A 72,089-nucleotide genomic window follows, 5' to 3' on the forward strand; every position below is an offset into this window, starting at 1 on the left:
CAAATAGTATAAAACTTTATGTATATTCATTATGTTTTATTCGTTACAAACTACATCAATAAGTTTGGGGTGTTTACAATACTCTCATATTATATTGTAACCAACCAAAATAATGAATAATAAACATCGACTCTTATATTATTTGGACTTGTTTTCACAATATACCATATTTTGTTTGACTTAATCACACTCATCACCATTTTTTATTTAAGAAATTACACTTATCTATCTTATAGGGGTAGTTAGTATAATATATATATATATACAATTAGGGATAATGTGTGTAAGTTTTAAAAAGGTTTAAGTGATTTTTGTAATTTCACTAAAACTCAAGGGATTTGAGTGTAATTTATTCTAATTTAAATTGTGATATTCTTTGCTCTTTTAAAGACTTCAATCTTATTCACTTGTTTTGATTCTCTTCATTGATAAAATGATCTCCCTGTAAGATAAGATGAAGGATATCTCTTTGATTAATCATATATTCCCAAATTTGAGGCATTTTCGAAAATCATGTTCTAAAAATTGCATCGCATTTGATCAATAGAATAAATTTATTTAAGTAAATATGTCGAAGCTTTATCATCTTCTTCATTTTTTGGAAGGTAGTTTCAAAAAAATGAATTAATTGTTTTATTCTTGCACATATATAAATATTGAGACAAAAAGCAATTAAAAAAAGAACTTAGAAATTCAATTAAAATTATAAATAACATAAATGATAGTTTTCTTATCATCTGAGTAATCAAAACAACACATTTTGATATCGAACCAACCATGAAAGTCCAAGTCTACAAGAAAGAAACTTAAAGAAAGCATTGTTTCAAATTATCCATTTTTTCATATGGTAATAGTCTCTACTCATAGTCTACTGTTTTATGATGATAAACTAAGTGGAATGAATTCAATGTTCAACTATACAACTTCAGGTGTCATTTATTTAGCTACATAATAACTTCCTACGGTTTTCACAAGGGTTATTACGGTTGGACCAGACAATCCGAAGGTCGACTAGTGTAACAGGCAATCACATTTCACCAATAACCCATCCTCCCTTCTAGACTACCTCTGACCATGTGAAATCCGGTTAAATTAGGCTAGACCGGAATAACTTTGAATAACCATGTTGATTAGACTGACCAAATAGAAATCAGATAAGGGACTCATTCACCAACAGAATAAACAAAGCACAAGAGAGAAAACCTAGCCACCAAGGTCACCCATCACTGAGTTGGCAAAACTTGACAACCTGAAATCATTATGTTTGACCACATCACCACTTAATAACACACATAGGTAAGTCTATTAATATTAACAGACAAGAAGGGGTGGAAAGACTAAAACATGGTTTTAAGTTGAAAACATTAGAAACTAAAATTATAATATAAAATTATTAATAACTAAATTGGTAAATTCTAAAAATATAAGAAACTACCTTTATAATTACTCTTTTCTTAATAATAATAATCTTGGAAGCCCAAGGCATGGCATGCTCTCACTCAGCCTAGAGCACACTAGAATTTCTCCTTTATATACACAAAATACTAGTAAATGTAAAATTCTCTAGGCAGACCAAAGTTGATTTAATCGTCAAACATCTGTTTTGTAGCATATAAAACCTAAATTTCAAATTCTACTATATAAGGATATCATTAATGAGTAATATATAAGTTTACATTTAAACACTTATCAGACTTTAAGATCTGCCCTACCAACTAGAGTGATATATAATTGCATTACCCGTATCTGTCCTATTCATTCATTTATGGACTAGAATCCACCATGGATCAATGTGAATATTCTTTGGATCTCCCACTCAGATTCTTCTGTATCTAAAAATTCAAAAAATATTAAAACTAACTTTAAGTAATTTATGTAATTATGATTCTTTTTTCTATAATCTTATATCTAATTTTAGACAATCAAAATAAAAAATAATAATAATAAATTTAAAAAATATAATTTAAACACAATTTAAATTCTCCATTTAACATATATTTTTTACTCAAACAAACATATAAAATAAAGTACTAAAATTTATCTAATAAGAATTGTTAACCAACCTAACATTTGTGAATTAACAAGAACATAACATCATAATGGAAATTTTATTCATGAAAAATTTAATATAATCATAATTATGAATTTCAGTGTAACATCAATTAACAATATAACATATTAGTATGATATCACAATTATGAATTGATAATATAAATCACAACTATGATCAACAATATATATATAAGGAGATATTCGTTAACACTCAATTTAAGTTACATTAATTACACTTAATCTCAACCATTCATTTTCTTAAATTCAATTGACCAAATGAGTGAAACTTAAAATTTATTTAAGATTTCTTTTTTTCTCTCTCATCATATATTTCACTCACTCATTTGATCCGTTGGATTTAAGAAAATGAATGACTGAGATTGTGTGTAATCAGTGTAACCTAAATTGGGTGTAAACGGATTCCTCGTATATATATGAAGATGAGAGATCTGTTTACACCAATATTGTGAAACCCGAGTCGGACGTCAAACCGACAGAGATCCCATATTAGGTATAAACTGTTAAACCGCCCGGTCTGACCGGGTGATTCCATTCTTGATTAATAATTTTTATCTATGAACATATAGTTATATATAATTTTTTATTTTTAAGTGAACCGCCCGGTTAACTTCCCGAATTAATCTGATTTAACTGTATTTAATACGGTCGGACCAGAATTTCTCCAGTTCAAAGCGATCCAACTCTCATTCGGTTAAGACTGTAAGACAGAGCCGTTTTCAAGTCAGTCAGCGGTCAGACCAGACGGACCGCCCGGTTCAGTTCTTACAACACTAGTTTACACCCAAATTAAATTACACTTAATCTCAGTCATTGATTTTTTAAAATCCAACAGACCAAATTGGTGAGTGAAATAAGTGGTGAGAGAAAAAATGAATATTAAATGACATTTAAATTTCACTCATTTGTTCCGTTGGATTATAAAAAATCAATAATAACTAATATAACTTAACTTGAGTGTATACGGATCTCTCCTTGTATATATATATATATATATATGAATTGCAATTCCTGGTACACGTTGGTCGTACCCACACCAGTTAAGCAACGAATTTCAAAAGCTTTTATCCTAATTACCGATGGTTAAAAAAAACAATCCCAAACCATTATAGTATGTACGTATTGTTGATAGATACCCGCATATCCAAGTCCATTTTTTATCTACTATATCAACCCTGATGAGTTTTTTCAACCTTATAAAATTAAAAATGTCCTTGCATGGCCGTACAACAGTTGGTAGGCATTGCAATGCAAACCACAGTCAAATGACGCCGTCAGTGCACTGTGACCCCCTTCTCTCACTTTTATGTTTTTATTTTCTCTTCCTTTATTTGGATTTGAAATTCAAAGGCCTCCTAAGACTTCTACTTCTTACGTTTTATTAGTCATTCTCTCTCTCTCTCAATCTGACACATAAACACACTAACATTGAAACCCATAATTTAATGGAAGCCTCTTCGAATTTTTGAATTCAACTTTCATTCAATAAACCCACGAGAACCTTGTTTCTTCTTCCACTCCTCAATCAACTATTCAACTCACAAATATTCATTTTCTTCCATCTTCTACTACCCAAACTAAATTTTTACATTTTCTTTTATTTTCATACGTCATTCTCATCACCCTCTATCTTCCTTTTTTTAGCTCAACCTTCTTATGTTTCTTTTAATCCTGATCAAGTTCCTTGATTATATATAATTCTACCAAGAATTTATTTATTGTAACGTTTTTTTCCCAACTACTTGTTCTACTGCAGAGGAATTTAAATAAATACAGTACAGTTATCAAAAATCCATTTTTATAAGAGAAAGATGCCACAGGAGAACATTCAAAACTCATTTTTCACATCTCCTTCAAAGAGGGGATTGAAGGGTCTTGTCTATATAAGCAATGAGGCTTCACTCAATGCAACAGAGGAGATTATCAATGATCATGAATTGGCTCATAGGAAAGCAGAGGAAGCAGGTACGTACTTGTAATACATTGCTATTTGCTTACCATTGGTGGGTGTTAGATACAATAGAGGATAAGAAAATCTAAGACATATAAGTTGGTGTGTTTTAAATTGTAGTTGTGGTCCGTGTGGTAATAGTTATCGTTAGTGCAAATCATATGTAGCCCAAATGTGGCTGATGCAGTTACGGATATCACACAATAGCAATATTGTGGCCACCTAGTGCAGAGCCACAATTTAAATTACTTGTCAAATTCAACAATGTTAACTTCAATGACATACAAGATACTTTCATTATTAAGCAGCCAAAATTGGAAACCCAAATTTTATCTTAGAATAACCGATTGGAAGTAGAAGTCATGGTCTTAGTTTCATTCAACATGGTTTTGGTAGTGGTTGCAATTACATTATCCTTACGGTCATTATGGACAATTGCAACAAAGTATGATCAATGCAGCTAACAATTACATAAATTATTAAAACAGTGAATTTCTGTTAATCACATAATTTAAGAAACACATTTGATAAATTATTAAAACAGTGAATTTCTGTTAATTACATAATTTAACAAACACATTCCACATTTCTGAATTCTTAAACAAAAAGGGTTACTAACAATTGCTATTACTTTCTCTTTTGTGGTTCATTTTCTTCAGAAAAAGATATAATTCGCTGTCAAAAGTAAATGAATGATAGAAGATGCTTGAGTTTAGGCACATTTCTTGGTGTGATGTTTGTTACTTATGACCCATGGAAAAAGAAAAGAAACAATTTTCCTTTAACGTAATTTATTTGCTTCTTTTCTTCTTTCCTTTTGGTCAACCAAATTATTACTTGGACCCCTTTACTTAACAAAAGCAGAAAAAGTAAGGTGAAAAAAAAAACAAGGCAATAGTTTTGGTTATACACATATGTAACGGCTAGAAAAGAGAGAAAAGAAAAGATGCAACAAAAGATTGTTTAGCAAAGCATGATGATTAATGAGTGGGGATGTAGTTATGAACTTTAATAGGATAGTGTACCCCACCAATCAAGTGAATGAACCCATATCTCTCTTATCTCATATATTGTCCGGTAAATGAAATATCATGTTTATTACAATTTTTAAAATTTTATTATTATTCTTGTTTTTGTTCAATTATCATTCATGCGGTGGTAGGACAAGAATTATGTGATATCAAGTATCATGGCCGAAAGAATTCTGAACTACAACTTTGAAGCATAATCTTTGAGAAAAAACCTTGCATCCAAGCAAGAAGAACCATAATTTTGGTACCATTTCAAATGTCACGTTGCCGCAACGAATTATTGCAAGTCCACTTAAACTTTAATATTTGTTATTTTGGGTTTTTAAAGGTCAAGGAGAAAATAGCAAACTTTTTTGCCCCCTTTTTCACTAATCTCAAGAATTGATGAAGTAGGAATAGAGAGCTACATTTTTATTTATTTTGGGAAGTATACAATAATAAATGAGAATAAAGTATTATGGAGATAAATTATCTTCTCCGACCATTAAAATTATGACATATATCTTATTTAATTATTTTCTAATTTTTTTTCCTAAAACTAAATAAAACAATACATATGTCATACTTTTATTGGCGGAAGGAGATAAATTATCTCATGATATGAGGGATACTTTATTAGAAATTAAGTCTTTTAATCTTTAATACAAAATTATATTTTAAAACTTCTTAAATTCATCCCTTAGATTTAAGAGAAGTGGTTAACATTTTCCTAAATCCCCAATTTGGCATGAATACATCATCCTTGATCCTTCCAATGGGTAAAACACATAGATTTTGATTTTAATCCAAATTCAAATCTTGGTTTTCGTGGCAAAGCTTTCCACACTCGAATATTTATACACACTATTACTCAATAATGGATCACAAGTTTACTTTTTAATTTACAAAATTGTTATGAGGATGAAGAGGAGTGTTAATTGATATATCTGTATCTTTTACCATTCAAATTTTATTATTATTGACTATAAAAATATAAATAAATAATGAACTATAATATAATAATTATATATAAATCTATATAATATTAGTATATAAATATTACATTCTTTATAATATAACACAAACATATATAAGTAACTGAAATTAAAAGGAACCAAACTAAGGAACCAAACGATTGAACAAATTGTATACTACTGCCCTGTCAATTAAATAAAAACTGAATTAAATTGAATATGAATAGTTTGGTAGTCCCATTAAAAAAAAGAATAGTTTGGTAGTAAGGTGTTCGGTACAATTTAAAGGAATTAAATTAATTTTTGATATAATTTTCTTATCTCTTATTTATGTAGGAGGTTCTAACCAGTACTTTTAACGTCATTTATTTATTTCCAAAAAATATTTTCTTTTTAACCTTTTTAATTATTAAAAAATCGACTTATCTAAAATAAAAAACCCTTAGCAAACGAAGTTTTTTTTCTCCAAATTTAGCTAACATTGTTGATTGGTGAATCTACATTATTATGATCCAAATTGTTAATGTCAATAAATATGAGAAGCGGGAATGAATATTTATTTTTATATTATTATTATTACAAATTTTATTTATATGAAATTTTGTTACGTGGTATGCCATAAGCCGAATCCATGAAGTGCCTACTTAGGGACATGCAACTATGTTAGAAACAAGAATCATAACGTTTACCATCCATTTCATTATACTATTCTAGACATTGTCCTGAAACTAGTGCTTTTTGTATTGAATTGTTGCATTAAGCTTCAAGGAGATATGAAGCAACAGAATGGTTACACAAAATGGACCATTTTGCATCATTATCACTCTCTAAAGAGCCATCAGAGGAAGAGTTTTGTCTTTCACTTCGCAATGGCCTCATTCTATGCAACATTCTCAACAAAGTCAACCCTGGTGCTGTTCTAAAAGTGGTGGAGAATCCTGCACTTGCAGTTCAGTGTGCAGAGGGAGCAGCACATTCTGCAATTCAGTATTTTGAGAATATGAGGAACTTTCTTGAGGCTGTTAAGGATATGCAGCTCTTGACTTTTGAAGCATCTGATTTGGAGAAGGTTCTATTTTTCATTTACTTTTTATATGTCTTTGGAATAATTTAATAAGGAAAATAGGATTTGAATTGATTTACAAGTTAATTTCTATGTTTGGAACAACTTGAAAATGGATTAAATTCATTTTATACAAGTAATTCACCATTAGAGTCCCACATTGAGTAGTATAGCAAATTCATCGTGATACTTAAGCTATGAGGATCTCCCACCTACTGGACTAGTTTTTTTGGGTTGGACTCTCATATACTTAAGTTACTAACATTTGCCCTAGGATTTACATAATCGAAGAGGTGTGAAGTTTAATTTCTAATATATTTTTTTACTAATTATAATAGTTGAATATTTACAAAATTTGGTTTTACTCTCTATCATTAGTTAAATAATGATGTAACATGAAAATTGGCATCATATGCAATGAATAAAACATGTATATTAGGATCACCCAAGACTAATGCCAAACTTTTGATACATTTAAGAATCAACACCAATAAATTATATTTTTGGGACTAAAACCAAAAGTTGTTCAACTTTCATATACCAACCAGTTCTATGCAAATGCATGGGTAATTTACTAGTTTTAGCTTGAAGATAATGTCTCAGTTATCCTCTAATTTTTTTTATTTTTTATTTGGCACTAGTTTTCAGTTTTCTGTTGATGGTGTTGTGTTTCTTTTACTTGTAGCAACCATTAAATGTAGGAAACTTGTAATGCAGGGTGGTTCATCAAACAAAGTTGTGGACTGCATTCTATGTTTAAAAGGGTATTATGAGTGGAAGCTATCTGGTGGAGTTGGTGTGTGGAGATATGGAGGAACTGTGAGAATTACTTCATTCCCAAAGAGTTCTCCTTCCTCTATAGTTGGTAGTGAAAGTGCTTATGATTCACTTGATGAGTCTGAGTCATCACAGTATGAACAGCTTCTTGAATCTCTTCATCTATCTGAAGAGTTCTTAGTTGAAGAAACCAAAACTGCCAATGCACTAGCTTTCCTTTTTGATCATTTTGGACTCACACTTCTTCAGGCTTATCTTAGCGAGAGTGATGGGATTGAAGACCTGCCTGTGAATGCAATGGTAGGTAAGATCGGTTTCGGATGGTTGTATTGTTGTAGCTTCTATTCTAGTTTGTGTAAAAATTGTTACTTGACTTGTATGATTAGTACATGAACATCTGAAAAATGATCACATTACTCACTAAGCATTGAAGTTCCTGCAATGAATTACTGATTCAATTGGAAATTGTAGTGCTGTTGAATATTTAAGACAGACCAATAAGATTTATGTTTTAGAAATTCTGGATAAAGACCTTTTTGGTTCATGCAATCTTATTTATGATATGAGTGACAATTTGTAGGTGATTGATGCCTTGCTCAGCAAGGTAGTCAAGGATTTCTCATCTTTGCTTGTTTCACAAGGCACTCAGGTACTTAATAGTTCATAGTTCTGTATGTATTACTACTAACATTTGTTTCTCAACTTCTAAGTTGCAATTAGTTTTTTTTTATTTTCCTTTTCCTTACTGAAAATGGGTTTCTAAAATATACTTCTCAACCATTTTCTGCAGCTTGGTCTTTTCTTGAAGAAAATATTGAAAGGTGATATTGGTTGTCTCTCAAAGAGAGAGTTTATAGAAGCTATCTCACTATATCTTAATCAAAGAAGTAGTATGGCATCAAATGATTTCTCCAAATTCTGCATTTGCGGCGGTAAACGTGATAGCGTTCGGCATAATGTCAATTATTCTTGCAATCATGCTCATGTAATCAATACTCAACAGAAACAACTTGAGGTATAAAATTGGAAAACAAGACTTTCTGCTATTGTTGCTTTAACATGTGAGCATTGATTAGCATCATACCCTGTAATGATTGTTTTCCTGCTTCAGGGAATGAAACATTTTTTCGAAGAGATGAAAATGGAGGTCAAACAAATTCAATCAGAGTGGGAGAAGGAATCAAATAGGCTAGGTAAAAACACTACTTGGTTTTCCATGATAAATAATCCTCCATGTATGTAAAAAATTTAACATAATATTCTTGAGAATGACTTGAGTTCTATGTCTTACTTAGAGCATCATATCAAGAGCCTTGAAGTGGCTTCCTCTTCCTACCACAAAGTTTTAGAGGAGAATCGCCTTCTTTACAATCAAGTACAAGACCTCAAAGGTGCTTAAGAATCTGGACGCTTACGAACAATGAATTCGATGGATCTACATTTGTAATATTTGCAGTAATAAATTTTATGTCTTGCAGGAGCCATTAGGGTCTACTGTAGAGTGAGGCCCTTCTTACCAGGGCAAACAAGTGCACAGTCTACAGTAGACTATATTGGAGAAAATGGAGACATGATGATTGTAAATCCACTTAAGCAGGGAAAAGATGCTAGAAGGATATTTTCATTCAATAAGGTGTTTGAAACAAGTGTGACCCAAGGTATTTTTTTAACATATCACTGCAAAATTTAGAGACAGCAGTTACAGCACATAGTTTATTCAACATGGATCTTCCTATATGGCTCTCTAATTAAAGATTTGTCTATTGATACATAAGGAGTAAAGGGTGACTGTATAGATATCTGAATCATATTGGATAATTTGATACCTTTTAAATATTTTTCATTATATATCTTTCAATCATTTTTATGAGTTCTTTCCTTATCGATGTATTTGTATCTTGTTGTATCCGTGTCCGTGCTTCATATGTTGACCGTATCGATTTGTAAATTTTTTTTATAAAAAATATAAGAATAAACTGACTGTTCCTAGTGAGATTAAAGCTTGGTCGTTGTTATAAACAAGATAAGAACAAATATAAAGGGAATAGATCAGATTCTATATGGAGTATTTATATGCCAATTGTCATGATATCATATCCTAATTAGACATTTATGATTTCCTCACAAAAAATAAATGTTATCATTTGAAGTATAGATCATATTAGTTCTTATGTGAATTCTCTCATGACAATTTCTCTATATTATCTGCAGAACAAATATATGCTGATACTCAACCATTGGTGAGGTCTGTTTTAGATGGTTTTAACGTATGCATCTTTGCATATGGACAAACTGGTTCAGGAAAGACCTATACAATGGTATTTTTACATGCATAATAGTTCTATAGTATATTTCACATAATGCTGATGCATTCAGTTACATTAGAGTTTTGCTTGTTATCTTAAATTCCTTGGTTGTTATTTCAATTTGCAAGTATCATAAGAGAGAAGAGGATGCATGTGGTTTCAATTCACAATTGATGGTTTTCTTTCATGGGTTGTCCATGTATTAATTGAAAACAATATAATTTTCCTTTAATTTCTATGCTGCATGTGTGAACAAAACTATCATATGATTTGTTGGGGTACGAAATTCTAAATTTGGTAGTTAGTATCTTGGTTTCCTGGAAACAGCCTCTCCACTAGTGAGGGTAAGACTGTGTACATCTATTCTCCACAGACCCTACTAAATGGGAGTCTCATGCATTAGGCCGCCCTTTATCCAGTAATCAGTACCTTGGTTTGGAGCAACTTCTACTTGAAAAGGAGCTGTTAAAAACTTTAAACAACCTGTATTTATTAATATACTTGTACTTACTGAACTTCACAGCCTATTTACAATTTGGATTAAATATTATGTTCTTCATCAACTCAAGATCAACAAATTTCAGTTACAGACTGTGAAACTTATCTATATCGAAAGACAACTAGCTTTAGAATAAGTTCAATTTGGATACTTGTTATTATTGAATCATTTTTCTTATCTACTTATCTTAATATGATTTACTGCTTGTATAGAGTGGCCCTGATCTGACGACTGGGGAATCATGGGGTGTAAACTATAGGGCTTTGCGCGACTTATTTCATATATCAAAGCAAAGGGCAGATGTCATAAAATATGAAGTCTTTATCCAGATGATTGAAATATACAATGAACAAGTCAGAGATTTATTAGTCAGTGATGGCTCTAGCAGAAGATATCCTTCAAGCAGTACTTGCCATATTTTTTGCATGGATATTAGCAATATAATTTATTTTTCAGTCTCTTTGAGTTCTTTAACAAAATATACATTAGATATACGAAACAATTCTCAACTGAATGGCCTTAATGTGCCTGATGCATTTTTAGTTCCAGTTACTTGTACTCAAGATGTTCTTGATTTAATGAGAATTGGTCAGAAGAACCGCGCTGTGGGCGCTACAGCTCTGAATGAGCGAAGCAGCCGTTCACATAGGTAAAGTTTCATTTTCATGAGTAAACATGTCGATTAATTATAACTATCGGAAATATATTTAACAAAATTCTTTACCAACTTACTACAGTGTTTTGACTATTCACGTCCGAGGGAGGGAGTTAGTTTCTAGCTCCATTCTCCGGGGTTGTTTACATCTTGTGGATTTGGCTGGAAGTGAAAGGGTTGACAAATCTGAGGCTGTTGGTGAGAGGCTGAAGGAAGCTCAACATATAAATAGATCACTTTCTGCACTTGGTGATGTTATCTCCGCTTTGGCACAGAAGAGTCCTCATATTCCCTACAGAAATAGCAAGCTCACACAAGTGTTACAAGATTCTTTAGGTACCATACATAGATTTCCAATGAAATTCTTTCCCCTTTTCCTTTTGATTAAATTCATAGTAATTGGTATTGCAGCATTAAGAGTCAGGATTGTTTTCCATTTCTCTTTTCACAACCATGCTCTTTCCGAGATGTTAGACCTATGTCTCTTCCACCATCCAAAAAAGTTGTCCATAGGGATGGTGTTAGATTGGATTGATTTGAAACTTGAATACTGATATTAATGCTTTTGGGCATTTGGTTATTGGCATAGTAGTTTGCTACTCTGAATATATGTGCAAATAACTTCATTTCTTTTGTTGTTTTGTCAATAGGTGGACATGCAAAAACTTTGATGTTTGTTCATATAAATCCTGAAGTTAATGCTATTGGGGAGACAATTAGCACACTCAAGTTTGCTGAGAGGGTTGCATCCATTGAACTTGGGGCTGCAAAATCTAATAAAGAAACTGGTGAAATCCGAGAGCTGAAGGACGAGGTTCGGCTTTTGGTCATAAGTAGTGAAATTTTAAATATAACTTGCTCAAGATATATAAACATACAGAAATTTTGTAGATATCAAATCTCAAATTGGCATTGGAGAGAAAGGAAACAGAACTGGAGCAATTGAAGGCTGGGAATGCTCCAAACACCCCAGAATCTCAGAAACCAAGAGCAGTTTCACCATTACGTTTTCCTAAAAATGGTACCAATGGGAGCATGAAGCCGGAAGCTTTTCAACGATTCATGGATGATAGAAGCTTTGAGGTAATAGTTTTTTTAATGCAGATATATTCAGTTATAACAAATCTCTGTAAAATTGCATTAGGAAATTGTGTCATATTGAAGTATAATGTGTGCTTTCTCTATAAATCTGAAATTCTATTTTCAGGCTAGAAGTTGCTCTTCGGGTAAGCATAGAAGGACAAGGTTTCCCTCAACATTTATGAACAAGGACTCCATTCCAAAAATGTCTCCTTTGACTGAAGAGAAATCGGTAAGCTCAGGGAAAGCAAGATCGCCATCACCTCCGGTTAGGAGATCAATATCAACTGATAGAGGGTCAACCATTAGAAGCAAGATCAAAACTGACACTGCAGACAACCAACCGATGTTAAAGCATCCATTTACAGCTAGAGTACCTGTTAACAAATCCCTTGTCACAATGCCAGTGGCTGCATCCACTGACAATAACTCAAGGGCGCATGTGAACTCACAAGAGCCCGTAAAGCAGGAAAACATTTCCGAAATACTCTTCAATCTCCAGAAGGTGAACTCTAAGAAAGTTCATCAAGAAACTGAAGAGGAACAATTCAAGCAAGCTCTTAGTGCTGTAAGACAAGGTGGTATTAGAAAAAGCAAGGTTGAAAGTAAAGCTAAGGCCAAGCATCATCACATATCACCCTTTAAGATTCAAAAGCCTGATTTAACACCAACAATTATTTCTGACATGGAAATTTCTGGCAAAATGACTTCGGAGCCACCTCGAAAGAGCGATTACTCAGAGCCCGAAAATGTTCTTAGATTTATTGACTCCTCCAGCCACAGTGCTTTAAATCTTAAAAAGATACATCTGAACTTTCCAAGGAATTCTCAGAACCTGGAATCAAGGTATTTCTAACAGTATAGAGAACCTTGCTCATTAGTTGAGTAGTTCTTTCTTTTTTAAGATAGATTCATAGCCTCATTAGTAATGATATAATAGAACATTTTTTGTCATATGCAGAGGAATAATGAAAGCAGGAGAGCCTTTATTGGCCAGCAAAGTTGAAAACAAACTTATAAATGGTTCAGGTAGCAATATGAAAGAAGGAAGCAATACATCCATGCCTGAATTTAGAAGGAGCCGATCGACTCCACGTGGAAAGTTTTTCGGTTTTTCGTGAGGATTTCATGTTAAACAGTGATATTCAACAGATTCTGTTTTGCATATTATTTTATTTTTGTATAGGGACCTTACTGGTGTTTAAGATCCAGCTCACACAATTTTATGCATACTCTTGAGGTCTTGACGTTTACTATGCGATCCATCTCTTGTATGCAGAGTGTGCTTTGTAATGTGTAACTTCCAATATCAACATATATTCCAATGTTATTGAGTTTTCTGCTGCACACTTCTATTGACGAAGTATTTACAACATTTTACAAAGAAGCTATCAGTATTTATCATAGCAATGTATAAAAATTGACATATACAGTAATACCTTAATTTATCACATTAAGATTCATATAAGTATACTAAAAATAAGTTTAGAGAGAAGGCTACCTATGCAGCGAATGGGGTGGATGTCATATGTGTTATTCTTGCTTTCAAAATGTTAATCGTAGATGGACAACAAACCGGAATATTTTTTTGTACTAAGTTTAAGCGGTTTAAACGTTTAAACTGTTCGGTGAAAAAAAAAAAAGCAAGTTGTGCGTCGGAGTCAGATTTGGAGATGGAAGTCTTCCTTCGTTTCTCAATGGTGAAGTAAGACTAAGCTCATGAGCTTAGTATCCTAGGTCGGAACAAGTTGATAGGAGCTCCTTTTTTACGTCCCCATGTCCCCACACGGGGGCGACGTAAAAAAGGAAAGAGAGGGATGGGGTTTCTTTCGTTTTTGGCATAGCGGGCCCAAGCGGGAGGTTCGCACGACGGGCTATTAGCTCAGTGGTAGAGCGTGCCCCTGATAATTGCGTCATTGTGCCTGGACTGTGAGGGCTCTTAGCCACATGGATAGTTCAATGTGCTCATCGGTGCCTGACCCTGAGATGTGGATCATCCAAGGCACATTAGCATGGCATACTTCTCATGTTCAAACTGGGGTTTGAAACCAAACTTCTCCTTAGGAGGATAGATGGGGTGATCAGGTGAGATCCAATGTAGATCCAACTTTCTATTCACTCGTGGGATTCGGGCGGTCCGAGGGACCACCACGGCTCCTCTCTTCTTGAGAATTCATACATTCCTTATCAATATATGGAAAGGGAGCGAAATTCCTTGTCGGGTAAGTTTTGACCGGCACGAAAGGCGTAACGATCTGGGCACTGTCTCAGAGAGAGGCTTGGTGAAATAGACGTGTCTCTGAAGATGCGGACTACCTGCACCTGAACAGAAAGACCCTATGAAGTTTCACTGTTCCGTGGGATTGGCTTTGGGCTTTTCCTGCGCAACTTAGGTAACGGAGGTGTTAAAGATTTCCTCGGGACAGACGAAGATTGGCCCTCGAGTGCAAGGGCAGAAGGGAGCTTCACTACAAGACCCACCTGTAGAGCAGGGACGAAAGTCGACCTTAGTGATCCGACGGTGCCGAGTGGAAGGGTCGTCACTCAACGGATAAAAGTTACTCTAGGGATAACATGCTGATCTTCCCCAAGAGCTCACATCGACGGGAAGGTTTGGCACCTCGATGTCGGCTCTTCGCTACCTAGGGTTGTAGTATGTTCCAAGGGTTGGGTTGTTCGCCCATTAAAGCGATACGTGAGCTGGGTTCAGAATGTCGTGAGACAGTTCGGTCCATATCCGGTGTGAGCGTTAGAACATTGAGAGGACCTTTCCCTAGTACGAGAGGACCGGGAAGGACACACCCCTAGTGTACCAGTTATCGTGCCCACGGTAAATGCTGGGTAGCCAAGTTCGAAGCGAATAACTACTGAAAGCATATAAGTAGTAAGCCCACCCCAAGATGAGTCTCTCCTATTCCGACTTCCCAGAGCCTCAGATTTTGAGAAGAGTTGCTCTTTGGAGAGCATAGTACGATGAAAGTTGTAAGTTGTGTTCGGGGGGAGTTATTCTCTATCATTGGTCTCTATAGTAGAATCAGTCGGGGCCTGAGAGGCGGTGGTTTACCCTGTGGTGAATGTCAGCGGTTCGAGTCTGGTTATCTCCAACTCGTGAACTTAGCCGATATAAAGCTATATCATAGCACCCAATTTTTTCGATTCAGTAGTTTGATCTATGCTATGATTTATCATTCATAGACGTTGATAAGATCCTTCCATCTAGCAACACCTCAAGTCATTTATATATTAATAATTATCTATCACTATATAATTTTATATAAATGCAAAAAATTTATATAATGAATAATTATATTAAAGTAAAATATCTCCATTTTTTGGACTGTAGTAAAATTCCACTAAGTGAACTGTTCTATTTATTTTCCGAGTTATTGTGGTTTAATCAAATTTAATACAATCAGACCGAAATTTCCCTAATTCAAAGTGGTTCAACTCCTAATTCAGTTAAAGAGAATAAAGTATCTTCTCGTATCAGGATAAAACTTATCTCTCCCAATCCATAAACTTATGACACTTTTTACTATTTTGTTAAGTTTTAAAAATATTTTTATAGAAAATGATTAAATATAACACATGTCAAGTTTTTAGAGGCCGAATGAGAAAACTTATCTCTTTATACCAGAAGATATTTTATTCTCTTTAGTTAAATATGTAAACCAAAATTGTTTTCAAGTCCAGTCAGCATTACACCGTTCAATCCCGTCCTCACACCATTGATTTTAACTCATTTTTATGCTTTAAATTGGTGCTTTAACTCATTTTAACTTCCAAAATATCAATTTAACAAAGATAAAGAGAGATTTGACAAAACTTTCCACTACACTTAAACAAGAACATTCCAATATACTTTTTATTTATTTCCACTAGTCACTTTTCAGAAATGTCAAGTGATATCTGCATTTTTAAGCAAATGGCATTCAACATCTTTTCCACTTTTTCTACCTTGGATCCATGTCACTTTCTTCATTACTCATTCCAATACCATTACTTCCGATGCCCTCTCATATTAAAAATTGCACAAAAATATAGGAGAGACCATGAAAGAATAAGTCTAACAATGTATGATGAAAGTGCTAGCAAGTGACAAAATTTCAGGTTCGTGTGCACTTTAGCTAAACTTGGCTAATTTTATCAATTAATCCACTGTGATTTTGTCCCCTGTAGTCAATCCAATTATAAACACAAGCCAATAGTTTCAAATTGTAGACTGTATAATATAATATGGTCGTAATATTGCAATTGACGTGACCATCACAAAGTTATTGGGGTGTTATATGAACCACACTGATATGGCCGCATCGGACCATAATGTAAACAGATCAGACTGCATTTAAGTGTCATTAAATTGTCTCGGACTGCATCAAGCCATATCAAATCGAAAAACAAATTTTTTCATCACAAAAAAATTACATCATAATGTCTACAATCCGCATCACAATAAATATAATCGTGACCACAAGGGCAAACACAATTTAAAATACTGCCACAAGCTACTAACACCCTGTGGTGCTATGGTTAAACGTCGATTACAACCACAAGCCACCAACTCTTGGTGCTTGGCTAATCCCCTTTTACAACTACAAGTCACCAACTCCTAGTGCTTGCCAAGTTTTCTTATTCACCCAGCCGGAATAAAACAATCACTCCGCAGAGTCTAATACAAAGTGTAAAAGAATATAAGTGTTTACCCTAAAGAATTAGTATCAATATAAGAGATGATGAATAGTGTGTTCCAAGAGCTTGTACAAAGGCTTTTCAATTAAGCTCAGTTGAACACCCACATTCAGTTTCATGGTCTTAAAACATTAAATCATTATTATCGGTAGATATCTTCTGTCCAAACAAAATGTAACACTTCATATTATTGCTTAGAAAAAATACTTAATTATTAGACTTTGACTTAAATACATTTTTTCAACCGATTACGATTAGCGACATATGGAATGAATTTGTGGGACAATATGTGTGCTCCCCATTATTGTAGTATTCATTATTTTTTGCACACCTCACCCTGCAAAGCCCGCTCTATAATCTCTTCCCCAAGTTCCCGTAGTATAGAAAACTGTATGGAACTTTCCAAACAATGTTTTAAATTGTGGTGACAATTGGTTACGATTATTATGGTGTGATTTCCTTTTTGTAATTAATTTTTTCCAGGCTGCACCATTGTGATTCGCTTGTGTGATGTGAATGTGGTGATACTACAACCACAATATTATACTGTGACATCATATGAGGTGTTACACAATTTGAAACAATTGTCAGATTATCAGTGTTTTGCTTAAAGGCTGCAAGACTCGCCTGTTGTTGGTACTTGATAGCAACCAAAGCAAGAATATCTCAAAAGCAATACAAAACCAATATTACCAGAATTGGTAATACAATTTACAATATAAGAAAGGCTACCACTTCAATTCATCTTCTACCTATTCCTTCACAATATGGTCATCATCGCAAGAAACATTTACTACAAAGTTTCATTTCTTTCTATGGGTATGGGGTATTAAAGCTGGTCTGGGAGTAGTTACTAACTATATTGTTATAAATGTCACCTTTTACTAGTTCAGGATAATGTCCTCTCATGCTGCAGATACATGTGCTTCTGATTAGAAGAGCCTTTCAATCCTTGGCAGGTGGGATCTTCTCAGGTATTGGAGAGTCAAATACTGAAATGTGTGATAAAAGTGAGTTTATAATTTTTGTAATCTAAAAATAAAAAAATTTAAGTACACATGTCACCATCTTCGTCCAGTACTGTTCCTCTAACACAGGAGAGTAACATGTTTCATTCTAGGCACTTGGATTATTTTATATGTATGTAGTTTTCCAAAAGCTGAACAGTCTCTCTCAGTTTGCACATGCACATGTGAAGCATTATAACATGGGACCATGTGATGTGAACACTGTTTTGAAAGGCTGGCTTGGATGTGTGTTTGTGTGTGAGGATGAAAGAGAAAGTGAATGCAATCAAGGAATCTTATTCTCTATCAAATTTCAATCATTGTTTCAGCATTCACAAGCCTTGATGCCACTCTCTTCTTCAAAGACAATCAATTCTCACTGATTCCTAGATATCCCCTCAATAACATGGGATTGGATTCAGAGACTTTGTCAATTGTTGACTTTCGACCGACTTGAAACATGATCATCAATTTTGAACTCAATTGACCAAATTCGAATTTAGTGACATCACAATATGTTTTATGATTGATCAATTGAACTCTACACTCAAGTTGTTTGGTAAAGTGCCTATAGAATGACTTTTATTTATACATTTCACTACATGGATTTTTCAAACCAGCATTGCCTATTTGAAATTACATGAAAAGTTGGATAAACTACGACACTAGATTATTACAATATCACTAATAATTCAGACATGCTCTCTAATCCACATTGCATTAGACTATACACAATTCCTTAACTGATTGAATCGTCTGAGAAATTATAGGAACAGTTAGAAGATCCATGTGAAACTACATTATTTTGAGGTGGTGGAGAACTATGTTCTGTTAAACCACCCTTCAGCACATCATCATTTTCCCTTGAGGATTCAATAGGTTTAATTTCCTTGAGCATTGCAACAATATCCTTCATCGTGGGACGGTCGTCGGCTCTGGTGCTGAGACATAAAAATGATACTGCGAGAGTTTGTAGCATTTCATGCATTGTAGGGTCAGCCCTTCCTCTCAGTTTTGGGTCAAGAATGTCAGATGGCTCTCCTTTGCTAGCTAAATGGTTCCTGACCCCCTGAACCAAGTGTGCACCCCCGGGTAATGTTGGGTCTAAAGGGTGCCGCCCGGTCAGGACCTCGAGTAGAACCACACCATAACTATACACATCACTTTTCTCAGTTATAGGCTGCATAGATGCATGCTCTGTGCATAAACAAAACAGAAAATACAATTAGTACATTTCAAGGGATTGATAATAACAAAAGTAATAAAAAGTAGTGGAAGTTACTTAGTAAATTCGATTTTCGTGGAAAAAATTACCAGGAGCCATGTATCCATATGAACCAGCAAGGTAATGTCTTTGAACTGGATTGGAATTAGTATTGTGATCGTTTTCCCTTGCGATTCTCGCCAGGCCAAAGTCGGCAAGGTATGGTTGATAGCCAGGTCCTAATAAGACATTCATCGCTTTGACATCGCCATGCATTATAGTTGGCAAACAATCATGGTGCAAATAAGAAAGTGCATGAGCCACACCTAAGATAACTTCATATCTTGTCTCCCATTCTGCTTTCCCCTTTCCCGAGCCGTGAAGTAATGAGCTCAGGCTTCCATTAGGGAGGTAGTCATAAAACAGCAGCTTCAAGTTCCTATTTGATCCCCAACCTAGCAGCCTGATGATATTCTTGTGCCGGATTGAGCCAAGTGTTTGAATCTCAGAATCGAATGCTCCAGACTCTTCTGATGACCACATCTTTTTTACGGCTAGTGTTTTTCTGTTCGGAGTTGTTACCTTGTACACTACTCCAGAGCTTCCTGTGCCAACCACATTGGCTGATGTAAAATTCAGGACAATGTCATCAATGGACAATTCAAATTTCTGATACAAAGTTATTTCCCAACCCTCATTTTCCATTAGTACTTTGTTGGAGATATGAGCGCGAATGAAGAGATAGATCGCGAGCAGCACTAGTACTGCGCCGGTGCTTAAGAGAATGGACATTGTGAACTTCATAGCTGACCTAGCATGATCTTTAGATCCCATTCTGTTAGCATGAGTTTCAAGACCACCAGCAATGTAGAGACCTTGATTTTCAGCAAGGTCACTGAGAGGTAGTTTACGGAAAAATGGCGTGTTAGGCAACTCACCGGAGAAGCCATTGAATGAAACATTTAAGGAAACAAGATTCTCAAGGTCAGAGAGAGAATCTAAATTCCCTGAGAGCTTGTTGTGTGAAAGATCAAGGACTCCAAGTTTGGTAAGACTAGAGAATCGGTTTGGAATTTGACCAGAAAACTGGTTGCAGCTAAGATTGAGAGAGATTTCTAGTGAAGGAATTAGACCAACCTCCTTTGGTATTTCTCCAGAGAAACTATTCCTTCCTAAATCTAGAAGTTGTAGCTTAGTGCAGGATAGGATCTCTGCTGGGATTCTACCGCTGAGTTGATTCTTTCCGAGGTTGAGTTTCGTTAACTCAACCAATGCACCAATTTTAGGACTCAATGGACCGGTTAGCCTGTTGTTTGAGAAGTCAATTAACTTCAGGCTTTCTGGAAGAGAATCCGGAACCAAACCGGTTAGACTATTCAAATGAAGGTCTAAAAACTCAAGATTCTGGCAGCCAGACAGTGCTGCAGGAATCTCCCCTATAAGATGATTGCTGCTCATATCAACAAAATTCAAATTCTTCAAGTTTCCTATCTCGGGTGGAATGTTACCTTCTAGTCTATTGTGATCCAAACGCAGCCGGTAGAGACTCGTGCAGTTACCTATATCAGGTGGTATGAAGCCTGATAAATCATTTGAAAGAAGGAGAAGTTTGGTGAGATTCCTCAACCCGAATAGTTGCTTGGGTATTGGACCAATCAAGTTGTTGTAAGAGAGATCAAGTGCCTGAAGTTCTTGGCACTCCGAAAGGCTATCAGGAATTTTTCCTGTTAGATTGTTCTGCCAAGCAAAGAACAAATTCAAGCTTCTCAAGTTACCAATAAGATCAGGAATTTCGCCAGTTAGAGAATTGTTGTCAAGTTCCAGTTGAGTCAGTGAAGTGCACTTTGTAATTTCAGGAGGTATAGTACCTGAGAGCTGATTGGCACTCAATTGAAGTTCTCTCAAATTTGGAAGATGACCAAAACTCCTTGGTATGCTTCCTGTAAGGAGATTTTCGGATAAGTCTATGACTTTAATCTCTCTGCAGCTTCCAAGCTCTTCAGGGATTGTACCAACTATATTGTTTTGCCATAAAAGTAGACTCTTAAGCTTGCCAAGTTCTCCAATTTGGATTGGAATTGAACCTGATATAGAGTTCTGGTACAAGTACAGGTTCTGCAACTCACTGCAATTGCCAATCTCTTCTGGAATAGGGCCTGACAATAGAGTTGTGTAAATGGCTATGGTGTGAATTCTTTTCAGCATTCCAATTGAAGAAGGAAGACTCCCCGAAATGCTGGTTTCGGCAAGGCCTAATATGACCAAGTTGGTGCAGTTTCCAATTTCCCATGGTAGCTCACCCTCAAGGTTCTTATTGCCACCAGCTCTGAACACTTGAAGCTTGCTTAAGGAGCCAATACTCTTTGGGATTTCACCACTGATTTTATTGTCATAGAGTGTCAAGTTCACTAGACTTGATAGATTTCCAATATTTGATGGAACATTGCCTTCAATGAAGTTTGTATGGAGAGACAAACTTTGCAGCTTTCTTAGCCTGCAAATATCTTCAGGGATTTCACCTGTGAGAGAATTACCACTAAGATCAATAAAGATGAGTTCTTTATAGTCTCCAATCTCTCTTGGAATCTTGCCTGTGATGTTGGTTGATGAGAGGATAAGAATCTTCAAGGACCACATAAGAGATTGAGAATATAAAGGTAATGAAAATGAACCTTCCAAGTTCACTGACTTAAGGTTTATCTCCACGACATATCCTTGTGAGTTGCAATGCACACCAAACCAGTTGCATGGGCTTGGAGCTAAAGGATTCCATGATTCTAATGCATCTTGAGTGCTGTTTAAACTATTTTTCCATGCTACTAGAGCTTGACCTTGTTCATTAAGTGAGTAACAACATGTGAAGAGAAGAGAGGTTAATGATAAAAGCAGTGTGAAGGAGAAGATTTTGGAATAAAGTAACAGGTTTCTTAAGCTTCTAGGCATTGCTGAGAGAAGAGGATGGTTGATATGTTTTGGGATTGTAGAGGGGGAAAACCCATGTTTTGTTTATAGAGGAAGAAGTGCAGAAAAATCTGGATCCAAGAGCCACCTTCTTTATTATCTTATTATATTGTGAAAGGTTCTGTTGTTTAATAGTATCAAGTGATAGTCTTACTCATACTCATGTTCTTCTTAGTTTACATAAACAATAAATTTCTTTTTAATGATTCTACAAGTTTAACCTTTCAAGTAATAGGATGAAATGTTATGGATTTTGCAATATTAATGGATTCCAATTTGTTAGCTAGTGTTTCACTTGTAGTACATAGTTGAGAAAATCATGCACAGAAGATTTTCATGTCTTTGGTCCCCATGTGACCCTATACTTTTGTATTATCATGTTTCTTGTATTATTTGGTCATTATTTTCACCCTCTTATATTTAGTTGCTATGGTTGGCAGGGAACATAGTACATCTAAGTAGCATAAACTAGTAAAATGTAGAGAGGAAAATGGCTTTAGCACTAGTAGGAGATCAAGTTAATAATCTCATTGTTGATGATAGGCTAGTTATCAATAGAAAATAAAAGACATTATGATATTTCGAATGATATAGCTCGAGTTGTTTTGGTTGGTCTAGAAGATAACTTGTTCTAGCTAGGCCCTATTTTTCGGTCCATCTATTTTATGTGGTTGAAGTTGATGAGACATTCATGTGGAGGTTGCTATTCTCTATGTTTCCAAACTGTAGGTGGCTATCAACCATGAAGTGGGTATATGAACTAGTATGATTGTGGTATAACATTTTCTACCTTAATTAAATATCTCGAGTTTAAAGGTTCATGAAAATGCAAATATGTTAAATATTCGGTGGTAGAATATGACACTCATAATAATTTTACCAATTCGATTAGGATTGCCTCTCATTAATATATCTAGAAGCTAAATTACATGCTTGGATGAAATTCTAAAGAATGCAAATAAAGATTGGATTTGTTTCCACTGTAAAAATGTATAACTTGGCATCCAAATTTGTTGCATGATAAATTTTACTCAAACTATTTGGCACTGCTAGATACAGGACATGTTTTAATATTTAAAAAGTGGAATTAATTGGGATTAACTTTAATTGGTTTGTTTATACATAGAAGGAGGAAGTGCTTAAGGAATGTGATCGGAGAAGTGAAGTGCACATGGAGGTCAGAAATATGTCACAAAAAGTATGAATATAAAGGATTTAATAATTTGTAAGATCTGGATACTTGGGTGGTCTTTGTTATAAAGAATGAATTAAAATCAATGAAAGGTATGCTGGCCTTTAGTGGAAGGGGCAACATTGCAGCATCTTCAAATATTAAATTGATAAATTCACAATTACTTGGGTACTGGACTCTAAAGGTAAGGAAATAATTATTTTCAGGTGTGTGAGTGTTTCTTCAACAAATGTCAAGAATCAAATTTTTGATATTTTGATCTTTCTGATAATCCAGCGGCGCCCTACACTAACAGGCCAAAGGCTTGTTGGTATATTTCACAATTCAATACAGATGGATTGCATAAAACACAAGATTAATTATTTCACTTTAAATATTGCATATAGTCCATCAACCTGTTTATTATCTTCGTAGCCATTATGAACTCATGTGTTAAAAACTAGGAAAAAATATTGAATATAAAATTTTATGTTCCTGTTTTTTTAAGAAAGTAGTATCATTTGGTATATGTAATGGAAGGAAGAACTGATAAATGGATTTCTTAATTTTTTATATTTTGAGCTTAATAATGGTAAAAAAAAATTATAAGTTTTAGTTGAAAATTGAATAAGTTTTGAAAAAGTCTATTATTAGGACCAAAATAAAAAAAGTTTTTATTTATAGAAGAAACACCTATTGAGAGGATAGTCATATCCGCTAAAAATAATTAGTTCTTTATTAAGGAGGATATGTGCCTATAAAAATGATAATAATTAAAAACAATAAATACTGGTATCCAATTATTTGCCTACAAAAATAACTTAGTTATGGATAAGAACTATCAAAGTAAATATATTTAACTAACGAATATGTGTAGTTTACGCTTCCTTTTAATTCATAGACATTGTGTTCATGCTTTTCAGATTAGTAAAAGACGTCTTCCAAAGTAAAAGGCAAAGGATTGCGATTTATGGTTAGGTAAGATTTCAAAACCAATTGGAAAATGGTAAAAGTGAAAAAAAAATGTAAATTTAAGAATAAAAAGTAATTCAGTTAGAGTAAAAAATTAATCTCATAACTTTAAGAAAAGCTTTTAGCTGAGTCAATGTATCTAATTTTAACTTTTTCACATTTTTCTTGATTTATGTTGTTTCTCTCTTGATGAATATTAGCTATAGCCTATAGTGATATGCTTCCTAAGTTCAACCGTTATACTCATGTGTATTAAAAAAAAAACTATCGAGAAAGATATCTTTTAGGTGCATAATTGTGGCTTGAAAGATTAGTGTCTAATCAATGGGCAGAAGGATATTCTAGGAAACCAAAAAAAAACTAGCACCAATTCTTGTGACGCAACAGACAAATAATAGAAGGGTTGAGTTATATTTGTTAATCTCTACAAATGTTGAGCCTTTTATGTTCAAAGTTGATATGTAGGAGCCTATCAAGCTCGCAAGAAGTAGAATGAATTTAATCACTTGAATACAAAGATGAGACACATATATTTATCTTGGTTTGCCCGAACCTAGAGCCAAGTCCAATCCTTATCTAACACGAACAAAGGATTCATGTCTCAAAATTAGTGTTTTATGTTTTAAGTCGATTATATTCAACCAAAGTAATAATATAAAAAAAATTATATTTTTATGTTTTTTTTAATTAGGTATAATTTTTTTATTAAATTGAGACACAAATGAAATATAAAAAGTGGGACAAATAATTTTCTTTCATCTAATACATAATTTCCACGATAACAATTATGGTATTACAATGGCAAGCCATCTATCCTAGATGCTTAATAAGTAGTCTTTGATCCTTTTCAAGCTAAAATTACGAATTTTATGGACCCAGACTCTCCAGACTAATAACACTTCATGGATTGTAATGTCTATCCGCACTTAAGAGATCTTGCTAATGATACATTCTAAGTTGAAGAGTGGAAAATGAGAGAAGAGAAATATGTGAGAAAGAGATGGAAGAGAAAGAAAAATATGAGAAATAGATTAAATTGTAGTATCGTTTGGTAGAAGAGAAATAGAAAGACAAAAAAAGATGGGAGAAAAGGTAGATATGAATTTTTGAATTACATAAATATTCATACAAAAAAGAAAATGAACAAAAAGTTAGGGATAGTTTTATTATTTCCAATATAAAAAATTTGTAGGTCCTATGCCACTTTTCTTCTCTCCTTCTTTCTTTGCTAAACCAAAGAAGAAAATGTTGGTGTTTCTCTTCAACCTCTATCCTCCATTTCTTTGTCTCTTCTATTTATTCTCAAACAAAGGAAGCATAAGAGAAATCACAATGATTATTCTTAATGTTATTCTTAACAGAATAAGAAAATTTTTACTCTGTTTTTAATGGTGTCGTTCTTATTTTCTTAGTTTTGTTCTTAAATAAGAATAATTCTTGGTTATTCTTAACCAAAAGTGAGGAGATAGATAGATGTTGTAAGAAAAAGGTAGATGGTGTGAGACTCAAATAAGAATAAGAATGATTTTGTCATAATGAGAAAAAAATATATGTTCTTATTTCATAGGAGTTGTAATAAATTATAAAATAATGTGTGAGACCTAAATAAGAATTAAGATATTGCTTGCATTGTGGTTGCTCTAAGCGTTTACAATGAGTTCCATAGAAATTTTTAGAGGTTTTAAAATGAGTGATATTTACACTTAAAGAAATAGTGAACAATACTAGCTTGTTTGATTTTCAAGCTCTATCCAAGCTTCTTCAGGTTCACAATGTATAGTGTTGGGATATTCAATGTGAAGTCTGACAGTGTATATGTGATGTGAGCCAAGATGGGGTGACCCAACTTTCATGGGTTAAGTCCTTAAAATGCCTTCAGTTGACTAGAAGCCAAAAATCTGACCTTGGCCAAGAAGCTGTCCAAGCCAAGTAGGCACCAGCCCAGACCAAGTTTCTGACCCAGCTGACCAGGAGCAGGGCCAAATGGCCTAGACAGATGCACCAAAATGTTGGACAGGAGCACCAAGGCACTGAGCATATGTACCAGAGTGTTGGACGTGGGACAAATCCTGACTGAGGCACTAAGCCAAGTCTGACCGAAGCATAGGGACCAGACCTGATCCAGGCGTTGGGCGCATGGAACCAGACGCTGAGCGCATGACCAACCTAACCGAGACAGGACACACCAGGCTGGGTGTGGGCGTGGCACACATGCCAGCTGGGCGTGGCCAAGCACTGAGCCAGGCGCTGGCGCACAATCTGGCCAGTTGGGCGTGGCAACTTTGGCCAAGTCATAAGTTGGCCAATTTTGGTCCAATGAGTCACGTGGGACCCATGATCAATTTTGGCACACCATTTCCACGTGGAATTTGATTATCTTCAGCATATTTTAATTATTTTAATTTCAATAAATTGTCTTGTAATTCATGAGTAAAAAGGCCATTAAAGTGTAACCATCATAATTAAATGATAGAGGAAATGTGGTTGTTTGTGTGTGATGAAGAGCTAGCCGTGGGGTTCATTTTCACTACATGACTAGGCCGTGGAAAAGAACTTATGGTGAGTTAAGCCATGTTCTAGCCGTTGGCACTTGTTCTACACACTATAATCGTGGGAAATTACTCAAGCTTGGTAGCCAATGTTAGTCATCACTAATAGTGGCCGTTGGGAGTTTTATGATGAGTTATGTCACGCTTTAATCATGCACTTAAAAGCTTCACACTTAGACCAACCATGCATTATGGGTATTAATTCATCATGAAGACCCATTAGTCCATATCTGGAAGTTGTCTCGTGTGGATTTCTTCCATGAATGACACCCAAAGCTAACCAACATTAATGTTAGTTGTAAAGGCTCTTTATGGGAGAATAATGTCATATCTTAGCCGTTGGGCACCCACTATGCTCATGGAACCGTGAAGATTCTTGCAAATGGAATCCTATGCTAAACTCACATTCACATTAGGCGTGGAAGACTTGCTGAAGAATTAATTCATGAATTAAGCATGTGATCAAAAGAGAAGTCAACCTAGTCGTGAAGCATCAAAGGAATCCAAGGCTCATCAAAACACTATCAATTCACTCAAAACCGTGGAGAGCATGGAGGAACAACAATTGGCATCCTATGTTATTCATTATTTGTCTTTAAATGTAATAATGTAGGCAAATTAGACATGTGAGGAATATAGTCCATAGCCACGGCCGTGAAACACATGTATAAGGCTTTGTTAGAGTGTAAGTTCTTAGTCAATAAGCATCCTATGTTGGATTGCCATAAATTAGTGCTTTAGGAGTCTTAATTAGGAAAGTTATTAAACTTTATTTCCATTGTAATTTCGTGGAGGCAAAACAAGCCAAACCATATATATATGCGTGTGGAACTATGGAATAAACAAGTTGAAAGTTGAATTGGAATTGTTTTCCTCTTTAGTTGAGCATAGGCTCCTAAAACCATTCTTGGTGGAACCAAGAATTATCAATCTTATCAAGGATCTTTCCTTGTGGCGATTATCACTTGGCTTACCAAACAACTGAATTGTTTGTGGCGCCATCACCTTTCAATCTTCTCCATTTCTTTTATCCTATCAAATACATCTCCGTTGCCCAAATAAAATTGGCCTAAACAACATTTGGCTCACCCGAAACCAATTCTGACCCAACCAGACTCGGCCAGACCAAACCAGCCTTGGCCAGGATCACACAGACTCGGTCAGAGTCAGCAGACCAGGCCAAGATCAGCCAGACTCAGTCAGAATCAGCAGACCATGCCAGAATCAGCCAGACTCAGCCAGACAGGGCCAGAAACACCTAGGCACGGTCAGAACAGCCAGCCTAGGCCAGGACTGAATCCTGACTCGACCAAACAGCACCAGCCCACAAATTGGCTCGGTCCAAGAGCAATTTGTCCAGGCCAGCTTTTGTCTACAATTTGTCTTGGCCAAAATAAAGCCAGCCTAGGCCATGGTTCAAGCCATCTCGGGCAAAGGTGATACACCATCCAAGAACGATCACAATGATGAGCCTTTTATTCAAGAGGTTCAGATCAATATGGGGATGAGAGAAAGATTTTATAAATAGAAAAAACTTATGAAAGCGTTGTTTTAAAGTTTGGTTCAAGACATAGCATTTGACGATAGCTCTTCACTACTCTTATTATATCCACTAACAATATGATTCCCCAGTGGTTGGAAGTAGTGTTGTAAATATCGATTTGTGTCGACCGGTTCAACTACTAAATTGGTTAACAGGTACCAATACCGGTACGGTAGACTAATTATATCGGTCATGCAATCATACTGGTCGAAACCGGTCAAACTGACCAGTTTTCAATTGAACCGTACCGGTTATACCGACCAATTTTTATTTAAAATTATTTTTTTAATGAAAATAAAAAATTATTAGAGTTTTATTGATTTTTCAAAATTAATATTAATATATTATATATGTATATCTAACTTCACTGGTATGCAGTTTAATCAGTGAACCACCGGTTGAACTGTTATACCACCATACAAGTACCCTCACCGATTTGATGACCGATACGATATTAATAACACTAATTGGAAGCTCTTTGGTCATGGATAGATCCAATAAGTGATATCAAAGCTTATATTTCAATCGGTACATGATAAACTTAAGGGGGAACAAAGTCATACTTGAAGGAGAGATTGTTGGTCGGTTGGTCCAGTACTCGACCCAAATGCTTACACATGTCAAATAAATTTTTTTTGCTGTTAAATTTAATTATTTTTAATAAAATAAAAAATGACACAACTCTCTTTTCCCCTTATAATCCAATACTAGATAAAATCTAAACTCAAATTTTACCACCAACAAATCGTCGCATAGTGGTAGTTAGTGAGTTTCTTAAGCAAGATTCTAAGGATTACATTCTTGTTGGGTGTACGGAAAAGACACATTTGGAAGAGATGATAACAATTTCAGTAATCTCTCCACCTCAAAAGAATTTAGTCTTTGGGTATGAGCTAAGGATACCTTTGGTGGACACCAAAAATACACCTTTTATCAAATTAGTTCTCTAAAAATGATATTTTTAGTTTAGTCCTCAAATTTGAAACTTTTAGAGCTCATTTGGTAGTCAATGGTAGAAAAAGAAGGATAAGATAAAGAGCTAGGTAGAAATATGAGAGCATATGATGTTGATAATTTTAATATTTCCATTATTTGATGCACACCAAATAATAAAAAATAATAATATATTATAACATATATTTTCGGCTTATTGTGGTGGTGGTAGTTAGGGTAAGATGCTAATCGTCTTGTGTATCTGGGGAAGTAGTGATGGTATCCAAGAAATGAAAATGATAAGATGATGATGTGACAAAACCAAAAATATAACAATTGTGGTGATATGGTGGCGGCGATAATTTGGTGGTGGTGTATGTGTAGTGTAGTGATGGTGGTGGGGTGAAGGGGCACTTGTAAAGGCATTTCCAAGATATAACCATGTGAAGATCTTTAGATTCAATAGATAAAGATGTTGGAAACAAGCGAGTAATCAAATAGTAAAGAGTATAGAGAAAAGAGAATAACACAAGAGATTTAGTAACGAGGTTCAATCAATTGTGCCTACGTCACCGGGAGTGTTAGGCTACCACTATGTATTATTAGAGAATAAGGATTTGTGTTTGACTATTCTTCTCCTTGTTAGGTTTACATAAAATAAATATATAACCCTCTACCACAACCCTTTTACATCAGTCCAAGCCTATAACTTGTATTGTTGTTATCTAGAGATATGAGTCATTGCACAACAATCTCCACCTTGGCGAATATCAACAACCTCCATCTTCTGCCATTGGGTTGGGGGCGCTTCATAGTCTAGCATCAGTGAATGTTCAGCAAGCTCAGGCAATGCCTAAACTTGTCCACGATAATTGGCTAGGTTAACATATCATCTGTATTTTCTGAAGTGTGAACCTTCTACAATAGTATCTGCCACAAGCTACCAACTCCCTGATCTTTTGAAATCTTACATCAATATGTTTGGTCCTAGCATGATACACCTGGTTCTTTGCCAAGAAGATAGCACTCTACCTATCACAATGTAGCGGAACTCCATCTTCCTCAATGCCTAACTCATTTACTAGCCTCATAAGCCATAGGGCTTCCTTAGAAGCTTCACCAGCTGCCATGTACTCTGCTTCAGTTGTAGACATAGTAACAATAGACTGAACTGATGATCTCCATATAATTGTTTCACCTGCAAGGGTGAAGACAAACCCCGTTGTGGATATTCTATCATTCAAGTCTCCTGCATAGTCCAAATCAACATAACCAATAACTGAAGGCTCTATTGGATACCAAACATGAAACCGAGACCTATAGTCCCCTCTAAATATCTGAAAATCCTTTTGAATACTTCCCAATGATGTTTCCTTGGTTTCGACATGTACTTGCATACTTGACTAACTGCTTGTACCAAGTCTGGTCTAGTACAAACCATAACATACATCAAGCAATCCACTGCATCGACATATGGAACCTTTGACATGTACCTCTTCTCTACATCTGTCTTTGGACACTGATCTAGGGAAAGTTTGAAGGGATTTGTCAATGGAGTGCTCACTACTTTAGCATTGCTCATATCAAATCTCTCTAAGATCTTTTTAACATAGCTTTGCTGGGAGAGCTATAGTTTTCTAGCTCCCCTATCCCTATAAATCTCCATCCCAAGAATCTTCCTAGCAACTCCTAAATCTTTAATGTCAAACACCTTACCTAGCATGACTTTCATCTCATTGATATCACTCAAATGATTAGCAGCAATCAACATATCATCAACATAAAGTAGTAGAAAAATAAAAGAACCATCATCAGGGCTTCTTACATAAACACAACAATCATACTTACAATGCTTGTAACCAAGCTTCAACATATAAGTGTCAAACTGCTTGTACCACTATCTGGGAGACTGCTTCAACCCATATAGAGACATATTCCACTTGCAAACCAAGTGACTCTATCCAACTGTATTGAACCCTTCTGGTTGTGTCATGTAAAATTTCTCATCTAATTCACTATAGAGAAAGGTAATCTTTACATCCACATGTTCTAATTGCATATCCAGGCTGGCTACCAAGGCAAGCACTACCCTGATAGAAGTGTGTCTCACCACTAGGGAGAAAATCTCATTATAGTCAATCCCCTTCTACCGTGAATACCCTTTTTCTACAAGACGGGCCTTGAACTTTTACCCTTCTTTTTCTGATATGTTGGCTTCCTCTTGTACACCCACTTGCACCCAACTGCACGCTTGTCTAGGGCAATGAGATAAGCTCCCAATTTTGTTTCTTCTTTAGAGACTCCATATCCTCCATCATGGCACTCATCCATTGTTCTTTCTCATGGTTGTTTATATCCTCTTGAAAGCTACATGGATCTCTTAAACTGATATGGAGAGCAACTAAAGTCATATCCTCAAAGTCATATCTCTCTGAAGGTTTGATAGGACGCTTATCCATGTCTCTAGCAAGTAGATAATCCTGCACACCTAAACTCTCTGCCTGAGAATCATTATGTTCTTGACTTGAACTAGTGAATGGTTCCTTGCCTTTATATACCTGAACCATTTTATTGCTTACTGGAATCATATTTGATCCTAAAGTGTATCCATTTGGCTTGGGCACCTCTATTAAAACTGACTGTTTCAGCATGAAATCTTCATCAAACACTGCATCTCTGCTCAACACCACCTTTCTGGAAACTGGATCCCAAAACTTGAACCCATTCACACCTTTGGTATATCCAATAAAGATACACTTCTTTGACTTGGGATCAAGTTTAGATCGTTCATCACTAGGTACATGTACATAAGCAGGACAACCAAATAAGCATAATATATTATAATTGACTGGGTTACCCATCCATACTTCTTCTACAACTTTACCATCCAATGAAGCATATGGTGATCTATTGATGATATAACATGCCATATTAATTGCTTTTGCCCAAAATCCTGTAGAAAATTTAACATTCAGTCTCATACATATGGTCCTCTCTATAAGAGTTTTATTCATCCTCTCTGCAACACCATTTTGTCGAGGAGTCTTTTTCACTGAAAAGTGCCTATGAATACAAAGTTCCTCACAGAATTTATGAAACTGTGAGTCTTTATACTCCATACCATTGTCTGACCTCAAGTATTTGATTCTTCTACCAGTCTGGTTCTCTACCTCTGCCTTCCAAACCTTGAATTTGGCAAAGACTTCTAACTTGTGTTTCAGAAAATATACCCAGACCTTACAAGAAAAGTCATCAATGAAGGTAACAAAATACCTAGAACATCCTAGGGATGCTTCTTGAGTGGGTCCCCATACAACAGTGTGGACATAGTCTAGAATACCTTGAGTTCTGTGTTGGTCAGCCTTGAAACTAACCTGTGTTTGTTTCCCAAGCCCACAAAACTTTTACAAATCTAGCTTGCATTTGTTGACTCCCCTCAACAGTCCTCTTTTGCATAGTTATGTCATGCCACACACACTAATATCACCCAAATGCACGTGCCATAGTTTTGTAGCACCATGGTCTGAATCTACTTAAATCTCTTCAGCCACTCCAGTAACTCCACTTACAACTGTTCTCCCTAACATCTTGTACGTGTTCCTAGCAGTACTCTAAAATGGAAAATAGTCAAAGGATGTCATTCTAACCAACCTACTAAGTTTTGATGAAGACAATGTGTTATATGGAAGCTTGAAGACTTGGACATTACAACAAACAACAAACCGAAAACTCGAGGTCAACGTCATAGAACTTAGGATTGTTTTTTATATTCTAAAGTCCTACGATAATTGTCAAGTATTGAGTTTAGGTTAGGTAAACACAACATAGAAGTCTCACAAAAAGTCTAAAATGAAAATCATATAGGTTGAGGCATCACATCTATATATATATATATATATATATATATATATATAATAAGTAAGATTCATGCATTTGCATTATGCATACATGTTTTTGTGCATAAATGAATTAATCATATCAAAAATCATATTGCATGGTCCTTCATCATATAGGGTGTTTACCATATAATTAGGAAAAACCCATTTTCAAACAATATTAATCGAATAACTCATTTGATAATCGATTAAGTTTTATTGAAATTCGTTAATCGATCAAAGAAAGATATAATCGATTAAAAGGAGTTACAGTAGCTAACCTCCCAGGATTTCTACTTATTAATCGATTAAGCATGTCATTAATCGATTAACCCATAACTAAAAAACTGTTTTCAAGAAACACGTTAATCGATTAACATGTCTTTTAATCGATTAATGTTAGTTGTAATCAGTTATGAACAAAACCTGTTTTTTTTTAAACAGAACAAATCATTTTTTAATAGAGAAGTTTTCGCACTTCCAATCAACAACAAAAAGAATAGAAAGAAAGAAAAACTCAAGATTCATAATGCTTAATATTTTTGGGCTATCTTGTTGTTTGAGGAGTTTTTTCTTGCATGCATTTACAAGAGAGAAAAGAGAGAAAGTCTTTTCCAATGTGCTAAACATTTTCATTCAGTTGAAAAACCTTGCAAGGTTTCCACACTTAGTTTTAGGGTTATTTGTGAGAACTTCTGTCAAGGGTTATAGAGACGAATTCAGAGTCTATATCCATACAATTTTGTGTGCAAAAATAACTTGGCGAATTTTCTATTATTTGAGGATAATTCTTGTGGTGTGTGGTATCATCACAAGTTGAGAACCAGTTGTCTTCACAAGGAAGGGAGTCTTGAATCGAACGATAGTTTCGGCTAGGGCCAAATTGTGCGAATGGTGTGGTATCCAAATAGGCATTGATAGTGGTCAAACCGAGCTTGGTGGCTCAACAAATTCAAGAAGGAAGTTTCTGTCTAGGGTTATTGGAAGTGTGGTTATAATTGAATATATATTACTGATAGTGAAGAAAAATCTCCCAGATCAATCGGGAGACCTGGATGTAGTTTGCAAGTGGACCCACAAATGAACCAGGATAAAATCCTCGAGCACATTTTCACTTTTCCTATCTCTTTACGTTTCTGTCTTTACTTGCTTATGTGTTTATTTACATTATGTGATTAAGTGCTAAATGTTGTTAATCTGTTAATAATCACAAATCAATGTTAGGATAGTAAAGATCAGGATTCATTGCTATTTTCAAAGCAAGAAAAGTCTATTTTTCAAAGTATAAACAACCAGTATAATCGATTAACAAGCTAACCATAATTGATTATCACAACTGTCTTTAATCGATTAAACCTATTGATAATCGATAAGCTGCAGCAGCTTTGTATTCTACACAAAAATCGGAAAAGCGGGATTAGTGATCCGCTACACCTATTCACCCTCCCCCTCTACGTGTGTTCTTACCTTATTGGTACCCAGTAAGTGGTATCAGAGCTAGTACAAAGGTGCTATCTTGACCACTTAATTCATTGATCCTAGGGATTAATCATTATGGGTTCCACTAACCTTTTCGGTAGTAATGGCGCCTCCATCAACCCCTTCGATTTTCAGTGGCGATGGGTATGCCTACAGGAAGGTGCGCATACAAATCTTTATTAGGCAATCAACATAGAGATTTGGGACTCCGTATTCAATGGGCCTTTTACTCCACTACACTTGGTGGATGGTGAGCCCAAAGAAAAACCAAAGGGAATGTGGACTGACGAAGAGAAACGTAAAGTCCAGCACAATCTCAAGGCAAAGAACATAATAACCTCTGCCCTATCATACGATGAATTATTTTGGGCCTCATAATGCCTAAATGCAAAAGATATGTGAGATACTTTGCAAGTAACCCACGAAGGTACAAGTGAGGTTAAGCATGCAAGATTGACTATGTTAACACATGAATATGACTTGTTTCGTATGTTTCCAAATGAATCGATTAATGAAATGTAGAAAAGATTTGCTCATATTGTTTATCATTTAATTGCTTTAGATAAGAGTTTTTCTATTGGTGAACTTACTAACAAAGTGGTGCGTTGTCTTGATAGGAAATGACAGCCCAAGGTAACATCAATAATGGATTTGAAAGACTTAGATACAATGCCTCTAGCAACTCTCTTTGGAAAACTCTAAGAGCACGAAATGGAGTTGGGACGCTTAACAATGCATGAAGATTCAGACCGAAAGAAAAAGGAAATATCTCTAAAAGCTACATCATCACAACAACAAGAAGAGAGAGATGATGAAGATTCTGAGTCTGAATTGAATGATGAAACCTTAACTCTCCTAGTTAGAAAATTTGGCAAATTTCTCAAGAAGAAAGGAGGTTCAAGCGTTTTCAAAAGAAAGAGGCGAGTGATTCAACCAGAAGAGGCAAAGTTCCCAAATATCGCCTCATTTGCCATGAGTGTGGAAAATTAGGCCATATGAAATACCAATGCCCGGATCACCTCAAGAAGGTTGAACATGATAAGAGCAACCCCTATGACTTTAAATCCAAGAAGGCATACATAGTATAGGATGTACTAGAGAACGAAACAACAAGTAGCACATCCGACAAAGAGGAGAACGCCAAATTGCGCTTAATGACAAATACTCAAGAAATTGGCAGCACAAGCAATCCAGATGACACGAGTGAGGTACACTATTTTGACTCTTCTTCGTGTTCCGATGAGTCTCCTACTTACGACGAATTGTATAGTGCATTTTTTGAGTTACATGAGGAGCTAAAGAAACTAGCAAAGGTAAATATAGATAAGAAACGAATCATCATGTTGTATGAAAGTAAAATAACTAAAATGCAAGAGGAATTGAATGAATTAAAACTAGAAAATGAGACTCTAGATCTTATTTACTCTTCTGTCTCATGTAGGTGTGCCACTAAATTAATTGAGACTCCTATATGTGATCAATGCAATGTTTCAAATGCTGAAATTTCTGATTTAAAAGATAAATTAGCAAAGTTCACATATAGTAGTTATATTCTAAACAACCTACTTGTTGCATCTAGAAATGTATGTAATCATGGAGGTCTAGGATATAAACCAAAGAATAAGAGAAAACCATATAGAAGGCAAGTAGCTCACATGCATTATAGGTCTAATCATAACATGCCTACTTGTTTCTATTGTGGTAAATATGGCCATACATCTATATCATGCTACATTAGAAAATATGGAGTGTCTAGTGGCAAATATGTATGGATGCAAAAAGGGCAAGACTCTTTGATTACAAACAAGAAAGGATCCAATATAACTTGGGTACCTAAACAAGGCAAGTAAATTGTTTTGTAGGTATGCCTTTGGACTTAAGGACAACATTGGTACTTGGACAGTGGATGTCTGAGGCATATGATGGGTGACAGATCAAAGTTCCTAGATCTCTCACTCAACGGTAAAGGTTATGTCACTTATGGAGACAATAATAGAGGAAGGATATTAGGCGTCGTAAGAATTGAAAATGCTTCACAAGCCATAAATGAGAACGCGTTGTATGTTGAAGGACTAGAGCACAACCTACTAAGCATTAGCAAGTTGTGCGCCAAAGGTAATAAGGTATCCTTCGACTCAAATTGTTGCATCATTCGTGATGGGGTAAATAATAATGTTAAGTTTGTAGGCAGCGAATAAACAACATCTATATGATCAATTTGGATGATGTCACCACTATGTTTTCAAAATGTTTTATCACTGAAGAGAGTGACATCTGGTTATGGCACAAACGAGTAGCACATGTCAATTTAAAACATCCAGCTAAGTTATCATCACATGACTTAGTTGTAAGACTACCAAAGCTTGATTTCAAACCAAAAGACTCTTGTGACACTTGTCAAAAGTGTAAACAAGTGAAGAGTTCATTTTCGTCAAAAAATGTGATATCCACAACAAAACCTTTGGAGTTATTTCATATGGATTTGTTTGGACCATCACAAATAATGAGCTTTGGTGGTAGCTACTATGTGTTGTAATTGTTGATGATTTCTCTAGATATACAAGGACTTTGTTTCTTACTCTAAAAAATGATGCTCTTAAGTCTTTTAAAAATCTAGCCAAACAACTACAAAATTTGATCACAATATATTTTATATTCGCAGCGATTATGGTGGAGAATTTAAAAATCACCTATTTGTCAAATTTTGCGAGAAGCATGGGATCCTACATCAGTATTCGGTGCCTCGAACCCCTAAAGAAAATGGAGTTGTTGAGAGGAAAAAAAGAGTATTAGAGGAACTAGCTAGGAAAATGCTAAATGAAAGTAAGGTTCCTATATACGTTTGGGCCGATGGAGTGCATACTGCTTGCTATGTAATAAATCGAGTACTACTTAGACCTACACTCTTAAAACGCCATATGGATTACTAAAGGCCAAAAACCTAATATTTCACACTTGTATGCTTTTGGATGTAAATGCTTCATATTGAATAAAGGTAAAATATTACTATGAAAATTTGATTCAAAAGCTGACGGATGAATATTTTTGGGTACTCTGTTCATAGTAAAGCATACCAAGTCTTTAATAAATATAATATGCATGTTTAAGAGTATGTCCATGTAAAATTTGATGAATCTTCTCCGAAAGAGAAGAGGAAGGTTATGTGTTATGATGTTTCAGGTGCCCTGGAAAATGCATACACAAAGAACATGGAAATCGAGAAAGAGGTTCAGGATGATCAAGAAAGAAGTTCAGATCATCAAGAAATTCCAATGGTGTGGAAGACAAAGAAAGATCATTCGCTCGACAAGGTTAGAGGTGATATCTCAACAGAAGTGGTAACCCATAACTCTTTGTGAAACTTTTGTAATTTTGTAGCATTTAATTTCTCAAGTCGGGCCTAAGACCATAAATGAGGCCACATATGATGAACATTAGGGAATAGCCATGCAAGAAGAGCTAAACCAGATTGAGCATAATAATGTATGGGACTTGGTCCCCAAACCTAAAGATTATCCTGTAATAGGCACTAAATGGATCTTTAAAAATAAATTGGACGAATATGTTTTGATTATACGAAATAAGGCATGTCTAGTTTCCAAAGGGTATAATTAAGAAGAAGGCATCGACTATGATGAAACCTACGCCCTTGTTGTGAGGTTGGAGGTTATCCGAATGTTACTAGCCTTTGAATCAATATTGAACTTCAAACTCTTTCAAATGGATGTAAAGAGTGCCTTCTTGAATGGCTATATTTAGAAAGAAGTATATGTAAATCAACCGTCCGGCTTTGAAAATCATAAATTCCCTAATCATGTATACAAACTCAAAAAGGCGCTATATGATCTAAAGCAATCTCCTAGAGCTTGGTATGATAGATTTAGTAGTTTTCTATTAGAAAAGCGATTTGAAAGGGGCAAAGTTGATACAACTATCTTTATATTAAAATCAGAAAGTGATGTCTTGTTAGTACAGATTTATGTAGATGATATAATATTCGATGCTACTAACGATTTACTTTGTAAGGATTTTTCTGATCTTATGAAAGGGGAGTTTGAAATGTCGATGATGGGTGAGCTGGCATTCTTTCTAGGACTACAAATAAAGCAGATGAGCAACGAGATATTCATTCAACAGACAAAATATTGCAAGGAACTATTGCAAAAGTTCGAGATGGATAAGTTTAAAGAAGCGACAACACCCATGATATCATCTTCCTATCTCGACAAAGATGAAAAATGTAAAGCAATTGAGGTAACAAAATATCGTGGGATAATTGGTTCATTATTGTATCTAACTGCTAGTCGCCCCGATATAATGTTTAGAGTATGTATGTGCGCAAGATATCAAGCCTCACCTAAGGAATCTCATTTTAGTGTTGTAAAATGTGTTACGAAATATCTTAAAGGAACATTGTCTATGGGTTTATGGTATCCTAGGGATGTTTCATTGTCCCTAACATGATATTTCGATTCTAACTTTGTGGGATGCAAGTTAGACCGGAAAAATACTAGCGGGACTTGCCATCTCTTGGGAAGCTCCCTAGTATCATGGCATAGTAAGAAGCAAATATGTGTTGTTTTGTCTACCGTCAAAGGGGAATATATTGCCATCGGCTGTTTTGCGCTCAGATTCTATGCATGAAGGAGCAACTATCAGACTTTGGCTTAAAACTAGTAAAAATACCGATAAAATGTGATAACACTAGTGTCATAAATCTATCAAAGAAACCTATTTTGCACTCTATAACTAAGCATATAGAGATTAGACATCACTTTTTAAGAGATCATGTACAAAAAGGTGACTGCATACCTGAATTTGTTGAAACCTCAAAGCAATTGGCAGATATTTTTACCAAGCCCCTTCCACGGAATACATTCTTTGTGTTATGTAGAGAACTTGACGTACTTGATGAAAAATATCTAAAATAACTTGCTTTAGGGAAATTCTATGTCTTTGCTTGATCTTGAACATGTGCTTATAAATGATATATGTTATGAAGGTATGCTTCTTTGTTTAGATTATCTTCATGAATGCTTTTATGCTTCCTTAGTGTGTGAAAGTCGCTTAGGTTTGTGTCCTAGCAATAGCACTTTTGCATACTCTAAAAAATCTCTAAAATGCACTGAAATCTATGTTAAGTTCTGTCAATAATCGATTGTTTTGTGCCTTAATCGATTAATTCGAGTTCCAGTAACCAAAATAAATTTTCATCTTGTGTTTTAATCGATTATCACACGACTTAATCTATTACTTGGGCTCAATATTTTAAAAATCTGAAATTTTTATCTGGTTAATCGATTATCGTGTTAATTAATCAATTACCTGGGCTCCAAAGTTTAAAAGTTTGAAATTTTTAAGTTGTTTAATCAATTAACCACTATAGATAATCGATTAACGACAGTCTTATATCAGATTTAAGTATCATTTTAGGTCATTTTCACTTAGAACCCTAAACCCTTTTTGCTTCCCCCTTATGAATTAATTCTCAAAATTGAATGCTCCTATAGAAATCAATAGCAATTTCGAATACTATCTCATTGTTCTATCTTCCTACAACCCTTAATATCTACATATTTGAACCCTACACCATTTTCCCTCTATAGAAACCCTAAACCCCAAATTCAGAAAATCGAATATTGAATCGACTAAATCAGTGTTATACCTGGAAGTATGAGTGAACCACGTAATATGAGAGTGAAGCACAGTGCCAAATGTGCCATAGGTGGGGAAAAGGCTCTTCTTCTTCTCAAGGTGGAAGAAAGAACCGAGGTGACCCCTATTACTCTCCCATTCTTCAAGAAGCTAGGTTTGCCAAGTTCCAAGGTCGAAAGCAAACATACATCCGATATGCAGATGCAGAATGACTGGTTGAACAAGGTTTTCAATTCCCACATGGTTTGTGTAAGAACGAGGTTACAACTAAGAGAATGGGTGAATTAGTTGACTTAAAATTAAGGCCACTTTTTCTACAAAATCAAGAGTTAGCGTGCAACGAAAAATATATGCAGAAAATTAATCAAGATAAAATCAAAAAGGTAAGGGAGAAGAGAGTACACAAGGATTTTATACTGGATCACCTTATTGTCCACCTAAGGCTATGTCCAGTACTCTTGTATCACAAGAGATTTCTTCACTAAGAATTATGAGTTGTAATTACAATATCTCACCCCGAGATTTCTATGTACCTTACACACTCCCTAATTCTTATTCACTCTTGGAAAACACTTTTCCAAGTGATTCTAATCCCCTTTCTTTTCACACCCTTGAAAGAAAGTATTTTGCAACAATATTGAAGAATGTATAACAATGGCAGATTACCTTTACAAGTATGAAAGTAGAATAACTTGCAATCCAATCAACTCTTTAAGTATACTAAATAATAATGCTCTTTTAGAAAACTTTGAAACACTTCTAAGCAACTTCAGAAAAATAACTTTTGAAAGTTTGAGTGGTAGTTGCAAAAAGTGTAAAGTAATATCTTAAGAATAAGTTTAAGAGCTTTTGGAAATTTTATAAGAGTTGTGTATTGTTGTGTGTTTGTGTTGTGAGAGTTAGAGTCTTTATATAGACTTTCCAAACACCCATGGTGCCTTTCTGAAAGTGTAGGAGTTGTTTGAAGTGAAGAGATTTCGTTTGGAGTGAAAACAATTCATTTTGAAATCTGAAATCTCATGTAACAACTCTCAGTAATCGATTACTGATAGTTGTTTGTGCAAGGAGAATTGACCAAAGCAGGGTCACTGTCTGTTGAAAACCGGCTCATACACTACTTGATTGCATATATTTTAGTTTAGCGGAATACTAACCATGCTCAACCCACAATCAATGATCTCAAGCTTATGTTCGCCATAAGGGAAGGCATTGCGGTAAACTGGCCTTCCGAAATCTTGAAAGTTATGCATGGCATAGCTTCATCTTCATCAAGGTTGCTTGCATATGGGATTTTTATCTCCCGTGTCATTGACTATTACGAGATTGACACGTCAGATGTGGACACTATCACTACAAACTCTCAAGAGCACCTTGTAGGTGATAATTTATTGACAAGATGGGTATTTACAAGTATGGTAATGAATGGAAATATGAAGAGGGTCACAATGGCAGAGTTAATGAAGACTTGCCAAATGAAAACAATGTTATGAATCCTAGTGAGCCTAACCCCGAGCAAACACCAACTGAGGCATATGTTGAGCCTCAAGAACCATCTTTTGGGCTTTCTCACTTGGATGCTATGAAACAGCGCCTCAATTCATGTATTGATGGTCATTTTCAGACTAGGAGGGATTCCATGGTAGTTGAATTCCAGTAGCAGCAACAAAGGTTGTTCGAAGACCATGAACGCATCATCTTCATTGTGCGTGCCACACATGGCTCATCCCAACCATCACATCCTCAAGATTAGCCTAGATAGGATTTTCTAGAGTGTCTAAGGTATGTGTGTTTTCTTTGGAGATTATCGTTTAATATTGGTTGTATTTTGGTTGTACTTTGTTGTTTTCTTTTGAACTCTTATATACTCGTTGCACTTACTCTTATTATGTCTCATAAAACTTTGTTATTAACGTGGATTATGTTTTCAATTATTGTGTGAGCCTTTGATTTTATCTACATGTGCATATCTACTATTGAATGGCTATTATGTTTTGTATGTGCCTTAATCATAATCATTGATCATTCTATGAAATTCATATCAAACTTACACAAATAGGTATATCTCGCAAACAATTCCTGTCATAATCTATTTTTATTATTGAATAATCGATTAACTCCATATAATAATCGATTAATGCTAAACTTTGTGCACATGTTCAATTATTTCTAGACTTCTTAATCGATTATCCTTGATTACTTAATCGATTAAGACCAGTAAGTTTTGTATAAATCTTTCCTTGCCTTTGGCTTTTAATATGATAAATTGTCAAAACTTTTTTATCATGCCAAAAGGGGGAGAAAGTGTTGTTTGAGCTGTCTTGCAGGTTGAAGTGAGTTTCCGCATATAATCATGTTGCTACCATTGTATCACCTCTTACATGATTTGATAGGGAGAACAAAGTGAGGGGGAGCAACGCATTCTGGTTCAACCTATGCAAACATATTTTGTCCAGCTTCAAGCCATCAAACAGGGGATCTGTTTTTAGAGTTTGTCAACATCAAAAATGGGGGGATTGAAATGGCACATAGTCAAAGGATGTCATTATAACCAACCTACTAAATATTGATGAAGACAAGGTGTTATATGGAACCTTGAAGACTTGGACATCACAACAAACAACATACCGAAAACTCAAGTTCAACATCATAGAACTTATGATTATTTTTTATATTCTAGAGTCTTAAGATGCTTGCCTAGTATTGAGTTTAGGTTAGGTAAACCCAAGATATATATATATATATATATGATAAGTAAGATTCATGCATTTGCATTAGGCATACATGTTTTTGTGCATAAAGGAATTAATCATTTCAAAAATCATATTGCATGTTCCTTCATCATATAGGGTGTTTACCATATAATTAGGAAAAACCATTTTCAAACAATATTAATCGATTAACTCATTTGATAATCGATTAACTCTTGTTAAAATCTGTTAATCGATTAAAGAAAGATATAATCGATTAAAATGAGTTACAGTAGCTAACTTCCCAGAATTTCTACTTATTAATCGGTTAAGCAAGTTATTAATCGATTAAGCCATAACTGAAAAACAGTTTTCATGAAACACGTTAATCGATTAACATGCATTTTAATCGATTAATGTCAGTTGTAATCAATTATAAACAAAAGCTATTTTTTTAAACAAAACAAATCAGTTTTTAATAAAGAATTTTTCGCACTTTCAATCAACAAAAAAAAGAAAGACAAACTCAAGATCCATAGTGTTTAATTTTCAAGGCTATATTGTTTTTGAGAAGTTTTTTTCTTGCATACATTTACAAGAGAGAAAATAGATAAAGTCTTTTTCAATGTGCTAAACATTTTCATTCAGTTGAAAAACCTTGCATGGTTTCCACACTTAGTTTTAGGGTTGTTGGTAAGAACTTCTGTCAAGGATTATAGAATCGAATTCAAAGTCTATATCCGCACAATTTTGTGTGTAAAGTAACTCGGCGAATTTTCTGTTATTTGAAGATAATTCTTGTGGTGTGTGGTATCATCACAATTTAAGAATCGGTTGTCTTCACAAGGTAGGGAGTCTTGAATCAAGCGATAGTTTCGGCTGGAGCCAAATTGCGTGAACGGTGTGGTATCCAAGTAGGCGTTGATAGTGGTCAAACCGAGCTTGGTGGCTCAACGGATTCAAGAAGAAAGTTTCTGTCTAGGGTTATTAGAAGTGTGATTATAATTAAATATACATTTCTGATAGTGAAGAAAAATCTCCCATATCAACTCGGAGGCCTGGATGTAGTTTGCAAGTGGACCCGCAAATGAACCAGGATAAAAATCCTCGAGCACATTTTCACTTTCCCTATCTCTTTACATTTCTGTCTTTACTTGCTTTCTGAGTTTATTTGCATTTCGTGATTAAGTGCTAAGTGTTGTTAATCTGTTAATAATCATGAATCAATATTAGGATAGTAAAGATCAAGATTCATCGATGTTTTCAAAGCAAGAAAAGTCTATTTTTCAAAGTTTAAACAACCAGTATAATCGATTAACGAGCTAACCATAATCGATTAACACAACTGTCTTTAATCGATTAACCTTGTTGATAATCGATTAACTACAGCAGTGTGGTATTCTGCACAAAAATCAGAAAAGCGGGATTAGTGATATTCTACACCTATTCCCCCCCCCCCCCCTCTAGGTGTATTCTTACCTCACTGATATCCAACATCCTCTTACCCTTCATTATAGTCAGAGCACTTTTGCATACTCGAAGAATGTCACTGTCTTCATCAACTCTATAGCTAAATCCTTTGGCATGCAATGTCCCCAAAGAAACCAAATGCTTCTTCAAATCTGGTATGTTCCTAACCTCACATAACGTCTTCACTACATCATCTTCCATCACAATTATAATTTCTCACATACCCATAATTCCACATGCTTTATTATTTCTGAGATACATGAAACCAAAATTGCATGCCCTGTATGTGGTGAACCATTCTATGTTTGGCAACATGTGGTGGGGACAACTAGTGCCAAGTATCCACTCATTTGTACTATGATTTGATGGTACAGATAGTAGATCAGTTTCACTGTTTAACCAGAGTCATCTTTCTGTGCAACATTTTCAGATGTAGATATTCCATTTTTCCCCACCTAGTAGATCAACTTCACTATTGTAACCAGAGTCATCTTTTTGTGCAACATTTGCAGATGTAGATACTCCATCTTTCCCCACCGGCTTGCTAGGACTCCATTCATTGGGACAATCCTTTTTGTAATGCCCAGTCTGTTTGCACTTATAGCATTCTACTGGTGTTCTGCCCCTGGAATTTGGTCTTTTCCCTTTGGCAGGACCTCCTCTGCCTTGTCTCCTCCCACGCGTTTGGCTCCTTTTCACATACAAACCATCACCTTGGGACCCTTCACCTAAATTCTATCTTCTTTGAGTGTGGGACAGAAGTGCATATGTGATCTCATCCAATTTGATTGAATCTTTCCCGTACGTCAATATTGTCACCAAGTGTTCATAGGAATTTGGCAAAGAACATAGTAATATTATTGCTTTGTCCTCGCCGTCAACCTTCACATCAAGTTTCTGCAAGTCATTGATCACTTGATTAAAATTGTTGAGATGTTGTTGCAAATCAGCACCTTCATGTATCTTCAAGCCATAGAGTCTCTGTTTTAAATACAACTTATTTGTTAGAGACTTGGACATGAATCGCTTCTCTAATGTCTCTCATACCTCTATTGGTGATGTCAGATCCATAACATGATATATCATCTCATCTGATAGATAGAGTCGTATGGTTCCTGTAGTCTTCTCCTTCAACTCTTCCCCTTCAACTCTTCCCAATCCAGTTGATCCAAACCATCTAGTTTATTCTCATGCAGCGCTTTTGATAGACCTTGTTGAGCCACCACATCCTTAACCCCTCTTTGCCACAATATGAAATTACCAGTTCTATCGAACTTCCCCACCTCAAATTTGGTACATGGGTTAAGAGTCATCTGATACCATTTGTTGGGAACAAGCGAGTAATCAAATAGTAAAGAGTATAGAGAAAAGAGAATAGCACAGGAGATTTGGTAACGAGGTTCGGCTAATTGTGCCTATGTCCCGAGAGCGTTGAGAGGCTACCACTATGTATTACTAGAGAATAAAGATTTGTGTTTGATTATTCTTCTCCTTGTTAGGTTTACATAACATAAATATATAGCCCTCTACCCCCAACCATTTTATACCAGTCCAAACTCATAATTTATATTGCTGTTATCTGGAGATATGAGTCATTGCACAACAAAAAATATGAAGTTCCTGGTAAAGCCAAAGTGATTAACTTAAATAATGGAAAACTTCATGAGGTATGATGAGAATGATTGTGTTAGACTACATATTATGAGTATTGTAACATTACTAATTTGGTTAATGACCTTGAAGAAAATCTATTTTATCATTTTGACGAATCATGGTAGTTAAAATAATTTATACATGGTCAAATGCATCTTTATGACATACGGGAAAATGAACGCACCAAAGTAGGCTAAATAAAGTGACGCCAATAACATTAAGAAAAAACAAAAGAGAGAAATATGGTAAGAAGAAAAGGACAAATACACCAATTATATATGGATGGGAAATACCGTTCAGTTAGAATGGTCCCAACTCAAACCCCACCATTTTTTTGTTAAATTTAATTCTAATGTAAAAAGCTAGCTTATAGAGGATTCCCCTAACCCTTGGGCATGTTATTAACGCATCAAGCTCTTGCAACACAAAAATGGCATGATGTCATTCTTGTTTGGGTTTGCTGTAGTGTTGTTACAAGTTCTTTTACTTCTCTTATAACCAATTGATTTTTGACATTTTAAGATGAAATATTAACCTAATATTAAAACTGGAGTTCAACTTCTCTCCAATTATCAAATATCAAAAAATATCATCTAGTCATAGCTTGATCCATCAAACTATTGGGAATATGGCATGTTAGGAAATAAATTTTAGATAGTGTACCTTAAGAAATAATTTAATTACCTACTTTGTTACTTCATTCATTACCAAATAATTTTGGAATGGACCCTGCACGGGGAATTCCCCTAATTTTTTCCAAATTTTTTTTGTATATCATCCATAATTCTACAAGTTTACTTTTTTTTAGCAAACAACATGTTTTTGAAAAACAAATAATCATTATTATTTTGAATAATATTATACTATTATAGATATGAAATTTAAGAAACTTCATAATCCTTTCTTCAAGACAAATATTGAGTTGTTTCTTTGTATATTGTGTTTAAGTCTAGTCACTTTGTTCTCTAGTTTTAAAATGGCAAAATCAATTAAATTTGTAAAGTTTATCCACTAGATTTTTGCTTGAGATTTATATCATTGATATGTGTATCAATGTTGCATGAAATGAATCAATAGTCTTCTAGATAAGTTGGTTTAAAGTGAAAAACATATTGTTTATGTACTCATTAATTTATTTTTTGTTGAATTTAGCAATATAATAATTGGAGAAAGAGATTTTTCAACTATGAACATTATAAAAAAAATAGATTACATAATTGAATGAGAGATATATGAGTATATAATTTATTTAATTTTTTTGATTTAAACAATAATATTTTTATCTTTTTTAGATATGGTATTTATTATTTTATTTTTAATATATGTTGGAAATTGTTTCTCCCAATGTTAGATCCCTTACTAACCATTATTCACTGATTAGTAATGAAAAACAAGAAAGTCCTTTTCCATCATCACTTGTAAATTCCGAGGCAAAACAATTCCGGAAATAAAGGAAGATTAGACATTAACAACACAACAACAAAAAAAGAAGAAAAATGTCTAGTGGTGAGGCCCATCCACTATAATTTTTTCACCTCTAACTAAACATCATAAATAACCAGAGACAATTATTAGCTCCACTTTAACTATAATTAGTCAAAAGATTCAAAACACTCTTATAGGCATTTAACACTCTCATCTACAAAACACTTATGTTGTTGATTCCTTTCGGTCTAAATAATATAATTTACATGTCCCTTTTCTTTTTCTTTTCTATAAACCTGTTTAATTTAAATAGATTACTTCCCTTTCCTTCTTTCACTTTTCTTTTTCTTTCCCTTATGCTTTCCTTACTCACAATAATTTGAACTTCCACCATTTAGAGATAGATCATGAATCACATTTTCAAGGGTTGATAACATATGTGGGAATTAGGACTACTATTGTAACATCACATCATATGAGAACTTTTGTCCTTGATGCATGGCACACGTGCATTGGAATCAACCATTGTGAATTTGGTCAATGTACATCAAATGAACTTTTAATCTCCAACACTAATATTGATTGATGGGTCCAAAACAAGATTTGTCATTCACATAATGAAATGCAATCAAATATACAATTATTGATCCATGGAAATCCAATGTCACATGTGAGAGGAAATGCCAAAAAAAGTGACATTGTGCCAATCTACATATACGTATGTGTGAGGCCTAATCCCAATCAATTATTAATATGGCATCCTTGTCTATTATAAACTATTGGAGTCTTTGTTTCTTTCTAATTATTTGTCCAATTGCCTCTAACTTGTGATTACATCTCAAAATCATAGAGATAAGAACAACTTTTTTTTATATAAAAGCCAATGGATCATGAGACATTATGTTGGATAAAAACATTGGCATTTTATTGATAAATATGGAAATTAACCATTTAACCTTTACCATTTATCTCTAACCTAGACTTTGAGATCCACCATCTATTGCTTTAGCAAATTGTCACACTATATAAGAGTTCTTTACATATCATTAATGAGAGAAAGGTGTATGCATGACAATGTAAAAATGTTTTATACTAATTAGTATGTTATTCATCATTCATTTTCAATCATGATTTATTCTTAAATAAAAATAATATAAATAAATAGTAAATAATATATTAATTGTATATAAATCTTTACATTATCAATGTATAGATATTACATTCATTATTAATTATGATCGACTCTTTTAGCGAAAGTAATATACTAATCATATAAAAATGTTAGGTTTTTCTCCTTAACCCACCACTTTCCTATTTTAAACCGCTCAAAGTGCTATGGTCCAAATAATTCCTGAAGTTCAGGGTTTCTGCTCCCTAACTACTTTCCAGTGGCTATAATTTATTACGAAGAGGTAATGGACACAAAGTGGAAGTTTAAAAAATGGTTTAACTAAACAATTAGTTTATGTATTATATTTTTTTTGTTTACATGTCAGTACATTCCCGATTTAAATTCTAATCTCTTGTAAAATAATTTTCTACTAAGTAGAGATAATAGAAATGAAATTAAAAATAAGTTGGTATTTAAATATTAGAAAAAGTAGACTACAAAAACTAAGATTTTACTTTATAAAATTATCTGAGAAGTGAAATAGAAGCTGAAAAGCTAGTTGAAGAATAAAAAGCCAACACCCACTTGAAGTTTATGATTGAAGACAAAACTTAAGTAAAATACCTTATTTACGAGTGGTATTGGTAACCAATTATAATCAGACATTTGTTAATTTTTTTAATTTCACCACCAGGTTATTTCATACTGTTAAATTTATCTATTATTCTCTTCTCCTTTCTCTCTTACTGACTGTAATTGTTCTTTTACTACAATCTCTTTCCTTCCCTTCTATCTTCTTCCTCCACTAGTTTTTCTTTCTCATGTGTCTTCAGTTTTTGTTTATTTCCATAATTATTCTTGTTTAGCTTGTTTTCTTATTCTTGCTACATGATATTTCGGATTAGGGTTTAAAGCTCATTTGGAATTGGCCATTGTTTGGGAATTTGTTGAATGTGTGTTTGGTTATTGTGAAGAGACCAAACACCCAAATTTTGCATAATTTTTTTTAGACTTAAAAAGATAGACAAAAAAACAAGTTCTCAGTGAAACTTGTAATAATGGAATGGAGAATTAAAGACCGGAAACTAAAAAGAGGGATACATATTAAAAAACTTAACAGTGTTAAAATAATATTGACAGTGGGATAAATATACATGTGTGTTATTATAATCGGTCACCAGTAACTTTTAGACCTAAGATACTTTACTTAAGTTTTGTCCTATCCTAATTACATTTTAAAAAATAGGGAAAATGGAAGTCATTCTTGAAAAACTAAGCTCAACACTTCTCAGAATATGAAAATATCATATATATTTTTCTAATGCAATTTATTTTTTCTCTTTATTATTAAAGAATATACTTAGAGCTAGGGGTGTTCAAATCCAAACCGGTCCAAAACAAAAACCGCAAACCGATCCAAAGTAGACCGAAACCGCAAAAACTGAATCTATTTGGATCGTATTGGATTTATTTTTTAAGGACCGATCGGTCTGGCCTGGTCTTCGGTTTCACGTCTGGGATCCAGACCGGACCGACATTGTTAAGTGTATCTCCTAATTTTTACTAAAGTATTCGAGATAGGCAGTGGCACTGCATAATCCCCAATTCCTCATTCCTAAATCCTCAATTCCTCTATTGTGACTAGGAAAAGTAAGATGTCAGTGGAAATAATTTTTCCTCATTCCTCCAGAATTACTAGATAGATGTTGAATGTTTACTGCATAATCCTTAATTTTGTTGTTTACTTTTTGTTGTTGTGTTGCTGTTTTTTTATTGATTGGATCATGGAATTGTTAAAAATGATTGGATCATTAGACTATATTGATGTTTATAATCTTACTACTAAAAGAATCAAACTTTTCTTCATTATTCTGGTTGTTACCTTGTTGGTGTTGTAGGCTGAAATAAAAGGGATTTATATGTTAATATCTAAAAAAAGACCGATCCAAACCGGACCGAAACCGCATATAATATTTGGACCGGATTGGATCGGACATCTTAATATAAATGGACCGGACCGGATCGGACCGAACCGCATACTAATTATGCGTTTGGATCGGATGATTTTTTGCTTAAAAATCCATCTAAATGGACCGCGCCATACTTAGAGCACTTGTTAACATTCCAAAAAAATAAACTCCCTCAATTTCAAAGTAATTGTCCACTTAAAGAATAAAAATGTATTTCAAAATAATTGTGAACTTTATAATTTCAATAGGATATTAAATGCCTATATTTAAATAATACAAGGAGAATAAGTTATCAGAGATAAATGATAAAATATGAAATCATGTATTATTTTTCTAAACTCTAACAAAATTAATTGCATTTCTTAATACATGTTTCTAGATAATTTTAAAAGTTTTTTTTAGTAGTATGTATATTAGTAGAGTAAATTGTGGAATATAAGATTAAATTAGGAAATTAGATATATTTTTTTAATTTTAATAAAATTAATTATATTTGTTAATGTGGTTTTTCTCTTTCTCAAACGTTATTCTAACACACACAGGCAGTACAAATTAGTGAAATTATTACTTTACATCCTATAGGTCACGGTCCTTAAATTATTAGACAAGTAGCTCTTCTGGCCTATTTTTATGAGTATCATTAGTGTAAATATTTATATACATTTAATATATCATTTATCATTTATTTATATTACAATGTCATACATTATTATCACATACATTTTTATTTTTATTATTTAATACGTTTTTTATTTTACTATTTTATACTTTGACATTATGTCATGAGTAAGTGAATCTGACAAGTGAACACCCTCCCGGTCAAAAGTTACATGAGAAACATCCTTCGGTCCTCAAAACCCGGAAAATGTTGTTACTTTTATAGTTTATTCCGTCCAATTCATTCATATGTGAAAGATGGGAACACAAAAGAAGGGTAAGAGGGGCCGTGGGGACTACTTCAAGTATATGGGTGCAAAATTGATTTGACATGAAAAAAATATCCAAGACTTAATCCTAATGATACTACTTTAACCAAATGGCAAAATTATATTGGCTGGTTTAAATTCGATGAGTGTGATGTTACAGAACACTGGAGTTTGATCAGTATTTGCATAAGGGTGTGATAGTCCAAATTACAAACTAGATCCAAATTTTGTGAGGTGTAAATTTCACCAACTTCCATTGTTAGGTTTAATTATACTACTCTTCTCATTATGAGGATCTCACTGGATAATCCAATCAGTCGAATTGTTTATCGGACTTTTAAACCGTTTTGATTCACATTCTTAATCAAATGAGAGGTTTATTGCGCTGTACTATAGAAATTATGATAAAGACAATACTAAATATAGTTAAATCAAAATAATTTGAAAAACAAACTAAACAGTTCACTTGAAATTTAAAAAAGTAGAACATACCATTGTTTTACTTTGTTCATTCCAAAAAAGTTGAAACATATCACTCTAATATAACTATACATAATTACTGGTTATATATAATTATGCATTTAAAGAATTATATATTTATATAACTTATTAAACATATATGACATGTTTGGTAACTTATTTTGGTATCCGGATCAAATTTTATAACATTGTTTCTAATAATAAAATATACATCAACCTTTTTTTAGATTTTTGAAAATTTATGTTGGCATTATGCTTACTCTGTACTATTTATTAAGAGCAAGCGTCAACCAATTAAGATTAGATTAGATAAGTTGATTCTTAATTGATCATAAATATTGATGAGACTAACTTTTAAACTCGAATTTAATCATGTATCTGAATTAATACTCAACCTTGAATGTTGATCAAATCTATTACCTATATAACAAAAAAACCTCCATCGTGACATGTGTCAATCTCTCAAACCTTTATGACATGTATCAACCTCTCATCAAAACTAAAGGTCCCTCATGACATGTGTCAATCTCTCAATCAAAACTTTCCCTCCAAAACATGTCAATCTTCCCTTTTGTTCATTGTACAATTTAATTCTAATGATTAATGGGTACATTTGTTTTTATTATATGAAGAAATTACATCTCACAATAAAGGGGATTGAATCCATTTTCACATGTGAATTATTTCTCCATCATTATCATTTCATATCTCTATATTCTTCTCCCCTTTCATTTCATATTTCTCTCTTCTTCTCTCACATGTCTACAATCAAATGTTCCATTCGTCAATCTTCATTTCGTTAAACTTAATATGATGGCTTCTGTATCTCGATACTAAATCTTCATCATTGTAGATTTGTTCTTATTTTATAAATATGTTGTTTAAAGTGTATTTTTATTGATTTTTTCATTCATTAACCTAATATGATGGCTTCTATATCGTGTTACTCAATCTTCATCATTGTAGATTTATTCTTCTTTTGTAAATACGTTATTTAAAATGCATTTTTATTGATTTTTTCATGCATTTGTTTACTTTTAGATATGTTCTTATTTTCTAGATATTTTAATTGATTTTTTGTTTATTATGTATGTGTATTCTTATTTTTTTCTTTTATTTGTTTATATTGTATATATGGTATGATTGACTTCATTATTTTGTAGATTTGTTCTTCCAATAATCATCTTCCTTAGTGTCTGATTTACAAGGATTTCATCATTAACAATGACCAAACCCTCAATAACTATGGTATGTACCCGATCTTCATTTATATATACATACATTTAGTTACAAGTTACAATATTGTATTTGTTTGTTTGTTGTTATGATTTATTTATCTTCTCATCTTATCTCGCTTTTACTCATTTTATCTCACTTTTATCATATTATCTCTTCATTTGCAGTTTGACTCTTCCTTAACGCATATCTATGGGTTAGTGTTATGTTTATGTGTCCATATGTTACTAAAATCTTCAATTTTATTCTCCTTTGCACAACAAATGAATTTGATTATTTTTTCTCATATGATATTTGTTAAAATATTTTTTCATGTGTGGTTATTTGTTCTAAAGTAGGAGATACGAATTGGCCATATTCTTTGTTTCGATATTTGCAGAAAAGAAACCTCACATCCTATAATACAACAATTAGATGTTATATTCATTATCTGAGTGTAGAATAATAGTTCTTTAATTTTATTATGTGTTTGTTCTTTTACATTCGAAATTATTTTTTTTATCTGAATGTGTCAACCTTATATTAGTAATATTAGTAAGAATAATCTTTAATTTTTTTTATTCTCATCATAAATAATTTGGCATGTTTAATTGTTGAATATATATATTTTATCTAATTAATCATAGTAAATGTGATATCATATTAGTCATAACCACCAAAGAAAATTTAATTTCATTTATATTCTATTATATAAGTAATAAATTTATGGAATATTAATATTTAATAACATTTATATTCTGTTTTGTTTGAATTTATGGATGAGTTACAAAAATATAATATAAATTTGCATAATTATAGCTAATAAATTTGTGGAATGCTAATTGAGTAATAATTATTCATTAATGTCTTTGAATGTATTTTGCTCTATTATCTAAAAACAAAATAATTATCTTCCACAATTATTTTTGTTATTTGATATTTTATTGTGTTTTTTGATTGAATTTCTCTTTAATAAGATGTAATAATGAAAATATTAAAGAAAATTTATTTGATTGTGATAATTAATTGATTTGATTTATATTTTGTTTAAATTATTTATGATTCGCTAATTTTAAGCAATGCTCATTATAGATATAAATTTTCATAATTGTAAATAATAAATTTGCGAAATATATTTGTATTCAATTCCATTTATATTCTATTTTGATTGAATTTATGGATCAATTACAAAATTTGAATTTATGGATCAATTATATTTATATGTAATTTGTCATGATTCATTCAACTCCATGACAAGCGTGATTAATGGAGCATATTACATGATTAGTTTAACATTGAAAATTTAATGCATGTTTATAATTCTACTGATAAAGAAATAATTAAATAATAATATCATAAAGAAATATGAAAGTTCAATATTTTTCACTCAGTTACAAAAATGATATCGTACACAATTAATCAATTGTTAGTTATATTTTAGAAGCCAAAATCATTAGGCATGATTGTCTTTGAATATCTTTTATTCCGTTATCTAAAAATTAAATAATTGTTCTCAAAATTAGTTTTGTGATTTGATTTTTCATGGCGTTTTTGGATTATTTTCTATTTAATCTTTAATAGGATGTGACAATCAAAATATTAAAGTAATTTGATTTGATTGTGATAATTATTTGTTTGATTTATATTTTGATTAAATTATTTGTAATTCCCTAATTTTAAGCAATGTTTATTATTGATATAAATTTACTTCCGTAAATAATAAATTTTCAGAATATTAATGTTTAATTCAATTTATATTCAATTGTTGTTTGAATTTATGGATCAGTTACAAAAATGAAATATAAATTTGCAGTATTATATTTAATGAATTTATGGAATATTAATTGAGTAATATCTACTCATTAATGTTTTACATCATTTCCGATAATTTTTTTATATCTGGATTCTTTAATCTATAATTTATTCTGATTTATTGAATTATATAACGTGCATGATTAATTGAGAATATTACACAATTATTTAACATTAGAAACTTATTGCATAATTATACTTATATTGATAAATAAATAATTATATTTTTGATGTAATAAATAAATATAAAAACTCAAATTTTATGGATCAATTATAAAAATGATATCATACACAATTAATCAATTAAGTTAAACGATCAAATATAATAAGATGATGATACAACAAATTAACTCTATAATGTATATAATTTATTTAAAAATAAAAGGAATATGATTACCCATGCAATATTAAAATATAATGTTATTATAGCAATATTAAAATAATAATAATATGAATCATAACATATTGTTTGTAGTTATTTTAGAGTCAAATAATAATATTTATTTTTGTACTAATCTTAGTTTAGAATCAAATATTATAATAATGAAATTATAAATTTATTGATGATTTTTTTGATTAATAGGACACTACTAATTATATATGTTATGTATGTGTAAAAAAAATGTTGGGAAAGTCAAGCAAGATGTTAAACCAGAAGATGTCACAAATTAAGTTTATCCGATTTAAACAGTTAAACCGTATGGAGTTAAACCGTATGGTCTGACAGTATGATTTTATATATAATTAATAGTTTTTAACATTATGAATGCATCGGTAACATATATGGTTTTAACCATGCGAAGGCACGAACAACATACATATTCTTAATTATATATGCACATGTAATATGTGTTCTTAATCATGCAGTAAAAAATACCGTCCCGTGAAAATACACGGGTAACTTGCTAGTTAACTTTTAAACCTAAACTCAACCTTAAACCTGATTAAATATAATAATATAATATTTTTCATCTGGAATACTACTTATCTATATAAAAACATAATTTAATATATGAAATGATATAAATATGGATATTTTGTGAATGATTTGAATGTTTATATATTTGGTTGGGAAGTTTACTTCCATCAGCTCTAGCAATTTTCAGTTAATAAGCCCCTTATTTAGTTTGGTTGATCAGGTTTTGCCATTAATATGATGAAGACATTGCACGTTACCATTCTTTTGCTGCTAAATGTTAATAATAATTGCATGTTACCATCCATTCGTACATCCATAACCACTTGAGCTAAACATAAAAAGGTAACTCTAGCCAAAAAAATCATAAAAAGGTAATAAAATAAAAAATATTATAAATAATAAACAATAGATGATAATTCAGACACTTAGTTAACAGGAGGTTAAAAGGCCATAAATTAAATTCTAATTCAAGTAAAGGTATTTTAAATTCCATTTTGTATGAGAGAACAGGAAAAGTAAAAACAACAATGTTGATTTTCAATTAGATATTTGAGGCTAAGAGGCAAATCATTTCAATCAGGGATGACAGTGGGAACAAACATTTTGAACTCTTTTATGTTGTTTGCGAGAAATGAAAGGGAAGGTTTCATAGTCATGAAATACACTTGTGAGATGACTTTGAAGTCTTATTCATTCTCCTCCAAAACTCAATTCACAAACCGATTCTAAGGTGTTAAAGGATGTTTTACCTCAGCAATATTCTTAGGTCAGTTTAAAGCTTTAACTAATATATCTTACGAGGCAAAATTTACAAGTGAACTGCCATATAGAAAAAATTTCACCTCCCAAAACATCTCATAATTGAGGAGGTAAGAGCAGAAGTGAGAAATTTCATTCCAGCAGATCCACCAGGAAAATATGATATAGCATAGTACCCCAGGGAGAGAACCTGTGAGTATAATTGAAAACTTCAATATCAATGGAAGATTAATACTTTTACAAGGAAACAAGACTTACAATAAATACAAAACATTTTACGATCTGTTTGCGAGTTGGATTTTGGAGAGAGGGGAAATGAAGGGGAAGGCTTCAGCGCCATCTCATAAGTATATTTCATAACTTCCAAACCTTTCTTTTTCCTCCACTACCCTCCAAAAACCAGACTTGCAAACAAACCTTAAGGAACACTTATTCCCACACCCCCATTTGCAGGAACCATGTTATTAGATACACACCTATCACATAAACCAGCCACCAGGGGCTTGTAAATAGGATCACTTAAATTTATATTAGCTCTGCGAAGGAACTGATGCTAACTGCTATAATGAATTTGGGATTATACTCAAAATTCAACACCTTCACACATACTTAAATCAACAGAAAATGCTAATAATAACACATGAGGAAGGGCAAAGCAACAAAGACGCATTTTAAGGATACATGAAACTGATACCTGTACAACAGAGAACAGCACAGAGAGAATGTAGCTATGGAGCACCATTGAGACATACAGGGTACCAATCATGCTGCCAATAAAAGTCAATGTGAAAGGAAGCCTCTGAAAAATAATAAAGAAGAGACAGTTAGAAAGAAGCATCAAACATGTGCAATCAAATCAAAGAGACAGTATTTGCTGGGGGAAAAACTGAAGCAACATATAATAAATCCACACCCAAGAGTAAAGCTTATATAGCAAGCAATGAGAAATGAAATTTTAGCAAGTTACCTCCCTTGACAACATGTGAGCAAGCTGATTCTTTGGACCTTTGAGAGCAAAGAATGATCCAATAATAAATCCACACCCAAGAGTAAAGCTTATAGCAAACTTTTGGGGCATAATTACCATGACTGGCAGGAACAATGTAAATGCTATGAAAACAAAGAAAACCCCACTGGCCAGAAGCAAACCAAAGTACACGAGTGCTTTGCCGGAAGGAACAGTACTGGTGGCAGACTGGAAGTTCCCGGGTAGATCTCTCACACCTTTAGAAACCCTATACAATTATATAAAAAAATTGCTTAACTACATGAGTACACAAGTTTAGGCAAAACTATACAGTATTTGTGTTACATTCAGATGGGGCAGAAAGAACAGGCTGTTTTTGCACGATACTGATAGGAAATCAAATTTACTAGGCAGAAATTAACCAACCAAAGGGATCTCAGGCCAGAAAACTAGAAGAAAGGGGATGAACACTGGGAAAACCATGAAGACTCCTTCCCAGGCCAAAACCACCAACAACTCAATTCCAATTCTGTGATACCCCTCTCTTACCTCAACCCATTCTATATGATTTTTTTTTCCCATTTCCCTCAATGTGATCAGATTTACTCATTAGAATCAGAAATAGAAACACAATCAAGGTTCAAAATAATACTCTTCCTATTTAACCACAATGTTGCTACCAGCTCAAAGTGTCCATCATTAGAATAATCATAAATCAGCTTTATAGCTCTAAACTTCCCACTAATATAAGCAGGACTGTAAGACGTCAATAAAAATAATTCCCTTAAAGCATATTTCGACTGGAAAAATTTGGAGAAATTTCAGTTGTATTTGTTGCTCATAATACAACCCTTATCCTTCAGCACCTGGACTACATAAGAGGTTCAGATTTGGCCTCAATGTAAAAATAAAAAAGGATTTTTTACAACTTGTTAATTTTAGCCACACATGAGGTCTAGCTGAGTCCGGGGCCTAAAAATTGAGTGTGGGGATGACATATCACTATAGCATTAAAAATATATTATTTTATAATCAGACATACTAGTTACTAATGTAAGTACATAAAGTACTCAATCCTTACAAAGTGTCAACCATACCAAAAAAACTATGATAATAGTATTATACGACAACAATGAAATTTCAAAACATCAAATCATTTTTTTCATTTTCAATACTATAAAAAATATCTCTCTCCATATAAGTAACCATTCAATCATTCATCTCACGTACAATTTCACATCTAACTTTTTATATTATTCATAGCAGAAAAAGCTCTTTTAACTATTGCAGTTACCACTGGTAATATGAAAGCTAGAATTAAACTCAAATGCTACAATAAGTATGAACATATGATGGAGGAAAAAATGTACATGCTATAATTTTTCTTAAAAATTGTGGGGGCATGTGCCCCCACTATGGCCAAAGTGGGTCCTTCACTGTCTGAGTCTCGACCCCTAACAAAAGCTACTCATGTACCAAAACGCATATACTATGTCAGTTGAGCCCATCGAACTTATTGCTTGGCGCGGTGGCTTCGTTGTTTTCTGTTAGACATAAAAGCCTTCGAAAAATACTTAAGCCCTTTAAGATAGTTGGTGTCTGAGATGGTATGAAAGCCTCTATGGACCACTGAGATGGTATGAATACTGTAAAGATAGTAAAAGAATTGAGGAAGAAGTTGAGGCAGTTATTGAGAGAGAAAGGAGAGAGAATTAGAAGAGTAATCGACTCTTCATTCTGTTATTATGTTTTAGATATTTTGCATTATTACAAGATAAGAGCTCCTCATTTCTATTTATAGAAAAAATAGAAATTGAGGCCTCAAGGTAGTTAGGACACGTCATCAAGACTAAAGAGCTTGATTGACTAATGCAAGACTTACGTATATTCTAATATACCCCCCTGAAACCATACATCCCTTTCATCTAAAAAATACATTGAATCACTATTTATCTTAGGCATAAACCATCTATTACTCTGAGACACTTCCTCATGGCAGTGAACTTGGTTGTTGATAGAGGTTTAGTTAAAACATCTGTAATTTGATATTCTGATGAGATGTGCTTGACCTGAAGAGCCTTGGACTGGATCCTGTCTCTGACAAAGAACAAATCCAGTTCTATGTGTTTTGTTCTGTTGTGAAGAACAGGATTGTATGCCATGGTCACGGTACTTAAGTTGTCATACAAAATCAGAGGAGTCTGATGCTTAAACTGAAGTTCTGAAAATAAGGATTCAATCCAAATGACTTCTTGAGTGGCAAGGGCAAGACTTCTATACTATGCTTCTGTGCTAGATCTAGACACAGTTTGTTGTTTCTTGGACCACCATGTTACAATGGTTGGTCCAATGAATACACATGCTCCAGAGATGGATTTTCTGTCATCTGGATCTGCAGCCCAGTCTGCATCACAACACGCCATAACAGACAGAGGAATGGAAGAAGTAGCTGGTCTAATATGTAGACCAAAAGAAGTAGAGCCTTGTAAATATCTTAGGATTCTTTTAACTGCACTCCAGTGTTGAATAAGAGGTTGACTCATGAATTGACAAACCTTGTTGACACTAAAGGTAAGGTCAGGCCTGGTGACAGTGGCATATTGCAATGCACCAACAATAGACCTGTACAAGCTAGGATCTCCAAAGGAATTTGAACCAGATTTGGTTAGTTTACAAGAAGTGTCCATGGGCGTTGTACTTGGTTTAGCAGATAACATATTTGCCTTTTGTAGAAGATCCCTGACATACTTAGCTTGAGAAAGGAACAAAGATTCATCTGGAAGATGAGTAACTTCTATGCCAAGAAAGTAGTCCAGTAAGCCTAGTCTTTTCAGAGCAAAATTGTGACTTAGCTTGTCAATGATGTTATGAACTTGAGACTTAGATGAACCAGTGACAATAATTCATCAACATACACAAGAACAAACAGTTTATATGTTGATGTGATGAGAATGAAGAGGGAGTTATCACACCTGCTGATATGAAAGCCAAGTTGAATTAGTGTACTTTAAGTCTTTCAAACCATTGCCTTGGTGCCTGTTTTAGGCCATACAAAGCTTTATGAAGTTTACACACTACACTTTTGTCCCCATTTTGAAACCCAGCAGATTGAACCATATAAACATCCTCATTTAGTAATCCATTACGAAACGCATTGTTGACATCCAATTGTTCTAGAGGCCACTGATATGTAACAGCAAGAGTAAGAAGAATTCTGATTGTGATAGGCTTGACCACAGGTGAAAATGTTTTAGTATAGTCCACATCAAATTGTTGATAAAACCCTTTAGCCACAAACCTAGCCTTGTATTTGTTTAGGGAACCATCAACATTCTCTTTTACCCTAAACACCCATTTGCAACCAATAGCATGTTTATTAGAGGAAAGAGAAACCAGAGACCATGTTCCTAACTTGATTAGAGCATTGAATTCTTCTTGCATTGCCTTTTTCCAAACTGGATCACCAAGGGCTTCTTTTACAGTTGTAGTTTCAGTCTGAACTATAGATTTGTCAATTTCAGCTTTAGATCTTGTGACCATAGGATGAGTTGGTACTAAAGCATTGTTGTTTTGTAAGCTTTGGCACAACAGCAAGCAGAACAAGAGTCTGAAGCAGTTTTATTATTGAAGGCATATTACAATGAGTCAATACATTTTTGACAGTTGCTTCATGAGCATGACCTAGTCTATAATGCCATAAAAGAAAAGAACTAGACTTAGTACTTTCAACAGTGGAAACTAATGCTAAAGCATTATTAGAACTAAAACCAGTAGAGGACTTTGTTTGGCCAGACTTGGGAACAAGATTTGGAAATGCATAGAGACCCTCTGAAGTGAGAGACCCTTGAAGCATAACCTCATCAGTACCCTGTGATTTAACAAGACAGTAGTTAGGATGAAACTCAAAGTAACAGGAATTATCTTTGGCAAACTGTGAGACACTCATTAGGTTATTTGTGAACAAGAAGTAGATTTTGTAATGAAAGACAAACAAGAGGATTAGAAGAATTAAAATAGGTATTACCACAGCAAGAAATAGAGGCTTTAGTACCATTACCCATATAGATTTGGTCTAGTCCAAAACTCTCAGTAGGTTCATTAAGCATGGTTGGATCTGCTGTAAGATGATTGGTGGCCCCTGAGTCAGGGTACCACATAGAAGCTTTAGAATTGTCATGACCAGTATGAGCATTCATTGCATATCCTTGATTCTGAGAGGGAAAAACAGAGCCATCAAGATGCATGTGAGAAGCATTTATGTGATAAGGGAATGATGAATTTCTATGTGCAGAAGGATTAGTAGCATCGTCTTGATGATGATATTGTTGAGGAGTAGTGTAATGTCTAGAAGCATGAGCATGAGAGGAAGGCATGCTAGGAGAACCATAAACTGGACCTGATTGATGACCATAGAAATGAGCAGGATGCAAAGTGCCATGGTGATTATCATAAGGAGCATAACACATCATGTCCTGGTCTTCTGCAATAGTCACAGAAGTAACCACCAGATCGCGGTGAAACCCTACCAGACCGAGAGTTACATCCACCACGTCTTCCTCCACGTCCACCACGTGAGTTATGATAGAAACCAATGTGAGGATTAGGAAAGAAGCCTCCATAAGCAGTCTGAAATGAGCGTGAAGAAGATTTGTGAGGTGTAGAATAACCAGCAGATTGCATGTTAGGCATAAGAAGAGGCATAGTAACAGAATTCGGTGATTGAGGTGGAGGAGATTGAGTAGCAACATTTGCTGATAGAGCATCTGAAACAGACTTATGTTTATTTTCTTGAGCATTGTAGATTCAAAAGTAAGAAGAAACTGCTCCAAGTCATGAATTGAGGGAGGAAGAACTTGACTCTCAATTGAAGTTATAACATGATGAAAATCTTCATTCAAACCATCGAGGATGCAATCAACATGCTCTTCTAACGAAATTGGAGTACCAATTGAGATCAATGAGTCGGTTAGGGTTTTGACTTTTGAGAAAAATTCCGAGATATTTGAGGATCCTTGTGTCAGGGATCTGAGTTGAGATCTCAATTGACGACTCCTAGCCTTAGTGTGAGAATTACAAAATGCATGTAACTCATTCCATAACTGCCAGGATTAAACACAATCTACAACTCTAGGATGTAGAGTTTCAAAAATCGAATTTAGAATCCACGAGAATACGGCTTGATCTTGTTCTTCCCAAGCCGTGAATGCAGGATTCACATTACCTAATTCACGTTCCAAATTAGTTACAAATCGCGGAGGAATATCAGTAGATTGAACAAACCTTAAGGCACAGTTAGATTTAAGCATCGCAAGCATGAACTGACTCCATGTGAGGTAGTTTTGCTCAGTTAACTTTGCAGTAGGAACATGTAGAGAGAAGAAGGAAGAATGAACACGAATCGGCGCAACAATGTTTGACGGAAGTGGCGGAGAAGAAGCTTCCACAGGAGGATCATTCATGGCGGTGGCCATTGGTGATGATACCATGTAAAGATAGTAAAAGAATTGAGGAAGAAGAAGTTGAGGCAGTTATTGAGAGAGAAATGAGAGAGAATTAGAAGAGTAACTGACTCTTCATTCTGTTATTCTGTTTTAGATATTTTGCATTATTACAAGATAAGAGCTCCTCATTTCTTTTTATAGAAACTGAGGCCTCAAGGTAGTTAGGACACGTCATCAAGACTAAAGAGTTTGATTGGATAATGCAAGACTTACGTATATTTTAATAAATACCATACCAGTATTCACCATTCCCTACTCGTTCACATGACCCTCCTGTGTTCTTTCTCACACCACCTTGAATTATAATAAGAGTAGCCAAAATTGTAAAAGAGACAGCCAAGGAATTGAAAAATAACAATTTCAAAAGAGATACACACACATTCGCTCATGAAACAAAAACATTTTCAGATCAAGTTAATCACTAATGAGGGGGAAATAAACTCAGAAGTTGGGACTTCTTTTAAGCATTATTTTTAATTTTTAATTTGTTATAAAATGATCGTGCATAGCGGTAAGGCTACTTGCCTTGTGACCTGAAGGTCATGGGTTAAAATCCTCGAAAGAGCCTCTTCGCTTGCGCGTAGGGGGTCAGGCTACGTACATAAAGCCTCCCCAGAACCCACTAGGTGGAAATCTCATGCACTAAACTGCCCTTTCTATAAAACAATAGTGATTGGACTTCCTAATGATTATGCTCAGATTCTAAACATCATTTTTTTTCCGGATATTATTATATTATTTTTTTCTTTGATGAAAACACCACTATTATCTTTGAATTTTGAACTCCATATTTCTCCATCCAAAAAGTATATTTTAAGTTCAAGGAGTAAATGTGTCAAATTTATGTTATCAATGCAATTGTTAAAAAGGAAGAAGGTGAGATACTAAAAATGTTACTATAAACCTTTGCATACTAATAACCATAAAAGCACACTTCAGCTCCAAAGAAACTAAGAAAGTTCTCACAAATTGTGCAATCAATTCTACTTTCATCTTATAGAATCTCTCAATTGTTCACTTCCAAGTTACCACACTTAGTTTAGTACACTCATTTCATCTCCTAATTCAGTTAACTTTACACACCACCCAACCAGTATCAACAATACATATCCGAAGATATCTAAATTCTGAATGCTGTGTCCTTATTTTCAAGGTAGAATTAATTCACCTAGTTTGTCCCCTCAATCAGAAAACTATTATTCACAAAATTACATGAAACAAGAGGCGTCTGTCTCTTAGCCTCTGCATGTTTTCACACCCCATTTTTTAAAACAATTACAGCTATTTTTCTTTAAAACAGCTTGGAGAAGATGAAATGTCTAAAAAGTAAAAAACTTTATTTCATCTGATATGGCCGCGGCATCCCAGCTGTGACAACCATATTGCACTGCACCATCCCACAATGACCACTATGCGGCTGTAACTGAAAACCTTGGTTCTACTTTTCATACAAGCTATAACCCCTTCATAATTGATAGTCTAGATGTATCTAATTAAATTGCTATACTTGGAAGCCATTTTCCCCTAAAACCCAATACACCACCTACCTAGGAATATGTATCGCTTCACCACATAAATAAAGCCAAAGGAAAATTCGGTTCACATCTCTATGCACATGAACAAAACAGAATGGAACGGGATGTTTTGTCTTGTTCTCTTTCATTCTAACTTTTTAGTGGAACCAAAATAGACCAAATATAGAATAGATATAGAACACATATGTTATATGTTGTCTCATTCTTACACGTCAAACAAACCCTACCACAAATAATTGCCATGAAAATAAATCATAAGCAGAACCAAGGTTTTAAATCCCAGTCCGAGGCAGCTAAAGACATCAATAGGTCAAGGTTTTGAGAGTCACCGAAACCATATAACAACTACAATTGTGGTCGGAAATGCCCCCAATTGTCCAAAACGTCAAGATTTTTGAAGTTTAACACTATTATACATTACAGTGAAGGCCACGTGTAATCTCGCAAATAGATCCTTAGATAATTTGAAGAATATGCATTGACACCAATCACATAGAAAAAATAAAAACACTGGTAAGAAGAAGTAGAGGTGGTGGCTTACACGCTGAAAGTACCAGAAACGGTGTCGTTGGCAGACCTAACGGCGGATTCGATATCGAACGGGAGCGGGAAATTGGATGAATCCTGTGAGGATTGGGCATCTGAATATGAATTCCAATCGGCGAGCAAAGAAGATGAAGGTTTCAACATATCGTCGTTGTTGTCGGTGTTCTGTCCTGAGAACCAACCCTGCATATTTGTTTTCTTGGCTCACTAACAAACAAAAAAAGACACAGATTCGAGATGTGATCGAATGAGAGTGAGTTGTTATGTGAGTGGATTTGGAATCGTTGTTTAAGGAGGAGTGGAATAGTTTGGTGCTGCTAGGTGATCAACAACTTTTTACTCTTTATTTATGTTTTTCCATTGTTAGGATCACGTGGATTGGCCTGGAATTATATTCCTATAATTTACGAATTTACAATTTTACTGATATAAAAGTATGCTAGATCTCTACGATAATTTTGATTTTGTTGTTACTCGCTATGGAGAAAAATATGCTGTAAATAGTCAACTAAAATAAAAAATAATATGCAAATCTTATTTATAAAAAAAGAGGATCTTGATCGTCAAAAAAATATTTTTATAATGATATTCATGTTATAATTTAATAATTTATTAAAAATAAAAGTGAATAGAGTTAATATGTGTACAATGAAATATTTTTTGCTCATAAAAACCAAATTAAACATATTTAAATTAGAGTATAATATCTATATACTAATAATATAAACATTTATATATAATCATTACATCATTTACTATTCATTTGAATTAATTTTTGTAAAGAATTATGATCAAATAGAAATAGTGAATATGTAATAATAATATATAAAATTCATAATTTTTACACATACAAACTTGTGCCATAGATTGAGAGTAAATGAGTTACTATCATTTAGAAAGTGATTTGAAAAGGGGTAAATGGTCAATAAATATAAATTTAAACACAGTTGTTGGACTTATTAAAATTAAGTATGTAAAATTATGTGTAACTTTATTTATCATATTGCAACTTTAGTAAGATAGAGTAAAGATTATGGATGATAAAAAACTCAGACTTGTGAGTACTCTGGGTAAAACTTGTATGAGCATAATCATGAGCATGAGTCCCAAAAAGATACTCATAGGTTTTAAAAATAAGTTTTTTAAAGTACTCATTATATATATGGATAGGTATGGGTATAGTGATACTGCTATCCATCAGTATCCATGATATATGTAATTATATTCACACCCTTCATTAAAAATGACATATATTGCATTCTCATAAATCCGTATGTGCCTTCTTTTATATTTTGTCTTTAGCCCTTGTAATCCAATACCTAATTTCTCCTAAAACCCTAATAGTCCAACCTCTGATCTCCACTGTGATTGTGTCTCTATGTCTTCTCCATTGTCTAGTGTAATAACTGTGAGTATGTGAACATGTTGTAGAAGTAAAGGTGTAAAAGTTTGATTTGGTTAGTTTTTTGTGCAATTTAGTGGTCGAATCAAATATAAATATATAGTTTAGTTTATCTCAATTAACCGCAAGTTTTATTACAAGAATCGAACCGCTCATGAATAGTTTGGTTTGGTTCCACGATTTTCATAGTTTTTTTAAATTGCATCAATTGAAAGATAATATTTTTTACATGAGATATCAGTAAAAAAAATTGAAACTTGTAGTTACGTGTTAGTAGCATATATAACAATTATGTAAATTAAGAATAAAAATAAATGACTACCTATTGTATAATACAATTAGTAATATATATCGATTAGGAAAACATAACAATACACTTTAGGATTAGTAACATACAAATATAATATCACAATTCACAAATAATAACATATATAACAATGCATATATAACAATAAATAGTATATTTTAATTTCAAATCTACTACCATAAAATTAGAATATATGTTATAAATCACCATGATATTGGGAAATGATCACTAGGTGAAGATGGAAGAGGGAGAACCCTCTATTTATCACTATGTTAGAGTGAGAAGGAGAATCCTCCAATTGTAGAATCGTAGAGTAGACATTTTTAATAATAGAAGATGAGAATTTTATATTAGAATGATGTTTTGGACAATTATGCTTACTAGCCTACCGATTGATCCACATTCGTATTTTTTCTAATATATAATATATTAGTTTTATAATATATTATTTAAGAAAAACAATTTAAATATAAAAAATGTAATATATGAACTGAGTAAAAAATGAAAATATAAATAAGAGAGTGTATGGAAGATTAATGATATATTGTGAAAGTTTATATTGGTTATTAATGAGAAATGTTACAAATGATAAATTTAAAATATAAAAATTATGTCATGGTGGTAGTTATTATTTGTTTTGGCTTTATTAATAGTATAGATATAGATAGATAGATTATAGAAATTTATATAAACATAAAATTAGAAGTTATAAAAGTTAAAATAGAGAAACACAAAATACTTCATGAGTAGTTATTTTATGTTTATTAGTATTACTATGGATAAACATGAAATTAGAAGTTATAAAAGATAAAAAAGGAAACATAAGATACTTCATAGATAATTATTTTATTTTTTCCCTTTATATATATATAGTATAAATATTAGAAGTATAGATAATGTGCTCCAAATTCCATAATATCAATATGTTTTTTAAATGGTTGTGATGTTTTTTATATTCTACAACAACCACATAATATGTGTAAAACTTGTGATTATTGGTAATATATCACTTTTATTTTTTATGCCAGAAAGAAAAGTAAAACTTTATGTTTTATTGAGAACCCATAAATGCACATTGTATCTGTATTTTTGTCTGTTAGCATCTATATATATACAAATTCAATATAAAATTCAAAAAAATAATATAACAATACATTATATACTAAAATCTAAAATATTCAAATTTAATATGTGTGATAACTATTTAAAATAATTGTATATAAATTTTTGTATGAAGGATAATGATAAATTAAAATTTTCTTGACAATGATTTGAGGGTTAGGGTATAATACATTTTTTAAAATCGGTAACTTCAAATGCTAGATTAATATTTGTGTATTTCTTTAAAAATAAATAAGATTTTGACAATTAGAAGATCTTTGAATATTATCGAAAAGTTTATAGTTCTTTTGCTTAGGTTATAATCAATTTATTTTAAGATTACCTTATAGATTAATGAATTTATATTTATTTTAAATTTATTTTTGTATCATTAGAAATGTCATTTTATAATTATAATAAATTATTCATAGTTTTTGGAGGGACTATAAGTAAATATATATTTAATATTTTTACAAATATTTGTATGTTAGTTAATAACTCACTAATTAATATTTCCAATATTACTTTATCAACATTTTAATCCTTTTATTGCTAACTACACACCATTTATCTTATTAATTGTATATATTATATAATACAATCCTTTTATTTATGTTCTTTTGTTGTTTTTTATGCCATTTGGTTTGTTACTATAATTATATAGACATTGGACAATCGTTGTTAGAATGATTTGTATTTTTTATTGTTTTTTCATTAGAATTTTGTCCTAAGGACATATTAGGCGAAATTGGTTGATTGAATTTTATAAGTATTGCATGAAAGATAAATTAATTGGAGATTTGAATATCTTATCATATTATATATATATATATATGACATTGCTTCAATTTGTCTTTTCTTTTAATTTGGTGTGTGCTGTGTCTATACACATGTTGTTACATATACAATATTCTTTGTTGGAAATATAGAGTGGAAGCTTTTAGCTATTGAATGGTTAAATATTAGGTCTATATTAAAATTGTTGACTCTACTGACTTGGTTTTAGTTTCTCTTCATCCTAAGTTAAGTTTTATGAAAATGTGTATCATAAATTCATTTTAGAAAATATGACATTTATTATTAATTATGTTTGAGTTCAGTAAAGAATTTTGTAAGGTTATTTTGTATTCAATATTGATTGGAGTTTTGATATTAAATGTAATGTTTCATTTTAGAATAAATTTAATATTGAATGTTTCTACATATTAAACTAATCAGTCAAAATAATTTACGTTTAGTCTACTTTCTTTAAAATTTTACCATATTCCAAATGATATAAGTTTGAGTTTTGTGTTGAAAACAAGTATAACATGTGGTAAAGGTTGTAGGATAAAATTAGAAACCATAAATCATTAGTAAGAATAAAATAAAAAAACTAAAATTATCTCTGATATAAATATATATATATATATATATATATATATAAATAATAACTATATATATATATATAGTTTGTTTTGGATGTACATTTGTCCCTAACCTGCATTTTTAATTAAATAAATTTATAATTGTAAATTAAAACTTAAATAAATGAAACGTATACACATACATGCTAAAAATATTAAAACATATTAAAATAGAATATGTATTTATATATATAATTTATTAATGGTAGTAATTATAAGTTTAATTTAACAAATAAATAGAAATATGTTCTAGAATAAAAATACATATTATTAGTAAGGGTAAAATAAAAAAGTCCAAATATTTTGTACCACTTTCTTATCTCAATTTTATATGCCACCAATTATATTTTGTCTTTTGAATTAAAAATGGCAGGTTATGACCTTTTGTCAAAGGATTAACATTTGTTAAATGGAAAAGTTTGGCTTATTATCTCTGACCATTGCACCACACATAGCCATGTTATGGACAGCCACAAATTTTAGTTTTGAAACCAGAATAAATGGGTCTAACACTAGACCGACAGCCTTTTTTTTCTTCTATGTCCTTACTTGGTTGTTGTTTTGGGTGTAGGTAAGTCATAAACAATATCAGTGTTTTTCAATAGGTGAAGGTAGGACTGGAATGTTGAATCTTTTGGGTGGGTACTTGAAAAGGCGCTTCAAAGCTCAAGTCAGTATGAGTGAAGATATGTAGACAAAATATAAGGATGCATAGATAATTTATGAGAATATTCATTGCAAACTTGCTTATGAGGAGTCTCCTCTATTTATAGAGGGATTGAGTATGCTATTATATTCACTCGTAAGATGCTTTAATAATGACAATTCGTTCGGGCAGGTCTATCCTAGACAGGGATGAGCTATTTTGTCCGTGTCAAGCGGTCATGTCTTGCCCGTGTTCTAGCTGGTACATTGTTTTATCTAAGGTGAGTCATTTTGTCGCTTGCCTAGACTGTCATAGTCGTATACTAGGCATGTCCTCATCACGTGGTAGAGTGTGTCCAATGTTCAAACATTGTATTTAACTTTGTAGTAGTGTTTTTGTTGTTCTGGCAGCATGATAGTCTTGTAGAACAGGTTTGTGGCTCTGCAGGTGTTGATTAGGCCATGGCTTGTCATTGTTGTCATTTTCTTAGTTAGGCTGACTACCTGAGCGTGATCAACAAGTGCATGAGTTGGATCTTATCTGTCTGGTATTTGGTTGTGGCCTTATGAGTTGGTCAAAACGTGACCAATCCAAGAACCATGATGGAAGACAAGGCATGGAATGGAGGAGAAACAATGTCATAAAGAAGAGAAAAGCGAGCCGGACAATGATAAATTTTGGATCTTTGTTTATGCTTTTGGATCTCTATAATCTATAGAGCAACTTTCCCCTTTCCTTTTTTCATCACTAATTGCATTTTTTGATCTTTTAAAATATAAAGTAGTTTTCTAGTTCCTTTTTTAAATAAATTACATTCAGAGAATTGAGATCTTCTAGTTTTTCATGAATACTTTGATCAAAATGTCCAAAATAATTCAATTAGGAGTTCGTTTAAGAGGATAAGATGAGATTGTAACTACAATTGATTGATGATCATACTCATGTGATTGTCATGTCCGACTTGCACCTAATTTATTTTGTGTTAGATAAAATCAATAAGGAACCTATAAGGTAGTAAATAAGTTTATTTCATAAAAATAAGTTATTTAGTTGTGTTTGACAAAAAAAAAAAAGGTTATTTCAATAAGTCCATAACTAATTTCATAAGTCAGTTGAGATAGTTTATGAACTTATAAACTAGTAGTTTATTTCATTTTATATCTATTAGGTCATATTGTTGAGAAATTCAGAACTAATTTTCCTCTTCCGTGTCATGCAAAATAGGCACTTGCAGAAACGGCAAGTGGATAAAGAAAATAGAGAAGAGTAGAAGAATAACACCAAGAATTTTAACGTGGAAAAACCCCTCAATGTGAGAAAGAAACAACCACGGGACCTAGTCGAGAAAATATCTTTACTATAGAAAGTAGAATTACAATATTTGATCTCTCTTACAAATAGGATAACACTCAATCTCACCCAAAATGATGGAAATACAAACTCTCTCTAGTATCTCACTAGGAATATAAATCTCACACTATGTGGATAAACTCTCTCACTTTCTCTCTATGATGTTGTTTCTCACTTGTGTGTTGTATATCTTCCTCACATGTCCCATATATATAGTGAATGGGAGGAAGACTCTGTCATAAAGACATGGTAAATGATTAATTGTTGTCATACTTTTCAAGACACTTTGAAAAGTGTTACTCCAACTTTCTAAGTTGGACTTCATAATTCTCAAGAATCAATGAATAATTCCAAGACTTTGGAATAGTCATCATTGAATAATTCAATAGTTCATCTACCAAGATTCATTGGTCTTGCTTCCACATCAATTATGAAGGATTCCCAACCCATATTATCAAACAATTTTGATTCAAACAGC

General features: G+C 33.3%; 3 protein-coding genes and 1 long non-coding RNA gene across 5 annotated transcripts; 1 reads left to right on the forward strand and 3 right to left on the reverse strand.

The window, feature by feature from the left end:
- Window positions 3,422-13,760, forward strand: LOC109350284 (kinesin-like protein KIN-14F). Its single transcript, XM_019591495.1, has 16 exons — window positions 3,422-4,035; window positions 6,767-7,074; window positions 7,786-8,145; window positions 8,426-8,494; window positions 8,636-8,860; window positions 8,957-9,038; window positions 9,141-9,236; window positions 9,324-9,503; window positions 10,057-10,163; window positions 10,863-11,041; window positions 11,135-11,299; window positions 11,388-11,641; window positions 11,956-12,119; window positions 12,197-12,388; window positions 12,513-13,231; window positions 13,347-13,760. Exons 1-16 carry the CDS (start codon window positions 3,882-3,884, stop codon window positions 13,504-13,506), a joined length of 3,414 nt encoding a protein of 1,137 aa, XP_019447040.1. The 5' UTR covers window positions 3,422-3,881; the 3' UTR covers window positions 13,507-13,760.
- Window positions 13,641-22,450, reverse strand: LOC109350285 (probable LRR receptor-like serine/threonine-protein kinase At4g26540). Of its 2 annotated transcripts, XM_019591496.1 has the most exons (3): window positions 19,396-22,449; window positions 18,815-19,278; window positions 13,641-13,651 (listed from the first exon to the last, which is right to left on the reverse strand). In XM_019591496.1, the coding sequence occupies exons 1-2, from the start codon at window positions 22,226-22,228 to the stop codon at window positions 18,821-18,823; spliced, it is 3,291 nt and encodes a 1,096-aa protein (XP_019447041.1). In that variant the 5' UTR covers window positions 22,229-22,449; the 3' UTR covers window positions 13,641-13,651; window positions 18,815-18,820. The 2 variants fall into 2 exon arrangements, with proteins under 2 accessions (XP_019447041.1, XP_019447042.1); XM_019591497.1 differs by lacking the exon at window positions 13,641-13,651 and having other exon boundaries at window positions 18,655-19,278; window positions 19,396-22,450.
- On the reverse strand, window positions 18,655-36,862 carry LOC109350286. Its single transcript, XR_002108096.1, has 3 exons — window positions 36,853-36,862; window positions 35,355-35,357; window positions 18,655-18,819 (listed from the first exon to the last, which is right to left on the reverse strand). It is a non-coding gene; the product is annotated as an uncharacterized LOC109350286 (long non-coding RNA).
- LOC109350287 (protein transport protein SFT2) lies at window positions 56,521-65,725 on the reverse strand. Its single transcript, XM_019591498.1, has 4 exons — window positions 65,395-65,725; window positions 57,818-58,085; window positions 57,545-57,649; window positions 56,521-57,040 (listed from the first exon to the last, which is right to left on the reverse strand). The coding sequence occupies exons 1-4, from the start codon at window positions 65,586-65,588 to the stop codon at window positions 56,930-56,932; spliced, it is 678 nt and encodes a 225-aa protein (XP_019447043.1). The 5' UTR covers window positions 65,589-65,725; the 3' UTR covers window positions 56,521-56,929.

This window comes from Lupinus angustifolius, chromosome LG06 (genome assembly GCF_001865875.1).
Source record: "Lupinus angustifolius cultivar Tanjil chromosome LG06, LupAngTanjil_v1.0, whole genome shotgun sequence".
Classification (NCBI taxonomy): domain Eukaryota; kingdom Viridiplantae; phylum Streptophyta; class Magnoliopsida; order Fabales; family Fabaceae; genus Lupinus; species Lupinus angustifolius.

Excerpts from the sequence above, each read along its gene's own strand:
- LOC109350287 (XM_019591498.1), bottom strand. The coding sequence starts at position 65,588 with ATGCAGGGTTGGTTCTCAGGACAGAACACCGACAACAACGACGATATG. Across the intron at positions 58,086-65,394 it reads GTTTCTGGTACTTTCAGCGT|GGTTTCTAAAGGTGTGAGAG; the intron begins GTAAGCCACCAC and ends ATAATTGTATAG. Across the intron at positions 57,041-57,544 it reads TGCTGTTCTCTGTTGTACAG|GTTCTCTCCCTGGGGTACTA; the intron begins GTATCAGTTTCA and ends TTATACTCACAG.
- LOC109350284 (XM_019591495.1), top strand. The coding sequence starts at position 3,882 with ATGCCACAGGAGAACATTCAAAACTCATTTTTCACATCTCCTTCAAAG. Across the intron at positions 8,861-8,956 it reads CTCAACAGAAACAACTTGAG|GGAATGAAACATTTTTTCGA; the intron begins GTATAAAATTGG and ends TTCCTGCTTCAG. Across the intron at positions 9,039-9,140 it reads GAAGGAATCAAATAGGCTAG|AGCATCATATCAAGAGCCTT; the intron begins GTAAAAACACTA and ends TGTCTTACTTAG.
- LOC109350285 (XM_019591496.1), bottom strand. The coding sequence starts at position 22,228 with ATGCCTAGAAGCTTAAGAAACCTGTTACTTTATTCCAAAATCTTCTCC. Across the intron at positions 19,279-19,395 it reads ATATGGATACATGGCTCCTG|AGCATGCATCTATGCAGCCT; the intron begins GTAATTTTTTCC and ends GTTTATGCACAG.